Below are 72,089 nucleotides of genomic sequence, written 5' to 3' on the forward strand. Positions count from 1 at the left end.
TTGTGTATGGTGTTAGGGAGTGTTCTAATTTCATTCTTTTACATGTAGTGGTCCAGTTTTCCCAGCATCACTTATTGAAGAGACTGTCTTTTCTCCATTGTATATCCTTGCCTCCTTTGTCATAGATTAGTTGACCATAGGTGCGTGGGTTTATCTCTGGGCTTTCTGTCTTGTTCCGTTGATCTATGTTTCTGTTTTGTGCCAGTACCATATTGTCTTGATTACTGTAGCTTTGTAGTATAGTCTGAAGTCAGGGAGTCTGATTCCTCCAGCTCTGTTTTTTTCCCTCAAGACTGCTTTGGCTATTCGGGGTCTTCTGTGTCTCCATACAAATTTTAAGATTTTTTGTTCTAGTTCTGTAAAAAATGCCATTGGTAATCTGATAGGGATTGCATTGAATCTGTAGATTGCTTTGGGTAGTATAGTCATTTTCACAATATTGATTCTTCCAATCCAAGAACATGGATATCTCTTCATCTGTTGGTATCATCTTTAATTTCTTTCATCAGTGTCTTACAGTTTTCTGCATACAGGTCTTTTGTCTCCCGAGGTAGGTTTATTCCTAGGTATTTTTTTCTTTTTGTTGCAGTGGTAAATGGGAGTGTTTCCTTAATTTCTCTTTCAGATTTTTCATCATTAGTGTATAAGAATGCAAGAGATTTGTGTGCATTAATTTTGTAGCCTGTAACTTTACCAAATTCATTGATTAGCTCTAGTAGTTTTCTGGTGGCATCTTTAGGATTCTCTCTGTATAGTATCATGTCATCTGCAAGCAGTGACAGTTTTATTTCTTCTTTTCCAATTTGGATTCCTTTTATTTCTTTTTCTTCTCTGATTGCCATGGCTTGGACTTCCAAAACTATGTTGCATAATAGTGGTGAGAGTGGACATCCTTGTCTTGTTCCTGATCTTAGAGGAAATGCTTTCAGTTTTTCACCATTGAGAATGATGTTTGCTGTGGGTTTGTTGTATATGGCCTTTATTATGTTGAAGTAGGTTCCCTCTATGCCCACTTTCTGGAGAGTTTTTATCATAAATGGGTGTTGAATTTTGTCAAAAGCTTTTTCTGCATCTATTGAGATGATCATATGGTTTTTCTCCTTCAATTTGTTAATATGGTGTATCACATTGATTGCTTTGCGTATACTGAAGAATCCTTGCATCCTTGGGATAAATCCCACTTGATCATGGTGTATGATCCTTTTAATGTGTTGTTGGATTCTGTTTGCTAGTATTTTGTTGAGGATTTTTGCATCTATATTCATCAGTGATATTGGTCTGTAATTCTCTTTTTTTGTAGTATCTTTGTCTGGTTTTAGTATCAGGGTGATGGTGGCCTCATAGAATGAATTTTGGAGTTTTCCTTCCTCTGCAATTTTTTGGAAGAGTTTGAGAAGGAAGGGTGTTAGCTCTTCTCTAAATGTTTGATAGAATTCACCTGTGAAGCCATCTGGTCCTGGACTTTTGTTTGTTGGAAGATTTTTAATCACAGGTTCAATTTCATTACTTGTGATTGGTCTGTTTATATTTTCTATTTCTTCCTGGTTCAGTCTTGGAAGGTTATAACTTTCTAAGAGTTTGTCCATTTCTTCCAGGTTGTCCATTTTATTGGCATAGAGTTGCTTGTAGTAGTCTGTTAGGATGCTTTGCATTTCTGTGGTGTCTGTTGTAACTTCTCCTTTTTCAGTTCTAATTTTATTGATTTGAGTTGTCTCCCTCTTTGTCTTGATGGGTCTGGCTAATGGTTTATCAATTTTGTTTATCTTCTCAAAGAACCAGCTTTTAGTTTTATTGATCTCTGTTATTTTCTTTGTTTCTATTTCATTTATTTCTGCTCTGATCTTTATGATTTCTTTCCTTCTGCTAACTTAGGGTTTTGTTTGTTCTTCTTTCTCTAGTTCCTTTAGGTGTAATGTTAGATTGTTTATTTGAGATTTTTCTTGTCTCTTGAGGTAGGCTTGTACAGCTATAATCTTCCCTTTTAGAACTGCTTTTGGCGCATCTCATAGGTTTTAGATCATCGTGTTTTCATTGTCATTTGTCTCTAGGTATTTTTTGATTTCCTCCTTGATTTCTTCAGTGATCTCTTGGTTATTTAGTAACGTATTGTTTAGCCTCCATGTGTTTGTGTTTTTTACGTTTCTTTCCCTGTAATCGATTTCTAATCTCATAGCATTGTCAGAAAAGATGCTTGATATGATTTCAATTTTCTTAACTTTACTGAGGCTTGATTTGTGACCCAAGATGTGATCTATCCTGGAGAATGTTCTGTGTGCACTTGAGAAGAAAGTGTAATCTGCTGTTTTTGGATGGAATGTCCTATAAATATCAATTAAATCTATCTGGTCTATTGTGTCATTTAAAGCTTCTGTTTCCTTATTTATTTTCATTTTGGATGATCTGTCCATTGGTGTAAGTGAGGTGTTAAAGTCAGCCACTATTATTGTGTTACTGTCGATTTCCTCTTTTATAGCTGTTAGCAGTTGCCTTATGTATTGAGGTGCTCCTATGTTGGGTGCATATATATTTATAATTGTTATATCTTCTTCTTGGATTGATCCCTGGATCATTATGTAGTGTCCTTCCTTGTCTCTTGTAACATTCTTTATTTTAAAGTCTATTTTATCTGATATGAGTATTGCTCCTCCAGCTTTCTTTTGATTTCCATTTGCATGGAATATCTTTTTCCATCCCCTCACTTTCAGTCTGTATGTGTCCCTAGGTCTGAAGTCGGTCTCTTGTAGACAGCATATATATGGGTCTTGTTTTTGTATCCATTCAGCAAGCCTGTGTCTTTTGGTTGGAGCATTTAATCCATCCATGTTTAAGGTAATTTTCGATATGTATGTTCCTATTACCATTTTCCTAATTGTTTTGGGTTTGTTTTTGTAGGTCGTTTTCTTCTCTTGTGTTTCCCACTTAGAGAAGTTCCTTTAGCATTTGTTGTAGAGCTGGTTTGGTGATGCTGAATTCTCTTAGCTTTTGCTTGTCTGTAAAGCTTTTAATTTCTCCATCGAATCTGAAGGAGATCCTTGCTGGATAGAGTAATCTTGGTTGTAGGTTCTTCCCTTTCATCACTTTAAGTATATCATGCCACTCCCTTCTGGCTTGCAGAGTTTCTGCTGAGAAATCAGCTGTTAACCTTATGGGAGTTCCCTTGTATGTTATTTGTCGTTTTTCCCTTGCTGCTTTCAATAATTTTTCTTTGTCTTTAATTTTTGCCAATTTGATTACTATGTGTCTCGGCATGTTTCTCCTTGGGTTTATCCTGTATGGGACTCTCTGCACTTCCTGGACTTGGGTGGCTATTTCCTTTCCCATGTTAGGGAAGTTTTCGATTATAATCTCTTCAAATATTTTCTCAGGTCCTTTCTCTCTCTCTTCTCCTTCTGGGACCCCTATAATGTGAATGTTGTTGCGTTTAATGTTGTCCCAGAGGTCTCTTAGGCTGTCTTCATCTTCATTTCTTTTCATTCTTTTTTCTTTATTCTGTTTCACAGCAGTGAATTCCACCATTCTGTCTGCCAGGTCACTTATCCGTTCTTCTGCCTCAGTTATTCTGCTACTGATTCCTTCTAGTGTATTTTTCATTTCAGTTACTGTATGGTTCATCTCTGTTTGTTCTTTAATTTTTCTAGATCTTTGTTAAACATTTCTTGCATTTTCTTGATCTTTGCCTCCATTGTTTTTCCGAGGTCCTGGATCATCTTCACTATCATTATTCTGAATTCTTTTTATGGAAGATTGCCTATCTCCATTTCATTTAGTTATTTTTCTGGGGTTTTATCTTGTTCCTTCATCTGGTACATAGCCCTCTGCCTTTTCATCTTGTCTGTTTTTCTGCGAATGTGGTTTTTGTTCCACAGGCTGCAGGATTGTACTTCTTCTTGCTTCTGCTGTCTGCCCTCTGGTGGATGAGGCTATCTGACAGGCTTGTGCAAGTTTCCTGATGGGAGGGACTGGTGGTGGGTAGAGCTGGCTGTTGCTCTGGTAGGCAGAGCTCAGTAAAACTTTAATCCACTTGTCTGCTTTGGGTGTGGCTGAGTTCCCTCCCTGTTGGTTGTTTGGCCTGAGGCAACCCAACACTGGAGCCTACCTGGGCTCTTTGGTGGGGCTAATGACAGACTCTGGGAGGGCTGACGCCAAGGAGTACTTCCCAGAACTTCTGCTGCCTGTGTCCTTGTTCTCAGGATGAGGCACAGCCACCTCCCGCCTCTGCAGGAGACCCTCCAACACTGGCAGGTAGGTAGCCTCCTATGGGGTCACTGTCCCTTCCCCTGGGTCCCAATGCGCACACTACTTTGTGTGTGCCCTCCAAGAGTGGAGTCTCTGTTTCCCCCAGTCCTGTCAAAGTCCTGCAATCATATCCCGCTAGCCTTCCAAGATTCTCTAGGAATTGCTCCTCGTATTGCCAGACCTCCAGGTTCAGAAGCCTGACGTGGGGCTCAGAACCTTCATTCCAGTGCGTGGACTTCTGTGGTATAAGTGTTCTCCAGTTTGTGAGTCACCCACCCAACAGTTATGGGATTTGATTTTATTGTGATTGCCCCCCTCCTACCATCTCATTGTGGCTTCTCCTTTGTCTTTGCATGTTGGGTATCTTTTTTGGTGAGTTCCAGTGTCTTGCTGTCGATGATTGTTCAGCAGTTAGTTGTGGTCTGGTGTTCTCGAAAGAGGGAGTGAGAGCATGTCCTTCTACTCTGCCACCTTGAACCAATCTCTCTCTTTCTTTTTCATTTGCTAAAATAGTCACAGTTGTCTTTGGCTTTCCAGATGTAAAAGGATTATCCTGATAAGCTTAATTATAATGAGAAGAAAAAGAAGATTATCACAAAATTCCGACATCTTGTTGTGATTATTAGAATGAGGAATTATAAGGCTACTAAAAATAAGGAGTAAATATTATTTCTCTAAAATTATGATATTAATGGCTCATGCACCTAGAGACACAACTCTCAATATTATTCTACACTCACTGATCCCTAATTAATCTACCTCCCCTGCCTCTCTTTATTTTCTTAAATTACTGAAGGATAAATTACTATATTTTTATTTTTGATTGATATTCTTTCTGTTCTGTATATCTCATGTGGATGCTCAGAAATTAAAAGTTAAAGACAGTTTTAGTCTGAGGAGGTTACAAGAGCTCAGATGAAAAGTGGGAAAGAGAATGTAATCTTCAGTCAATGTATTTTTATGGCCTCGTAGATGTTATAGTCCTTCCAAAATTGTTGCCAGGTTGTTCCTGAGTCGTCACCTGCCTTTACTGCCTGATGAAAAGTGTGACCTAGATAATATTTCTTGAAAGTCGCTATAACTCCCTGGTCCATAGGTTGGATGAACAATGTAGTATTTGGTGGCAGATGCACTACTTTGCTGTTGTTGAAAGTCGTCCATGAATGGGGGGTGGCCCGGAGCATTGTCTCGCAGCAAAAAAATGTTAAATGGGACGTCCTTCTCCAAGCAGTATTTCTCTACCTCCGGGATAAAGTGGTGGCAAAAAGAGTCCTGGAAAATGGCCTGTGTAACCCAGGCTTTGGGGTTACTCTTCTACACAGCAGGAAGAGAGCCCTTGGCTATGTTTTTGTTTGTTTGTTTGTTTTTTTAAAAATTTTATTTACTTATTTGTGGCTGTGTTGGGTCTTTGTTTCTGTGCGTGGGCTTTCTCTAGTTGCGGCGAGCGGGGGCCACTCTTCATCACGGTGTGCGGGCCTCTCACTGTCGCGGCCTCTCTTGTTGCGGAGCACAAGCTCCACATGCGCAGGCTCAGTAGTTGTGGCTCACGGGCCCAGTTGCTCCGCGGCATGTGGGATCCTCCCAGACCAGGGCTTGAACCCGTGTCCCCTGCATTGGCAGGCAGATTCTCAACCACTGTGCCACCAGCGAAGCCCCACCCTTGGCTATGTTTTTAAGGGCTCTTGGGTTCTATGAATGATAAACTAAGAGAGCTTCAGCTTTGTATTGCTATAAGCATTGCCACCAAACAACAGAGTTAGCCTGTCCTTTGCTGCTTTATAGCCTGGCATCAACTTTTCCTCCTTACTGATGTAACTTCAGTCTGGCATCCTCTTCCAGTACAGTCCTGTCTCATCCATATTAAAAACCTGCTTGGGTAAATATGCACCTTCATCAATAATTTCTCAAAGCGTTTCAGGAAATTCCTGGGTAGCTACTGTATCTGCACTTGCTGCCTTGCCACTTACTTTTATGTTGTGAAGGTTGGCTCTAGCCTTGAACTGATGAAACCAGCCATGGCTGGCATTAAAAGATGTGCCCTCTGATTCTTCCCTGTGTTTCTTCTTCAAGTCGTCTTAAAGGCTTTTAGATTTCTCTTGAATCAGCATTAAGCTGAGTGGAGCTTGACGCTGATGCTGATCCTGCATCCACACATTGAGAAGTTTCTCCATCTCCTCCATCACTTTTCCACTCTTCTTCGATATTATTGTTGACATCATTGGCACAGCAGACTTCACATGTTCTATGATCTTGTCCTTGTTCTTTAGAATCTTGCTGATGGTTGAATGATTCATGTTATAAGAACGAGTGACGTCTGTTAGGTGAGCTGACGCGGGTTGTGAAAGAACTCACCCTTAACCCTTAAGTTGCCTTCCTTCCTTGCCAATGACCTTAAATAAGTAAGGTGGTATAGTAGAAAGAGCATGAACTTTCGTTTAAGGCAAATCTGGATTTATATATCAACTTTGTACGTCTGTTATTTCAAAATAGCAGGCATGGTAACTATCTCACAGGAATGTTATAGGGATTAAAGAAGATGCTATAAGTAAACTACCTAACATGGTTATTGGCATAAAATAGATATTTGATGAATGTTTGTTAATTAAATAAATTAATGAAAATTTATATAAAAATTAAGGCAGCCATCTTAAGCAGGGTGAAGAGTTAAAGAGCAATGTAAAAAATACCTGCATCGTGGTCTCTGTAGTGAAATGAACTGTTTTTCATAGTCCCCTAAAATGATCCCATATGCCCGGGAGACCTGTCATACCATGATTCCTTCCAGGCCTTTTCCATTTCTCTAATACATGTTTATTGATTATCTATTCCATGATCAAGACACTGAGAACAACAGTGGGAAACAAAACTGCCCGATTTCCCATCCTTATGGGAGGAGATAGGCATTAAATAATTATAATCACATAGATGAACTATAACAGGCTTGTATATGAAAAAGGAAGAGCAGAGGAATGAGCAAATAAGATTGAGAAGAAGTAGAGAAGTAGGAGAAAAAATAGGAAGTTATGGTGTTATGGAAGTCAAGAGGAGAATATTTAGTACATGTAACTGTGTTGAATATTGCTGAGAGGTCAAGCAGGTGAATAATGGAAAGAGTCCTTGACCTGGCAGCATAGGAGTCATTAGTGACCTTACTAAATGTTGTTGGTGGACAGAGGGAATAAAGACCTGTTTGATGTGACTAGGGACTTAATACTAGATGAGGAAATGAAGACAAATGTCAGACTGTTTCTGAGATTTGGCTGTGAAAGAGTAAGAAGGAATGGTGTATTAAGAGGGTTGAAAAAGGACTTTGCAAGATAGCAGATACGTGAGTATATTGGTGGCTTATGGCATGAGATCAATCAGGAGTAAGAGACTAAAGAGATAGCGTGAAGAGAGGGGATACCTGCTTTTCCCCAATCAGAATCTCTCCTCTTGCTTTCCATCCCAAATCAAATTTCTAATATCCATATCTCAGTTGAGAATCTGACAGTCTCAAACTACTGACACAGAGACATGTCTCTTCATCTGAATAGTGTGTGAAGCTTGATAAACTTCATTTCACTGAAAAGGAGAGCAGATACTTGAATAGGGCAGAAACTTCCCTCAGCTAAAATAAAGTTGGACATATATTTTAAAATACACAAGCTTAAATAATTTTGGGGTAGGTAGTATCTAAAACTCATTCCACTCAATTGAGTTTTAAAAAATTTTTACAGATACAGGAAATATTGAGAGAACCCCTGAGAAGCTTGGAATTTTGAAGACTATAGAACCTTACCTGTTTTAGGATTTCAAATGATAGAAGCCCGTACTGATAATAATATGGATTTTGCCTTTAGACTTGATAAGCCTTGTGCTTCTGAATTCATTATTGATTCATGAAGACTTGAATGGTCTCTGAGGTGTTTAACACTTGCAGTGTGGTGACTACCAAGTAGGGAAAACATATTTGTTTTGTCCCCTTAGTTATTAAACAGTTTTCAATTCCATGAGAATTCTGAAGATACTATAAGAAGAAAATGAATTCAAGAATATGAATTATTATTATTGAACCAAAATAGCTGGAGGTGTTACTTTTTTTGGCCTTATTTTCTCATCCTGTTTCAGAACATTGTTTTTGTTAAAACATGAATATAGACATTATGAATTGTAATCTATCAATAGAGAAAACTAATCAACAGCAAGGTCACGAACTCTAAAGATTCTATAGTTCTGCGTTCATTTCCTCCCGTAGTAGACTTTAGGCACTTCAGAGACTTGGTCTCAGTTTTGCAGATTTGTTTTATGAATCAGGAGGTTTTATATTGATACTAGCATAGAACCATAGAATTTTAAACTAGTAAGAGACTAGTAATCATTTATGGCCCTCAGTCTAACTGGGGGGTTGAAATGCTATGTAAAATTGTGTTCACATGTGCATATATTTCAGATTCTCATAGACTTTATCCAATTCTTAAAGTAACTGACAGGAAAAAAAAGCATCTAAAACTACATTTTATAGAGGAGAAAGCCAGTGCCTTGGGAACCAAGGCCTTTTCCCAAATCACACAAAATTTTAGTGGGAGCAATTTGTATTATTATGGCGTTCATTTCATTCTGAAGTCCATAAAATCAAACTAGAGATATTAAGACTTTTTTTTTTTACTGTTAAGGTCATTTATCAGGCTCATTGTGTCTGCTGCATGGCTTTACTTTACTATTTGGGTGCTTTGGCAGAGCTTTAAATTTTTTTTAATGAGAAAAATTCAGAAAGTAAGGGGAGATAGATATCTTTGCCTTACTGGGAAAAATAAACAAACAGCTATTAAAATGAAGTTTATCAAATTAGATATTGAGAGGAAAGGTACGTTAGCATTTTGCATTGCACTAACCCCAAGCTAACATGATCAGTTCAAACCTGAGAAGTGGAATGTGTCCACTCTTTTTCTGTTTTTCTGTTTCAGAAGTGAATAGACATCTCGATAGAGCCCAGCTGCTATTTCCATTGACTTAATGAGTTTCTTAGTGCACCCCATTGTGCCTCAGTATTAGAGAAACATATGGCACATTTAACCCTTAACTATGGATTTATCTGACTTTTTATTGTGTATTTTCCACCTGTGACTCTATAGATTCTTTAAGAAATCACATATATATGTATATATATATATATGATAATATGATTCTATAATACATGCCAGTTGTGCTATTCAAATGGATATATGAATGAAATAGCTTTTTCTTCTTAAATGTTGCCAATAACTGTATGTTCTAGAAGAAAAAAACTAAAAACAACATAAAACCCCTCATTTTAAAGCAATTGTGAATGTTTAAGACTTTTTTTTTTTAACATCTTTATTGGAGTGTAATTGCTTTACAATGGTGTGTTAGTTTCTGCTTTATAACAAAGTGAATCAGCTATACATATACATATATCCCCGTATCTCCTCCCTCTTGCATCTCCCTCCCACCCTCCCTATCCCACCCCTCTAGGTGGTCACAAAGCACCAAGCTGATCTCCCTGTGCTATGTGGCTGCTTCCTAGTAGCTATCTATTTTACATTTGGTAGTATATATAAGTCCATGCCACTCTCTCACTTCGTCCCAGCTTACGCTTCCCCCTGTGTCCTCAAGTCCATTCTCTACATCTGCATCTTTATTCCTGTCTAGACGTTTTTTTAAAGTAATAAAAATATAGAAAAAGGTACAACAAAAAGGTTTAAAATCAGTAACTTGATCAACTAGGCAGGATATCATGAAATAATTGCATAAATGGCCTAAAAAACATGGGCATTCTTACAAAGGTATTGGGTCAATAAAAGATGTCTTAAGAACAGAAATGCAGTCAGTCTGGGATTCAGGAAAAATGGGAGGAGAACATGAATAAATAGATAGGTTTCTTTATTTTTATTCTGATAATGATTTTCCTGAACCTCATTTGACGTTGAATCTCAAGTTACAAGTCTTCGTGTAAATCTTAATACACCATTATAGATGACTAATTAAAGTAAAGCTCAACATGAGAATTAAGTCATTCCCTGGGGCCACCTGAAAGAGCCCAATGTTAACTGCATATGGCACTGGGTTTTGATGTGCAGCTATTATTTTCCAAGCTTTGACTTTGAAGACATTGATCAAAAACTGCCACCTCCTACCATGCACAATAACTCTGTCAGAGGCCTGACAACACCTCATAACAACCACCTTATGCTCACAAAGACATGAATTTCAAAACCAAAAGATGTGAATGGCTAGGAGCCAGGGAGGAACTGATTTACTGAATTTACCTCTTATTTAGAATCCTTGTTGTGAATGGAAGCCATTTTCTTACTCACACTGCTTTTTAATTGGAACACTTCTAATGAAAGCTCCAGAAGGACAGACTCTGGCACAGGAAAAGATAGAAGAGCAAAAAGCAGACATGTATAACATCTTTCAAAGTTAATTTCATCATATTTTATAACAATAATGAACAAAAAACTATTTTCTAGATCCTGCGGCAATTCCTCATGAATAAATAAGGATTTGAGGATATTTGAGGAATTGACTTACGTATCTTGTTTGTGTTCAGTCATTGGAATACAGTAGGAACTAACTCATTAAAATGTATCTTTTTTTGTTAACTATTTTGCTTTCCAGAAAGGGCACATATGAACTTCTCTTTTGTCAATTTTTATTTTATGAAACCTTTAACTATTTTTTTTCTAATGCTGAATGGCAAGGTCTCACAATAGTTACCTTGAGAGGAAAAGATCACCTTTGAATAGAATGTCAGGTTTTGACAGGAGTAAACGTTAGTATCTAATCTGACTTTAGTGGTGCTTGAAAATAAAAGGAAAACATGTTTCAAATTTCTAATGGTATAAATAAATAATATCAAAAATTTTTGCCTTGATTTCTGTCTTATTGTTATTTACATGGTAGGATGTGAGAAAGAAAGGGGAAAACAATAAAAATTCCATCATTAAACTTTACTAAAAGAAGATATGTAAACTGGAATTTTGAATTTCTCTTTTTAATGTCATACCTTTTTTTAAAAATGGAACTGTTGTTAACTGAAAGAATAGTTGCATTTTCAAGATTGCTTATGACTTAGCCAGTAAACGCCTCTTCTGAGTAACTGTATTACGAACAACTCTACCTAACAGGTTGCTTTGTGAGTCTCTATTACAGTGGAAGCTAGCCTAACTTCTGGGGAGAAGTATGAGTGTAAAGGAGTCTGAATATTAGAGTATTTTGAGGACTTATTCTTTTTAAAACTATAATTTTCTCGTTTGTAAAACCAGGATAATATAATTGGCCTCAATAAGCTGATCATGAGAATTAAATGACATAATATATATAGGGCCTGAGCATAGTGCATAACACACAATAACCAGCTCTTAAAGGGTAGCTATAATAATGAGAAAGAGAGATGGTCTTCATATACCAAGATCCTTTAAGGTGGTAGAATTTTATGAAGACTTATTGATTAATGACTTGTTTTAATTAACTTAACAAGGATGCAATTTTTAATTCAACTTCTTACTAAAATGCTTTACCATTTAATATGTGCTATTCATTCTTTTATGATCTTTAACAGCCACGTAAAGGGCTTTCACGTACTTTCTGAGTGAAACTGTATTGCTGTCTGTTTAAAGACTGAATTCTGAGGAAATGTTTCCACATACATTAATTTATGAAGGTGGATTCTATTCAGTGTAAGACAAGTCACAAAGCTTATCTCAGTGCCTGAGCATGAATTTCCTTTAAATATCCTGTGAGTTAAAAAACAAGAGTTTCATAAGTTCTGAGCCCTATTTACACAGCAGGCTTAGATCTATTAGAGTAAACTAAATAAAGAGCATAGCTTTTGAACATGTGCTTATTCAATTAACCACAATGGCACCAACGTTTCTTGTTACAGTCTTTAAGTCAATAGCACTCCTTTATAAAGAATTGTTTAAATCAGCAAGTTCACAAAAGGCCATGTAATTTACTCAAAGAACCATCAGGGTATGTTACAATGATTGGAAGTTTTGCAATGTTTTGCTTCAGTTCCCCCCAGTCATACTCAACCAGAGATTTGCAAAATGGTAATTATCTTTCTATGAACTGAAACCTTGTAGAATTATTTTCCTAATGGAACTCTGGGTTATCACTGTTATTTCAGGAGAAAGCGGCATCAATTTCCTAGTTAAAAAAACCACTACCATTAAAAGAAAAAAATACATGGGATAATGATGAAATGAACTGCATATTAGAATTCAAATTCATATGACCTCTTCAGGAAAAAAGTTAGTAGCGTAAGTCAAAAGTTTAAAAAATATCCATAACCTTTAATTATGTACTTTTATTTATAGAAATTTATTCTAAAGAGATAATTTGTAATTTAGAAAACATTTTGAAGCTCACATATTCATCCCCTTCTTACTTAAAATGGAAAAAATGACACATTATAAATATCCTTTATTAGAAGAATTAAGTAATTATTGTATGACTAAATAATGGAAAATTATATGGCTATTAGAGATGATGTTTGCAAAAGCTATTTAAAATGGAAAATGTTTGTATCACAATATTAAATTAAAAGTGTTATGTATACAATATTATCATAACCTTTTTGTATGAAGAAAAAAGATTACAAGCAAATGCACTGACACGTTAAATTCATCACATTCATAAGCAATTATGTGTTCTTAGATCTAAACATTTTGAAAAACATTGGACTACAGTTACAGTGGCATGAAAGTATAACTGTAGAGTTTCATAAGACTTTTTCTTTAAGAAAAATGTCAGAATACCTTATTTAATATTAAGCAAAAGTACAGAAAACAAAGGAAACAATAAACCATACTTAAAAAGAAATTACACTCCAGCTTGTGTAAACACCATGGAGCTAAAACTGGAAAAGATTACGTCTTAGTGCACTGGAAATAGTTTTCAAAAATTTCAGAGTACAAAGGAAAAGTAATGTGATATTAGTGCCTTTTCAGCCAACTGACAAATAAGTCTTGTGGCATCCATTCTTTATTTATTTTCAAAGATATATTGAGTGTTTACAATGCTGGGCATATAGAAATGGATATAGAAAAAAAAAAAGGTACTTCTCTGTTCCCTGTCTTTGTTCGTTTCTTGAGTTCTTCATTACAGGTAAGCATCCTCAACTGGTATAAAAAGGGTCATAAAGCAATAAAAGAAAACAGTTCTACTCACTTTTATAGTCCTTGTCCCCTTGATAGTGGGGGGACAATGTGTATGATCTCCAACTGGCTTCTTGCTATCTTAGACCAAGGGATTAGAGATGATGTCCTCCAAGGAAGTCCTGTTTCCTAAGATGTACAGTGCTGTGGGGAGTTATAGCTCTGGGGCAATGAATTATGTCTCTCCCCAGCTGTGGGGTATTCTCAGAAGGGAGCCTTTACTGGTAGATATTGGTTTTGGGGGGAGTGACATTTCTTGGCCAATTACTTATATCACCAAATATGTTCATCGTTCCTCCAACAATACTCCAGGAAAGACTGTGTCCCAGAGGAGGCCTATTTTTTCCCAGATCTGGGATGCCTAGCCATTTGATGGGCCATAGTCCAAGGGCTGAAATTTGTCACTCTGCAGGCTGTGGCCTCTCAAATCATGATAACACTCAATTGCCTTTTGAAGAGCCCTGGAGAAAGAGAAGTTCAGTTCAAACTTCCCCTCAAAACCGACAAAAAATATTAGCATACCAGCATGGTTCTGGGAAGCCTTGGAGCAGACGGGCTATATAAGGTGTGCTCACATATATTCTGAAGCCGTGAAGTGAACTGCATATGTTTATGTACAAAAGAATAAGCAATTTAGAGCCTTTCCTTCCGAATCCCCAGTCTTCTTGCCAGGACAAGCTAAGCATGTCCTCTTTAACTTTCCTTTACCACACGTTAGCACAAGATATTCTACCAGGAGGAGAGATGCTTAGACTGAGGCCTTAGTGGGGGTAGTAATGATGTTCTTTAGAGATCAAGAACATTAATGAAAAATAACTTCAGACTAGACTTGGCAAATGAAATGACTCACAGACTTGGAAATATCCTTGTATATGACTTAATGTTTTCAGTTGCCAGTGGGAAAAGTGAAGCTGAGAGAATAAGTGTCTTGCCTAAGATCTTTATAGCTTAGTATAAAGCTAAGAGCCAGGCCTATTTTTCAGTTGCTGATTCACACTTTCACATCTCTGTGCTGAGTGGTTGGCGTGGTGAACCAACGAAAAATGGCAGTTGACTATAAGAGTTTAAAATGAACAAGGAATTGGAATAAAAATGAATAATAATTTAAAAAGGAGATGCATACATGTTTTTGAGCTTGGGAGAAATTCTGTTAGCTTCCCTTCCTTCCTTCTGATATGCTCTGCGTTTCCCATTTATCAGACTAGTCTTTTTTTCTTTTACTTTCTTTAGAATAAATTTGTAAATGACGTATTTGTGATACTTGTATACAGTTTAATTAAAAATGATGTTTCTTCTTATCACTTTTTCACTTGATGAAACTGTTGCCATTGCTAAATTACAGCTGTTAACATCTTCTTAGTGATTTATAAGAATAGTCACAGTACTAAGTTGCTGTTAGATGGGGTAAAAAGGGGGAAAAAAAGTATACATAATTTAAGAAAAAGAGCACAAAGTACTATTATGAGAGGAGAAGAGGTCAGGCTTTCCAGTGTGTTCGAGAAGAAATACAAGTTTTTAAAATCATTGCTTTAGCTTTGGGTGATAAGATTAGGATTATCTTTGCTCAGAATGCTATTCTATGCCATTCTTCTTCCAGAGGTAACAAGGAGCTTTATTTTTTAATAACAGCTTTATCAGAGTATAATTGAGGTACAATAAACTGCACATATTTAATATACACAATTGGTAAATTTTGATGTATGTATACACAAGTAAAGCCACTACCATGATGAAAATAATTAACATTTATCATCTCCACAAGTTTTCTTTTGGTCCTTTGTAAAGCCTCTTGCCCATCTTTCACTGCCCCTCCACAGCCTGTTCACAGGAGCTGCTGATGTGTTGACTGTCACTCTAGATCTCTAGGATTTTATATAAATTACATAGTATATACTCATTTTGTCTTTTTTTCTCTCAGAATAATTATTTTTAGATTCATTCATGTCATAGCATATATCAATGTACTTTTGTTTGTTCCGTTACATGGTTATACCAACTGTTGATGGACATTTGGGCTTTTCCAGTTTCCTGCTATATGAATAAAGCTAATATGAAATTTTGTGGTTTTTTATGGACATTTGCTTAATTTCTCTTGGGTTGATACCTAGGAGTGGAATGGAATGACTGGATCATATGATATGAACATGTTTTAACTTTTTAAGAAATTGTCAGCTGGTTTGCAAAGTGATTGTACTATTTTACATTCCCACCAGCAGTGTTTGAAAGTCCTAGCTCCTCCACATTCTCGTCAATACCTGATATGGTCCATCTTTCAAGTTTTAGCCATTCTAATAGATGTGTAGTGGTACTTCATGGCTAAGTTTAATTTGTATTTTCTTAGTGACTAGTGGTGTTCAGAATCTTTTGTTGTGCTTATTTGCCATCCATATATCTTCCCTGGTGACATGTTTGTTCAAATCATTAAAAATATTTGTTTTTTTCTTATGGAGTTTTGAAATTTCTTTATATATTGTATATACATGTCCTTTATCAGATATATGTATTACACCTATTGTCTCTCAGTCTAATAGTGTCTTTTGAAGAAGAAAAGTATTTAGTTTTGATAAAGTACAATTAATCAATTTGTTCTTTTCATGAATCAAATTTTTGGTGGTGTATCTAAGAAATCTTTGCATTTATAAGTCACATGAGGTATGGATCAAAGTTAAATTTCTTTTTGCATACAGATGTTCAGTTGTTCTAGCAAAATTTGCTGAGAAAAAACTGTCCTTTCTCCACTGAATTGTCTTTGCTTCTTTGTCTAAAATTAGTTGTCTATTTATGGGTGAGTCTATTTCTAAACTATCTATTCTGTCACATTGGTTGATTTTTCTATCTTTTCACCAGTAATGCACTGTTTTGATTATCATAATTTCATAATAATTCTTGAAATAAGATATTGTTAGCCTTGCAACTTTATCCTTTTTTTTCCCCAAGATGTTTTGGCTATGCCACATCTTTCCTTTGCATTTCCAAATGAGTTTTAGAGAGGGTTTGACAATTTCTGCTAAAAAAGTCTGCTGGAATTTTGATTGAGGTTGAATTGATCTATAGATCAGTTTAGGTAGAACTGTCTTATTAAGAACGTTGAGTCTTCTGACCCATGGAAATGTTCTCTCTCTCAATTTATTTCGATTTCCTTTATTTTTATCAGAAAAGTTTGTTTTCAGTCTTTCACACATTTTGTCATTTTCCCTGTCAGTAGACATCCGTTTTATTTAAATATATTTACTTTAAGAATTATTTTCACTTTTTTGAATAAAAACCAATATCACTTGCCATAATTGGAAGATAACTTTGAAAATCAAATAAAAATAGAAAAATAGTGTTAAATTCCAGCTAAACAGTGTTACTTGCTGAGGTTCTTTTAATTTTTTTTTGTTAAAAAGCATAATTGATAAGGCTTAACAAATTATAATGTCATATTTACACCAAGCTGAGCATTTTCCTTTAGGTAATCAGGTCTTTAAAAATAATAGAAAAAAGGAATTGTTTTCTCACTAGGTAATTCACTGTACTTTAATGATCCATATAGCACTGAAAACTCATTACTCATACATTGGATGTGAGTTCCACGGTAAGGGAATAACTGGATTTTAGGTAAGTGTGGCTTGAACAAAGATATAGAGGTGTGAGAAACTTTGGGTGTTACAGAATCTGCAGAGGTTAGGAATTCCTAGAGTGGCAGTTCTAAACCTTGGTTGTATATAATCTTCACTTTGAGAGTTTAAAAGACTCACAGCCAAAAGAATCAGTTTACTTGGTTTGAAGTATTTGTATCTTTTAAAAGTTCCCTAGGTAGTTCCAATGCTTAGGAAGGGTGGGAAACTTCTATGATAGAATGTCAGGATGCCCATATGGGAGGATGGTGATGGTGATGTTGGTGTGAAGTGGGCAGGTAGGAGAAAGCCCAGATTGATTAGCAGTGTCTGCCCTGGACGTCAAATAGGTGGAAGGGTAAAAATGTCATTATTACTTGCCATCTTAGTGCTAAAATATCAATTGCCTGTCAAGGCAGTTGACTATTATCTTGAAAAACTGATAGAGCCCTGACTCTTCTTTTCTTTAAGGAACAGACACTCATGAATTTTCTGCCTCAAATGGTCTTTTGGTTTAAAAGCAATATGATCTTTTCTTACAATTAAAGGCATTAAATGCATATTTCAAGAGTGCATTTAATGATAGCATGTTTAAAGAATGGTCTACATGACATTCCCCAATACTGTACAACAGAAACGTGAAGTATTTTTGAAATAGTTTTAACACAGTTGCTTATGTATAAATAGTTCTAGATAAGAAATTCATAAAGACTTCTTTGGGTAATAACATTTCAAAATATAACGATATATAGAATCCAAATTTGCATCTCTAAATAAACATAATGCATGAGAAGATTCTGAATGTGAATCAGGTCCCTTAAATACTTATCCACTGTTTCGACGCAGCCCTAAGACCCGTCTAAAATAAGGCACCTTTCAGGTGTGGGTGATATTTGCAGCTTGTTAAGCTGTGCTTTCTCATTAATATTGGCCATGCTACCATCCTAAAGACTTCATCTGGGAAAAGGAAAGAAAAGGAGAACTCCATGTCCAGATCTTCAAACTTTCGTAAGAAGAGCGAGGAACTGGGGAAAGAACTTCAAATCTTGCCTAATTTAAGAAGGGTAGTAAGAGGCATGGGGGGAGGGAGTGAAGGTTATCTTACAAAAAATATACATTGAGGAATAAATGGGGAAGCAGGTGGGAGAAAGGGGCTTGTGTATGTGTGTGGGGACAGTTTCTTTTGTCTCCCACCGCCTCTCCTCCCAGACGGTCAGGTCCCCACTCTCCGCCCCTGGCCCTCCCTCCCCGGGTTTCAGCCCTTGGCCAGTAGACCCGGAGGGCGGGGTAGCCTCTGCAGTCTTGCTTTCTCCTGCTCCGAAGGCGAAGGCGCGCGGAGCACCGGGCATTACTTTAGCGCCCCAGGACTCTAAGAGGCTCAGTGGCATCTGCGCCTCTTAGAGCTTCCAGCTGTGGGGATCGGTTGTCCCCCAGTTCTTCACGGGAATTGTGCCAGACTCTGTCGGTGTGTGGGTGGGAAGCAGCGGGACCAAGGCTGGTCCTCTCGGCCATCGCATCCCAGCAGGGTTAGCTGTGGACAGCGCACTCTTCTGTGGCGAGCCCTCACCAGACACTTCTCGGAAATGGAGCAGTCACAGTGTGGCAGTAGAGACCGAACCGGCAGCGGCCCACCCCACCTGGCCCCGGGGCTGGTGGCAGCGGCCCCTCCGCCCCCGTCTCCAGTGTTACCGGTATCCCCGGGGATACCTGTTCCTCCAACTTTCCTGCGCCCGTCCAGCCTCTTTCTGCGGGCAGCCGCAGCCACCACCGCGGGAAGCGGAGGCTGCCCGCCGCCTGCCGGAGTGGAAAGGGGGGTGGGCGCGGTGGCCGGCTACCCACGGACACCCAAGTGCGCGCGTTGTCGCAACCACGGAGTCGTGTCAGCCCTCAAGGGCCACAAGCGCTTCTGCCGCTGGCGGGACTGCGCGTGTGCCAAGTGCACCCTGATCGCTGAGCGCCAGCGCGTCATGGCCGCACAGGTGGCGCTGCGCAGGCAGCAGGCCCAGGAGGAGAGCGAAGCCCAGGCGCTGCAGAGGCTTCTGTACCCTGGACCCTCAGGGTCCGGGGGTCGATCATCCGGAGGAGGCAGCAGCAGAACGGAGAATCCCCAGACCACAGCAAGCGGCCCTGCGACGGTGAGTGCACTGGGACTGAGTGCCTCGAGACAGGCTAATGGTCTGGCGACTCCTGCTTTCGAGATTCTCCAGCCAGATTATACAGAGGAAAAACAAGGTGAGTAGATCTTACATTTGCTCTTTGCAAAAGAAAAACGGTTGTTTTGAAGAAAAAAATCTTTGAAATAAGCAGTTGTGGCATGGAGGAGGGCAAGAAAAGTTGTTTAAAAGAAGCATTTAAGTTCTCGGAAACTGCTCTGCGATATGAATGTTATAGTAAGGGTGTTAGAGACCTGACACATTCACTTCAGAAGGGCTTTCTGTTCCCTTAGGACCTAAAGCTTAGGTGATAGGATAAAGAAATGAAAAAGTCAAGTGCAAGTGATCAGTTGAGGAACTCATTCTAGGAATGGAGTTTGTGCCCAAGTTGCTGTGATTTTCTCTGTGAGAGTAGAGAGCGGGCATTGAGTGAAAAGCTTAATGAGAGGAGTTACGTTTTGAGCTTGCTCTGTACTATTTTCAGTTGTATAACCAGAGTTCATCTGATCTTGCATGGAAAACTCACTTATGGTTGGGAGTACAGTTCTTTACCTTTGGGACAAACCAACTAGAAGTGGGGAAGAGACTGAAATCTACCAAAGCATTTTTACTCCCTTCCCTTAAAATTTTTAAGCATTCTATCCCTTTTCTTCAACTGCTTTTCAGCCTCCAAAAGTGTAGAAAACTCTAACATTTGCAGTTGCACCTCTTCTCATAGGAAAGAAATAGGTTTTCTAAAATCAGGTTTGTAAAAACATTGGTATGAATTTCAAACTCCAAGAATTTCTTATCCTTGGGGATCTTATCCTTAGCGATTTCTTATCCAAGAAGTTTTTTTTCCCTCTTATTTATTGACTGCAAATTGTCTTCACCCCCTGTGTTAGGTAAAAAAGATTTTCTTTTTGACTAGGGTTATCCCAACTTAACTTTTCATGCTAATGTAAATCTCACTGTATTTTAGTGAATTTCTTAGTCCTAGAAGTAGGTCACTTTGGTATTTTTGTATAAATCTGAGACTGGTTGTATCATATGAAATTATAAGATAATGATATAGTAAGTTATTAATTAGAACACTTCCTTGAATTGTGAAAATTGCAGCTCTTAACAGATCACAGCATGTACTTTTGTGCTTTTGAAAAGAGTCTCTCTCTACTTAAGTAAGGCATATATGATTTTGTTTTCACCTGGGTCATCTTTTTGTCCATGTTCTAGTTTATGTCAGTGGACAAAATGGGCTTTAAACATTTCTCATGAAAAATGAAAGAGGGCTGAAGAACGAAGCTGTTAAGCAAAACTGCTATAAAAAGAAGTAAAAATTAAAATTCTGCAAACTAAATTGACAGTGAGATTTGACTGACAGCTCTCTGCTAGGCATTGATTTATTTATGTGATTTTTTTGGGGGTGGGTGCTATTTTATGGGGTCAATTATTTTATTTTATTGTTTGCCTCAGTTGACCTTCTTTTTTGAAAAGCTGCTTCTAAACTAACTGCCTCCTCTTATACAATATCCATGAAATGTAGTAGTCTATTTATTCACTAGACCAAGACTAACAGTGATGCAGAGGCGAATAAGATTTTCCTACACAAAAGAACATTATATTCGAAAGAAGGAAAACTATGTGTGTCCCAAAACTACCGTACAAGACATAGCATACAATGATAAAAGTAAAGTAAGACCAGCTGTAGGAGTTGAGGGAACAGAGGTGATGTAAATGATATCACAGTATTTTAAAGATAGCTTATTTTCTAGATAGTCTTATGCAATCAGTATTCCATTACATTATATTGTATTCCGTAAATACAATGTAATAACAAAAATTATTTTATGCATAAATTACTGTAGAGGTGAAATTTTGATACCTTACATGTTCAGGGGGTCATATGTGGTGAATCATATATAAATAAAATGGAATGGCAGACCAAGGCTAATCTATCTTTACTTCGTTAGATAGGTTTTATTGTTTTATTTAAGGTGAAAATACTAGAGTCTTTGTGATTTTGCAGGAGCAGCACCTTTTGTCATATGTTTGATGTAATGACAGCATTTTAACCCTCAAAGTGTTAAATTGTACACACTTTAATTTTAAAATAAGCTGTAGATATTTGTTTAGAATGTAGGACCGCTCCTTGAGAAAACATAGTATTGCAAATCATGTTTGCAAATCACTGCTTTAGGCAATGTATGTTTTGTTACATTCATAAACATTGTACAAAAAGAAAGTTTGACAGTAAACCTCTGAGTACCCCATTGACATTTTACTCTTTCTAATGGAAATAGAGATAAAATATATCTATAGGAAATGTAAACCAAAATAAAAGTTATTTGTTATTATTTTCCTGGCATTAGCCTTGCAAAAGGTTTTTAAAGATAATATTGTTTTATTAATATTCATATACTCAACATGTTGAGGTAGAAAATCAGGTTTTAGTGTAAAAACATTTTTGGAAAATTGCCCTTAATATTGGAAAGGAGTTGCGATTTAAAGCATACGACCAAAATGTTTTTTTACAAGACACTTTGAAAATATACACAGATTGCAGTAGTGAAAATAGTGTAGTTAATAATTTTATTTTAGAAACAATTTGATTGTAAACTCTTTTATTGATATTTCCTAGAGATTTAAAAAGAAAGTCCATATTTCACAGAGGATTATGAAAAAATACCAACTTTGTATTGTCTCTCACATAAAATGAAACATGCAAGCTCTGGTATGATTTGAGATTGGTACAGCAGTTGTCATTATTGGTTTAGATTTGAAATGAAATCAACAATTTTGTTATTTTCTCACATTATTCAGGTAACTTAATTGCAACCTGAAATGTGAGCATTAAAAAAATAGTTGTTGAAATTTATCATTAGTGACTAAATAGAATATTCATTTTCATACTAAGATTGTTCCTTCTTCTGATTTCTTATCTAAACAATTGTTCTATTTAGTTCTTTTTGCATAGTGTCATTGTGGGAAAAAAACCCTCCCGCGGATAACAACAAAACTTGGGTAACATTTAGGAAAATTTTCAGTCACCAAATGGGCAAATAGTGTGAAATATTGGTGTTAAGTTAACAGTTTGGGGGTAACAATAGACTTTCATCTTCTGATTCCTAAATAACTACAGCATTTGTATATTATATAATTTTGTGATCCTGAAATGACATAATAAATAGCATTTTCCCACTGTTCCAACACCTGCCTTTCCAAATGACCTTTTATAATTCTTGTTCATTAAAATCTCTTACAGTGATTAATAAGTATTATTGATATACTATGAGTAAACAAGTTATTTTATCCAGCATTAATTTTGAGTGGGCAGTACTGTGTTCTCGGAAGTTTTCCCTTTATTTCATTCCTTTTTTTCCTCTTCCCCAGGACAAAAAGAGAGTAAATGTGACTCATGCCAGAGTGGACAAGAAGAACTGGTGTCTAAATCCCATCAATTTACCCCGAGATCATCTCCTAAGTCTAATGATGTCACTGGAAAACAAAACGTCAGGTCATCTATTTCAGAAAACCCAAACAAGGATGATAGCATTCAGTCTCCTCATCCTGGGGAGCAGTCAGGAGGTGAAGAGAGTCCCAGGTCCCTGTCATCCTCTGATTTGGAATCAGGAAATGAAAGTGAGTGGGCCAAAGACTTCACTGATACCACAGTCAGCCTTCCCACTGTGTCCTCTAGACCAAGAGACCCTCTTGATATCCTTACCAAGATTTTCCCAAGTTACAGACGCAGCCGTCTAGAAGGCATTCTGCAGTTCTGCAAAGGGGATGTGGTCCAAGCCATTGAACAGGTCCTAAATGGGAAAGAACACAAAGCAGACACCAGGGACCTAGCAAGCTCAGGAGCATTGGAAAATACAGCTTTTCAGAGAGCTTCGAATTTAAGTTTAGCTGGAATTGGTTTTGGAACTCTAGGAAATAAATCAGCTTTCTCTCCCCTTCACAGTACTTCTGCTTCTTATGGAGGTGATTCAAGTCTCTACAGCTTAAATCCTAGACTAGGTATCAGTCCATTACGGCTGGCATATTCCTCTCCAGGAAGAGGGCTGTCTGGTTTCATGTCTCCCTACCTAACTCCTGGGTTGGCACCAGCATTGCCTTTTCGGCCAGCTTTGGATTATGCCTTTTCAGGGATGATTAGGGATTCTTCTTACCTTCCCATCAAAGATTCAGCAACTGGTGGCAGACTGTATTCAAGGCCAAATCAGAACAACATGTAATGCATCTGCCTACCTCCCGTTTTGGAATATTTCTAGAAGCATGCAATATAACCCTCACACCCACACATACCCACATCTGTTAATGTGTTCACTATGTATGGGAGTGGATTACCGGGCTTTAAAAATGCTATATATATATATATATTTTTTACGAGCAGTATAATAGATTTGAGATCTAAAGACTCTTCTTTATCATTTATTAAGTGAAAGAAACATTTAAACATTCTTTGTGCCTTGAATAAAGCCATTTCAGGGAATATGTTTACTGTAATGAATTTTTTCCCTAAGATATCAGTTATAAAATTCTTATTTTAAAACTATACTTGTTTTTATTTCATTGAAAAAAATGGAGTTTATAATTATACATTATGAAGCAGTCCAGCGTTATATAACATGAAGCAGAAGGAATAATTGAAAAACTGAGGTAATTCTAAATAATTATTATTTTAAACTTTTTTTTTTCTCCTTCTGTTTCTTGTACACAGGAGAGAGAAAGCTTATTCAAAGTATTTTAAAGTATTTTATTCACATATAAGTGATTAGTTGTAAGTTAAACTTTTGAGAAATTTAATTCCTTATTTTTTTCTGAATGTCTTATTTTTCATTCATCTCTGCCATTTGTGCTAAGTGCCGTTAATAAAACATTTCTCTTTAAAGTAAACATTGTGAGATACACAAAGGCCTATGAAGTAAATCTTAGGAAATGAGAATGCTCCATCTCCTGGCCACTATCACTAATTGCAACTAAGTTCTGGTAGAGTATAGGAATTAGAAACAAATGGTTTCCTAATAGTATAAGGTAACCATTTTTTGAAATGGTCATCTTGGATCACGCTATTTTGAATTTTCATATTATGAAGAGAACATCTACTGTGGATGAGGATTTATATCTTTAAGTATGCTTATGCTTGTATCTGGGGGAATATCCCTTTCCAAATGTTTGTGGCAGGAATATGGCAGCCATTCTCAAAGGTAAAAATAATTTTATTCTGAAAACTTAAATAGCTGCTCATATAAATATTGATTGACTCTAGATAGATAATGCTTGCTGCATTGAGGAGAGAGAAAATATTTCCAAAGGGGGAAAATTGTCATTAAATTTTAGAGGTTTTCTTGAGATTTTAAAATTACTTTTGTTCTCCATCTAGAGAATTTGAAAGCTATTTATTTCAGTCAGTGGAAAGTCCCTGAGAACAAAACAGTTTTATGAAGTTTTCTTTATATGTCATCATTTATTTTTTAAAGGACAGTAGCTCTATTCTATTGTCAGGAATAAATGGAAACCCAGCTGTGGTGTAAAATATTGATGAATTAGAGATGGTTTAAACAATTTGAACAGCATGATTTACTACGGATTTCTTAAATTATGTGTATGTGTGTGTGTTTATATACCTGTCTGTCTATCTATTATACACATAAGCCCTATTGGTTCTATCATCATGAAGGCTTTTCCATGGAGCCAGATAAAAAATACATCAATATTTCTAAAGTACATTTTACCAGCAAATATCATATTAGATAACTGCATAGTATCTGATGCTGATTTAAGATGTAAATATTTTTAATAGAATATGCATTATTTTTAATGGTGTGAGTGTGAGAAAGCAGATCTTGTAAAGATTTGATACAATCAATATTCATTATTTATAAAAAAAACTTTTAGATTCTAAGCCTAAAACATGGTACAATGCTTGGCAAGTAGTTGATATTCAATTAATATATACTGAGTGAAGGATTCAGTTTGGATGGTAGATCTCTTTGAGACTCTGATAAAACCAAAGAACTCTGCAAAATGGCCTACAGACACAGTTTTGAATACAATTTCATGGGATTCTTGAATCTCCGAAATGCCATTGGCCAATCAGGTTGGAATCCTTGGTGATTCTTAAGATGTTTCCATTGCATTAATTCATTTATAGAATCCTATTTTTTAAAAAGTACTAGATGCTATTAGAGGATACAGAATGTAAAATGTGCCCTCAAAGAAGTTACATTATACAGTAGAGATCTGATATAACAATACAACAGTGCTAGAGTTGCTGGATTCTTTATGTGGTTTATATAATGATGTGCATGTATCCATTTGCTTTTTGAATTGGGGAGAACATCCATTTGGGGCAGTATTCAAATTTTTAAAAATGTTTTATAATTTTAAAACTTAATTTACATAATGCTTTATACATTTCATACCCTTTACAATAAGTTTAGAACTTAAATAATCTTACAGATTATTTTGTCCAACCACTAAATCGAATGTGAGAAAATTGAGGTTTGGTAGTAGTGTTGTCCGACATCCCTAAGGTTAAAATAATGGTGTCAATCGTCAGGAGTGGAAGTTACTTCACCAGTTTCAATTAGACTATAAGGCCTGAGGAAGGATTCATGCCTGTTTGTCCACTCACAGCTTTGTCTAGTATCTGGTACATAAATAGGTGCTCAAGTAATCGTTTTCCACTGACTGAATTAATGAAATATAAAAATATTAGCTTAGAAATTCATTTATTCAGCTATTTATTAAGTACCTACTTTGTGCCAGGCATTGCGCTAGACCAGAAGATAAAGAGGTGAATAAGATACAAGACCTGCCCTCAAGCTGCTCACAGTCTGTTACCCATGTGTACAAAAATAACCAACCAACCAGTGATGGTACTATTTGACAATGTTGGTACTTCAGTGAGTTCTTTGTAATCTTGCAGTTTTTGCTCATCCATGCTGCTTGAGGTCTGAACTCCTAAGCCACTAATTAGGGGTGAGAAGGAAGAGGGAGAACATCTGTTTCCATGTTGTATGTTTAGGCAAGTCCATTCTGTTTGTCTGAGAGGTAAGCAACTTCCAGGTCTATGGTGAAAGAAGTGGGCAAAGAGGAAGTTTTGTTTGCTTGAATGGAGTCTTGTGTGGAAACCACCCTGGTTTCTCATGGCCTCTAGATCAGAGTTACTGTCCAGTCTTCCCACGGTTGCTCTTTTGGAATTCCTCTGATTCAGTGCATAGATCTCATGGTGTAAAGTCTCACCTAGCTATTCTGTGAAAATGGGTTAGGGTTGGGGGGACAATTGAGGAACATGTGAGTCAAATCTGCTATTTTTTCTCTTCAACTTCTGAAACAAAAAGATTCTGGGGATTTTAAGACCTTCCCCTCTAGACATTCCTAGCTGTGAACTTGGAACTAAGAAAACTACTTATGAAGTGGCCTATGCATTCAACTCTTTTTTAAAATTATTTATTTATTTATTTATTTAATTTATTTATGGCTGTGTTGGGTCTTCGTTTCTGCGCGAGGGCCTTCTCCGGTTGCGGCAAGTGGGGGCCACTCTTCATCACAGCGCGCGGGCCCCTCACTATGGCAGCCTCTCTTGTTGCGGAGCACAGGCTCCAGACGCGCAGGCTCAGCAATTGTGGCTCACGGGCCCAGTTGCTCCGCGGCATGTGGGATCTTCCCGGACCGGGGCTCGAACCCGTGTGCCCTGCATTGGCAGGCAGACTCTCAACCACTGCGCCACCAGGGAAGCCCTCAACTCTTTTTTAAAATGCATTTTCCTTAGACATTTGTTTGTCTTTGAAAGTGAAAAGCCTTCAGAATACAAGAGAAGCTTGGAATAAAGCACCTTGTTGTATACCACTGTAAAGAGAATCATTCTCCCAAGCACAGGATGAGATGAAGTGCATCATCAGCTTAATAAAGGCAAAGCTTTCCTCAGGGCAGCCTGATTCTTAAGCATAGATGCTCATCCTTTAGGTCAAGGCTAGTGGGAAAAGTTCTTGCTCACATCCATTCCTCCCACCCCCACATATCTCCACTTAATCTTGTTATTAATGCCTGCGTTGCAAAGCTAGACCCTTAATTATTTGGCATCATCTCCTCTAAAATTGAAGTTATTTTGATGTAGTACTTCAGAGCAGCTGTGCCAAACATTAAAATACCTTTTTTTGGTTTTTGCTTTGTTTTTTTGTTTTTTGGTTTTGCTTCTCTCATTTTCAAATGAGAGAAATTCATTGGCATTTCCCCTTTCTGAACTCCATGCTAATGATGGGGGTTCAGGGAAAAACAAGATGACAAATATGAGAACTATGAAGATGTCTGTTTCTCAGTTTTGTCTAACTGGTAATTTTAAAAAATGACATTTTAATTTTTTTAAGACTGTGTCACAGTATCCTCAAGTCAAAAATGACCACATTATGTAGTCCTATGAGGATGTACATAATTTTAAAATAGGTACACAAATGTGGCCTTATCAAAACATCTATGTCAAAAAGGTTCTTTAAAATATCAAATGTTTATTAAAATCCATCCTAGAGACAAGTTCAGTAAAAAAAGTGGACTAGATGTTGATACAGTTAGGAGGAAATGTATAGAAAGTTGAGCAAGTGTGCCAAAGAATGTTGACTAGAAAATCCAAGTCAAGCAGCAGGTGTTTTAGATTCCTGTCCTTGACCTTTTACAAAACTTCTGTCCATCAGTTAGATGAAGGAATAAAGATATACAATTCATTGTTATCTTATTCATGGACAGCACACATCTGTGGATCGCAGCTAATCTTTTGGTTGACAGAATCAAGTTTTAAATGATTGATTCTTACCCTCTAACTTCCATTCCAGTGAGCTGATATAACATTCAAGATCTTAGGGTTAAAAAAAATCAACTGCACACATAGATAAGAAGGGAGAGAGACCTGGATTTATAACAACTTTTTGAGAAAAAAGTAGTAGTATTTATTGGTAAATCCACTATGAGATTACCATGTAACATGGCTGTTCTAAAAGTCAATTGAAATTTAGGTTACATTACTAGGAAAAAATATGTAAAAGGAGGGAGGTGATAGTACCATGTACTCTGAAATATCAGTTCATCAGATATTAGCTAAAGTAGTGTGATCAGTTCTGTGTGCCATATACTAGGAGTGATTCTAAAACTTGGGATATAAGCAAAGAGGCATCAGATGCTAAGTGATTGTGGTGGTGGTGGTAGGGTTCTAGGAGAAAGATTTTTAAAAGTAGGAGAAATGAAAACGTTTAAAGAGCTAGCATATGACAGAAATGACTGTAAGGGGCATAGGAGGCAAAAGTTACATAGATAATTTAGAGGAACATAAAGACGGGTACTGTAATTGCATTTAATACACGGACTTGGAACCCCCAAAGGCAGACATCACCAGAGAAATGTACAATCTTAGATCCAGTTTGTTTGTTGCTGTTTGGTTTTTCATTTCATAGGTGAGCCATTCTTTCATAATTTATTGCACGTTTTTTTTTTTGGATTCTTTTGAGGGGTATGTGGAGTAAATGAGCAGCTTTGTGTTCATGCTACATTTATCAGTCAAGATTCAGCCAGGAAAACAGAGTCCCTTTAAGTATATATGGAAATGAGGGACTTATTTTAGGAATTCGACTGAACACAAACAGAAGGAGCTGGGAAGACAAAGTTTGGAAGAGGGAAATAGGCAGATCAAAGAGTCACTAACTAATCTGCCTAAAGCATTGGTATGTGTAGACAAGTGGGGAAAAGTAGAAACTTGCAGGAAATCTGTGAGGTCCAGCATGTCAAGTCACTCAAATGGTCCCAAGGGAAGGTGTTGTGAAGGAGTATAAAGGAAGTTAGTGCCTCTGCATAGCTTCTAATGCTGTGGGTCTGCAAGCAGGTACCAGGTGGTGGGCCTGCTGCCACAGTTGATCAGCAAGGTCAGCAGTCCAGTGCACCCCTTGTCAACATGGCATTCATACTCACCCATAGCAGCCATATTTACCTCCAAATAAAGGCAAAAACAAATTCATTATTTCACCTAAAATTGATTCTTTGTACAATAAGAACATGCTAGTCCTCTCCCTAAAAGAGGATACAAAGTGACTTACCCATGTTTGAGGGATGCTCATTCCTCTTCTGGCTTAGTCAGATCCCCCTTTGAATATCCTATAATTTTAATCCCAGGGTACTATTATAACCACTATTAGTAAATCTTACATTAGAGTAAGGAAATGGGAGAGAGGGAAAATTGGTACACACTCACACACACACACACCCCCCTAGAAGCAAGGAAGAAATAAATTCTCCTGTCAGTGCCCTCATGTTTGCAACTGGTCATGGAATCTAAGATGGTATTTATAACTTTTCCCACTCTCCATTTCATATTTTCTGTACTCTTTGCAAGTGTATAAGTCAATTGTGGTTCCTTACTTGGTGGATGACCCAAATCTTCTTTCTTGCAGAGTCTGTGTTATTACAGTCCTGCCTTTATTGGGTTGTTCTAGCTTTCCATTAACTTTTACCACAAAATATGGGAAGACTAAGTGACACTCTGGAGGATCTCCTGCATGCTGGAAATATTTTCCTCACCCTTTCTTCTTGTTTCAGAGGTATGAGGTGCTCAAAGTAGCCAATGGTAGTCTCAGGTTCCAATACAATGTTGTATTCTTTGGTGGAATCATTTCTCCTTTGCGAAGTAAGACTTCTAAACCCAAAAAAGCTGTAAGGAAAGGAAACAAAACTGTTGCTATTGCATCATTATCGTTAAAATGAGAGGAGCTGTTTCCATATCTGTCCTGTGATTCCTAAACTCCTGAATTCTGGGTATAGGAAAAACATCACTACATATTTATAGCTTACTCAAAACATATCTTACATCCAGGATGACATTATTTCAGCCCCATAAAGTGCTGTCACCAGCTGGTGCCGCAACAGTCTTTCAAAGGCCATTCCATAATTTTATTAGGCCAGCTGTTTCAGGATGAGAGGAACATAATGATACCAGAGAAGTCCATGAGCATGAGACCAATGTTGCACTTCATTTGCTATAAAATGTTTTTTTTTTCTGTCAGAAGCAGTGTCGTATGGAATACTGTGAGGGTGAATATGGCATTCTGTAAGCCCACAGATGGTGGTTTTAGCAGAAACATTGAGGGTAGGAAAGGCAAAACCATATCCAGCATATATATGTCTTTTCCAGTGAGAACAAAAAGCTGGTCCTTCAATGGTGGAAGTGATTCAGTATAATCAACTGCTACCAGGTGGCTGGCTAGTTCCCTCAGGGAATGGTGCCACTTTAGGGGCTCAGTGTTGATATTTGCTCTTGGCAGGTTGGGTACTCAGCAATGGCTCTAGCCAAATTGGCCTTGATGAGTGGAAATCCATGTTGCTAAGCCCATACATAAGATCCATATCTCCGTACATGGTCATTGTCTTCATGAGCCAATTGGGAATAAAATAATGGGAAAAGAATGGGTTACCTTATGCATATATTTATTAAGATCTCCTCCTCTAAGGTTGCCATTTGGTGAACATTTGTATGGGACAAAAATATTCTCATATTTGTACCCATTTGGAGAAGTCTTTCCACATATATCTTCTCTAGATCATACTTCTTCATGTTTCTTCCAATCCTGTTTCTTCCAAGTTGCTGGCCATGCAGCCAAACTGTTAGCCACTGCTCATGACTCATTCTAGATATGTACTTCTATCCATCTCTACTTCCAGGCAAAATGAAAGCTTGAAGTTCTTCCCATTGAAAAGATTTTTTTCACCACGATCTTTCAGGGCCACACCTGTAGTGCTGCAGCTGTCCACTTCAGCTAGCGCCAGAATAGTGTGGGGAATTGTCGGTGAACAAAGACCAAATTGTTCTTTCTCATTCTGCTGTCATAGACAACTTCACATTAGAGAAAAAGAGAGGTGGCAGTGCGACAGGAGTACTCAAGCCATGGAAGTTTGAGCCACTTTTCGTGCAACTTATTTGTGACTTCAAAACCTGTGGAGAAAAACCTATCTATTACTTCCACTTGACTGAACACTGAGGGCTTTTGGGGCAGACAACACCCTGTTCATAGGCGTATTTCAGGAAACGTCATTATTTAATGACCAGTAGTAAGTGTTAGCACTCAGGTAGGACCCAGTAAGGAGGCAGAAGCTGTTTCTCAGTTGAGAATAATTATCTGCAGAGAAAGTATAACTTTTCTCCAAAATCCGAAAGAGGTATACTGTGATTTATCTGTAAGGTTCTGCCTAAGGTTCCTTTAGGATCCCCAACTGCTATAGACACTTCAAGCACTATTGAATATGCTGGGTCCTGTGAACCAAGTGGCAAGACTGGTTGAATGGAAGCCTGGTTCTGTTGCAGAACCTTCTTTTGATCTGGACTCCAAACTGACAGCTTATTGGGTAATTTGGTAAGTAGGTTGAAGTCAGATGCCCAAATCATTTATCTTTTGCAACCAAAATTTAGAGGTCCACCTCTAAGAGGTAGCAGGTATCAGATGCAGAAACACATTCACCATTTGATAAGAGAAATTTTGACATGCACCACTGATGATGAGAACCTTAGGCAGAACCTTAGACCATTGATGCCTAGAAATTTCACATATATGACATATCTCTGATTTTCTATGGTGTTTATTCTCCCATTCTCTGGCATGCATATATCTTAACAAGATATTTAGTGTATATACTACTTTTTGCTTACCAGGTCCAATCAGCAGGATATCATTTATGTTGTGGGCTTGCTTGATGTCCTGTAGAGTAGAGAAACAAGTTCCCAGTGGACTAAACTACAGAAGATAGCTGGAGAGTTGGTAGGGCCCTAAGGAGGGATACTAAAGTTCATCACTGTTTTTGATGGCTTTACTAACAAGTACAGAGTAAAAGTATGTTTGAGATCAATAGCTCAAACTGGAGAAAAGGAGCAGTGTCTATTTTCTCCAACAAAGCAAACACATCTGGAAATACAGCTGTAGTTGTAGTTACTACCTAATTTTATAATAGTAGACTCTCAGTCCTGAAGATCTATATGCCTTATCCACAGGCTAAATAGGTGAATTGAATGGGGATGTGCTAGGAATCTTTAGGCTTCTAATGGGGACAGAAGCCTTGGCAGTCTCTCCATGATGTGCTATTACATTTGTTTCACTACTTCAGTAGGGAGTGTAAGTTCTAAAGATCTCCATTTGACATTTTCTATTTAATCATTCTCAATACATAGGAAACCTAATTGTCACAGGTCAGGGATCCAATTTGGGGATTCTCCCAGTTTCTGAGTATGTCTTGACCAACTGGGCTTTCCAGAGTTGAGGAAATAAACATTGGGTAATTTGGGGTACATATTGGACTCACTATGAGACTGACTTGAGCCAAAATGTCATTACTGATTAGACCTCATTCCTCCTTTTAAACCTTATCCAGCCTGCTGGATCATAGTGGCAGTTTGGATTCCAAGGGAATAGCCATTATCCAATAAACACTGAAAAATATTTCTCTTTTCCCAATGTACAGTCACCTGGTAAATTGGCTCAGATCCTTTTGGAGAAAGCTGGGAGAAAGATTTATAGTTTAAGTTATCAGAAGTACAGCAGGGTCACTACTCAAGGGGATCCATCCTCAGTTTCTATAACAGGTTCAAGACTAGAAATTTGTTGAGGAGCCATGACTCTCTATTATTGATTCAAGAAAGACTTAGTTTCATCAGACTTAGGACTTTCCCACTTATACAAATAAAGTGTGACTTTATCAGACTTCCCACCTATTTCAGTCCTAGAAACACAATGATTGAGTAGTCAATGCCAAGATCTCTGCAGGTCAAATAATTCTAGCTATTGCTTCAGCTCAGTGTTTTTGTTTTTTAAATAATATTCATGCCAATCCATGGATGCCTGAAAAAATGTGTATTCTTTGTTGTTTAGTGGAGTGTTCTATATATGTCAATTAGATATTGTTGGTTGGTTGTGTTGTCTAGTTCTTTATCCCTTCCTGATTTTTTTGTCTGGTAGTTATATGAATTACTGGGAGTGGGGTATTAAAATTGCCAACTAATTGTGTTTTTTTCTCACTGTTTTAGCAAGACATGCACACACACACCACACATGTAACTTGACCTCCATGTAGAAAAGATTACTATTAGTACATTAAATAATCAGGAATAGTGTAATTTGGTGACTGATGAAATTCTGAGTTTTTGTCATTTACTTTCAGGTTTTCAAAACTAAAGCAGATACTTTGCTTCATATTTCATATTCCAAAATTTATAAATTATTGATTCTTTGATTTGAAAATTTTCATTTTCTAACATACTTTTTTTTTTAAGACAATCAGATGTTTTATTTATTTATTTATTTATTTATAGCTGTGTTGGGTCTTCATTTCTGTGCGAGGGCTTTCTCTAGTTGTGGCAAACGGGGGCCACTCTTCATCGCGGTGCACGGGCCTCTCACTATCGTGGCCTCTCTTGTTGCGGAGCACAGGCTCCAGATGCGCCAGCTCAGTAATTGTGGCTCACGGGCCCAGTTGCTCCGCGGCATGTGGGATCCTCCCAGACCAGGGCCCGAACCCGTGTCCCCTGCATTGGCAGGCAGATTCTCAACCACTGCGCCACCAGGGAAGCCCCTAACATACTCTTAATACTTTCTAAAAATATAAAGATAAATTAAGTCTTATAATTTTTAGTCCTTTTAGTCTTCATAGACAAATGTGGAAAGCTGTGATTATTTCCATGGGTGGAACACACTGGGGGTCTTATTGCATTAAGATTACTTTGATTTAAAACTGGTGTGTCTTAAGATCTTATCAAAAAGCAGCTATGAATTCACAGCTTAAACCATTTTACCCTTCTTGTTGAATACACATAACAGTGACACATTTAAAATACATTTATTTAAAAATTAAAAAGGCATAGCCTTGCCCCAAAACAAGATAAATATCTCCATAGATCAGAAATAGAATAGGATCTGACAGTAGTAAACAGAGGGCTAAAGGTACATGTATCTTGGTCTTTAGGAACCCGAATTGTCAAAGGCAATGGGAATTCGAATGCTTTGGACTAATATCAACCAGCATTGCCTTCTGTTCATGGGTAGTGGGAGAAAAAAATTGATGAATGAAACTTGGGAAATGTGACATAGGAATTGCCAAGGAAAGCAGGCTGAAAAAGGCTGCCACGATTGCCTAGAGTTGTACCTTGGTTGGGATGATAGAAAAGTGAAAACAGTCATGTAACAAAGATCTGGATCATGCTCTGTTATGGTTTGATATCACTCCAATATGAATGTGAAACAGGATCCTTGAGGTGCCAGGGTAATGCATGGTTCTGGTCTGGAGATCTTGAGCGTGCAATGTAGGCAAGTACAAGACTGCTAGACAGGGAAGAATTAACACTGAGAATAAGAAAGGAAGAAAAATGAACTACCCCTAAAGACAGGCATGCAAATTAAAATTCTAATGCACATGAGGAAATCTACTTCCAAGACAGCCATTTCAAGGAACAATTGAGATACAAGTACATGTCTTTGAAATTCAAATAATAGAATGATTTGTAGATGACTTTAAAATAGATATATTTAAGAGCCTCAAAGATATAAAAATAGGAAAATTCGTTAAAAGGAAATTAAAGTATGAAACAAATTCAGACTGATATGTATTTCTACAAAACAGATATGGTAAAAACCAATTAAAAATCTTGGGAGTAAAAAGTACAGAGAAGAGAGTTAGTTGGAAAATTATACTAAAAATTCATCTGGAACCTAGCACCAAGAGATGAAGAGATGAAAAAGATAAATGGTATTTAAAATGCTGATGGGAAGTAGACTGAGAGGCTCCCACGTATGTCCTATGGGAGTTCTAGGAGTAGAGATTTAAGGAAATTGTATAGAAGCAATAATAGCTAAAATATTTTCAGCTGTGCAGTAGTCAGAAGAAAGAGAAAATAATTTAAAAAGTTAAAATATGTCAGTAAATATTATTGGTTACTATATGTCTACTTTTTTAAAAATTAAAAAAAATTGTGGGAGTATAGGTCTAGGCAACAACAAAGTGGAAATTATTAGTGGAGGAATAGGTATTTGTAGGTAGGTAAAACCTACTGTTAAGATTCTTGTCTTTTTGAGAGAAAAACAGATGTTGAATGATTTTAGGGCTTATTAGAAAAAAATGTTTTCTTATGCATGCATACTGAAAAACCTAAAAATTATCACCAAAGAATAATAATAAAATTGTTAACTTCCAAACCATGAGGAGAGATACACACTTTGAGTCATTTTTCTTCAGATGTTCCACTCCTTGCATAGAGTCATGACCTTACTCTCCTCCTTCTGTCTGATCTCCTTCTGGGACTCCTCACCGAGTAAACCCAGTTGGAAGCCAGAGGCAAAGGAGGCTAGTTGTTGTGTTCATACACGTCAGCCTCACACACATCAACAGCTTGGTTCACAGAATAGAATGGAGAAACAGATCTGATCTGGAAGTATAAAGGAACATATCTAGTACAGCCCCATTGCAAAAATAAATTCCAGATAGAATAAAGGCCCATATGTGAAGAACAAAACTTTGGAATTATTAGAGGATAATATGAAACTATCTTTATATCTAAGGGGTATGGAAATATTTCTTTACCAACATCCCCAAAACATACATCCCAAAAGACAGATAAATGGAACTGTTGTAAAATTAAAATTTTTGAATAATAATGCACAAAATAACCAAAGATAAATTATATTTATTTATCACACAAAGGATGAGTATCCAGGCTATATAAATATTATGAATCAATAAAATTGGCCAAATAATAATAGAAGACCTGAACTATTACACAGTAGTTAAAGTGAACTAGTTGAATCTTTATGTATCAATGCAGATAAATCTCAGGACAAAGTACTGAGTTAAAGAACTCATGAAATAATTATGTGTACCATTTATGATAATTCCATTTATGAAAATTAAATTAATTCTATTTATGAAAATTAAATAAAAATACAGAACATGATACAAATTGTTTATGGGTAGATATGTAATAAAAGTACAAGCATATGGATTGGCTATAGTAAAGAAATCATGTTCCTCCATTCCTTCTAAGTAGGAATGGAGGGAAATGGGAGTGGGGAGTGTAACATAGGTGCTTGAACATAATCTCTAATGTTTTGTGTCTTAAAAACATCTTTAATCCAATTCAAGGAGTGTAAATGCATTTCATTATCCTATTTTATTTTCTGGGCTTTAAAACATTTTTAAAATAACAAAGAAGGAAACACATCATTCATCCAATACAAAAATATTCTTTCGGATATATGAGAGTGATTAAGATCATCATTAGATTATGCTAATTTAATTTCTGTAGACCAAGTTAATGGCTGAAGTTAAGGAATTACTCTGGTGTTTATTCCAGTTCCACTCTTTCTCTGGTAATGGATCTGAACAAGCAAGAAATGTTTCTCTCCAGTCTTTCTCTCCCATAGCAAACAAAAGCCTTCAGTATTAAAACTATTCCCAGGAGTTTTGGAACTGAGCAGCCAGAAAGGGGTTCTTAATTTATGCAGAGGTGTTAATTGAATTTTTGATTCAGTAAGCAACATGCGCAAAACAGTATTCTGGGCTATATGGATAAATACAGAAATGACCTTAAAGGAAAAAAAATTAGGTGGCAGGAAATTAATATTTACTAAACAGCTCTTGTGTGCCAGACCATAAACAGGAATCTGGGGGCACAGTCAGGCTATTAACATGGAGTTCCTTAAATCTGATGTTTAAAAAATGTATACTTAATATTTATTTAATTTGGCAGTTAGAAACTTGTTTCCTATTAATGAAAATAGAATATTTATGTTCGAAATAAGGAACTTATTTCATTAAACCAATTACCACAGCATTTAACTTGTTTGGAATTGTATTTTGTTGCATTCATTTTGTCATTTAAACTCTAAGGAAAGAGGCACCTCGTGTGGACAAAGGCACGGGAGCTTCAAATTTTGTTTAGATTATATTTGAACTTTCTTTTATCTGTCTTTTCTGTTAGCAGAATGTTTCCTATTCTTCGGGGACTTTTGTTCTTTCTTTAGTTTCCTTTTCTGATTTTCTGAACCGCAAAATTTATTGGGTGACATCAAAGCTAAGAGCAAGGTCCTGATGTTAACTCTCGATTTTACTCCTTCCTGTTTGACCTATCTTGGGCAACATAGCTGACTTTAAAATGTCCCAATCTCCTCATCTGGCAATTGGGATGATAATAATGATACCTAGCTCAGAGGATTGTTGGGTGGGGAGGGAGGTAGATTAAAAAATAGGAGAGAACACGACTACATCGCTTCAACAATGAGTAGCATTAAGCTTCTACAAATGAAGCTTATGAATTTTTTAAAGATTTACAATTTAGATGATAAAACAACTCATTTGTTCTTGGAAAATAGCACTATACCATACAACCCTGTGCTTCAAACTTGCAGATATGACCCTACTTCTGTGGGAATTGAAATACCACAAATGTCCAGTTACACAAGGAACCTTTTTCCAGAACTTGATTTAAATTGTACCATGTTTCCAATGTATTCCAGTGATGTGGCAGCTCTCCTTATTGATTGGTACCCCAGGCAGATGCCATCTTGACCTATGCTGAGCACTTTATATTAGACGTTTCACTACATTGCATTAATCTTCTCAAATATCTTGAGAAGAATACTTAACACCAATTTTATAAATGAGCAAACAACCTGAAAAAGCTTAAGTAATACTCCCAAGTTGTCTTAACTGGTGTGTGGTATAAAACTCAAACTTCAGCCTAGATTAGTGTAACTACAAAAGTAGTTTACATTCATCCATGTTGTCTGTCTTTCTAAAGTATATGTGTTACATTTTATATATATATGTGTGTATATATGTGTGTATCAATAAGTATATGTATATATGTACAGAATATAAATATAATTTTACAATTAATGGGCAAATATATGTTATATTTGGATTATATTTTAAAAATTACATTTAGATTATATTTTAAAACAGGTCCAAATTAAATATCTTGATGAAGAAAATACACAGATACAACTGTTTGCCTGCAGAGGAAGTTCTGTTTTCTTGCTGAATAATGCAATAAATGTGCTAAAGCAGAGCCAGCATGCCCAACTGTTTTATCAGGTTGGCAAGCCAGAATAAAACACCAAATTACTGTCTAGAAACAAAACACATTTTTAACTAGAGCTGTTTTAACTAAATGGAAAGCACCCTGGCCCATTTAATATGTGAGGTTTTTTCCCCATTTCTTATAAGATTGAATTAGGTAAAGACTATATTATTATTTGTATTTATAAGGAATCAATCCCCTGAGCAGACTAAGCTACTAATTTACATAAAGTTACTCTTTCAAAATATAAGTAAAAGCAAAGGGGGTAGTATGCATTATTATTTCATTTCTATGCAAATATATAAAAATTCCTCCAGGTAACCCAATTGATGTTTGCCATCTCTCCTTTTTTTAAATGCTATCCAGATTGAATGCTCTTTCTTCAAAATTTTCAAACTTGAGCAATCTCATTAACAGAATGGTGACTGAAAAAAAAAAAAGGATGGAAATAATGATCACTTAAGCTTTGTACAAGTGAGCACTATCTTCATAATCGATAGGAAGCATTTATTGCATGCCTCTTGTGTCTGGGGTATTGTGCTGAACAGGAGTAAATCATGTTTCCCACCCTTTTTGAAAGTAGGGCTTCACGGGGAAAGGACAGAAGGTCTTCCTAGTCTGAGAGGGAGGGATGTGGGAATGACGGAGGTGGACAGCACAGAAAGACTAGGCCCTGATCTAGATGGCCACATTTCTCAAAACTTTGCCTACACAGTGCTTTGTTACATAAAATATAGCTAATATGCTCCAGGCATTTCAAGGAGAGAAAATGGTCCTGGATAGCCATGGAAACACATTTCTTCCCATCTTTTGGTAGTTCATCAAGAAGCTGGTTCAGCAGGTCTGAGTTGTTCTAGAGAACAACAGAATGATACTAGAAGCTGAACCCCTTCCCCATTCCAATCATTTCTAACAGGGCCACGTCCCTCACCAGGAAGCCATGTTGGTTTTTGGGAGCCTGTGCATTCCTTGTAGTACTGTTTTATTTCCTTTTTCTCTATATAGAGGGTTGTGGAGTCAGATTCCTTCTCTGGAGCTTTTCCATGTTGTGTACAATATAACTGTACCTGGCCTAAGCACAGCTACCTCTGTGATACAAACAAGAGTTTGAGAGTTTGTGTGTGCTCTGCTACTCCTCTGGTTTAAGTTAAAAAAAAAAATAAAACAAAAAACATCTTACTGAACTGTGCTAATGCTATGTGAGATTGTGCTCCCTTCATGTGACACATTTATTTGTAAAATGCCATGTGTGAGCAAGTAGGGCAAAGAGCACCAAATCAGTGACAATTAGAGTCGTAGCAAAAATAATCTTTTCTTCAAAGTCTGGCATGTCACCTGTGCTCAGAACCAAAGGACCAACTAATTCACAACCTGTGGATGTCTTGCTTTCTATGAAGGGACACATTTAAGAACCCAGATCATGAAACAAACTTTGATTCAGGCACATCAAAGTGGAAGTTTTTTGGGAATACATCAGCAGAAGTGTTAATGTTAGATAACAATATGTTATAAATTTTAACACTGACCTTTAACATTCCAAGAGCAGGAATTGCCTGAGGCTTGCTACTGTCTTTGCCTCAAGTTCTAGCTGAACAAGCTTTCATTTGGCTCTCCAGGCGCACTACTGATGAAGTCACTTTGAGAAATGTCAGATATGGATAAAACATTTTCACACACATTACGCCTGACAGGAAAACCTGGTGGGCTGATGTCAAAAACATGAAACCACATCCTGGACTTTTTTGAAATGCTTTGCCTGTCCCTTCTACAAATATAGAGCCATTTAAGATTACCTTCCTGGCTGAGACCTGGATGTACTTCAAAGGACATGTAGGGTTGATAGCATTGATCACTGCTGGGGCTCTGAGATAGAAATGTTGCTTTTCAAAATCTGGAGACCAAAAGGAAAAATTATGACGTTTACTTCCCGCAGAGTTGTATAGTTCTATGAAAATTGCAAGCAGAGGGTAAAACAAAAAATAATTATGCAAAAAAAAAATTGCTTGGAGTGTAAAGGCTCTTTGGCAATGACAACCATTTTAGCTCAATGAAGTATATAACTAGCCAGTTGAGTGCTTTCCCCATATTAAAATGTACTTGTTTTAAAAAGTCAAACAATATAAAAATACATACAATAAAACAAAACAGAACTGCTTCCTTTTCTTAGTCCCCTTTATTAGTTTCTTTGGCATACTTACACAGTTTCTATATGCAAATATAAGGAGATAGGCATGAAATTTTATTCTTATCCCCACACTTCTTTTATATGATTCAAAAGATAGCTCCTTGCTTCTTTCATTTAACAATGTATACTGGAGTATTTTTTGTGTGTATGGTGTTAGGGAGTGTTCTAATTTCATTCTTTTACATGTAGCTGTCCAGTTTTCCCAGCACCACTTATTGAGGAGGCTGTCTTTTCTCCATTGTATATTCTTGCCACCTTTATCAAAGATAAGGTGACCATATGTACGTGGGTTTATCTCTGGGCTTTCTATCCTGTTCCATTGATCTATATTTCTGTTTTTGTGCCAGTACCATACTGTCTTGATTACTGTAGCTTTGTAGTATAGTCTGAAGTCAGGGAGCCTGATTCCTCCAGCTCCGTTTTTCTTTCTCAAGATTGCCTTGGCTATTCGGGGTCTTTTGTGTTTCCATACAAATTGTGAAATTTTTTGTTCTAGTTCTGTGAAAAATGCCAGTGGTAGTTTGATAACGATTGCATTGAATCTGTAGATTGCTTTGGGCAGTATAGTCATTTTCACAATGTTGATTCTTCCAATCCAAGAACATGGTATATCTTTCCATCTGTTTGTATCATCTTTGATTTCTTTCATCAGTGTCTTATAGTTTTCTGCATACAGGTCTTTTGTCTCCTTAGGTAGGTTTATTGCTAGGTATTTTATTCTTTTTGTTGCAGTGGTAAATGGGAGTGTTTTCTTAATTTCACTTTCAGATTTTTCATCATTAGTGTATAGGAATGCAAGAGATTTCTGGGCATTAATTTTGTATCCTGCTACTTTACCAAATTCATTGATTAGCTCTAGGAGTTTTCTGGTAGCATCTTTCGGATTCTCTATGTATAGTATCATGTCATCTGCAAACAGTGACAGCTTTACTTCTTCTTTTCCGATTTGGATTCCTTTTATTTCTTTTTCTTCTCTGATTGCTGTGTCTGAAACTTCCAAAACAATGTTGAATAATAGTGGTAAGAGTGGGCAACCTTGTCTTGTTCCTGATCTCAGTGGAAATGGTTTCAGTTTTTCACCATTGAGGACAATGTTGGCTATGGGTTTGTCATATATGGCCTTTATTATGTTGAGGTAAGTTCCCTCTATGCCTACTTTCTGGAGGGTTTTTCTCATAAATGGGTGTTGAATTTTGTTGAAAGCTTCTTCTGCATCTATTAAGATGATCATATGGTTTTTATTCTTCAATTTGTTAATATGGTGTATCACATTGATTGATTTGCGTATATTGAAGAATCCTTGCATTTCTGGGGTAAACCCCACTTGATCGTGGTGTATGATCCTTTTAATGTGCTGTTGGATTCTGTTTGCTAGTATTTTGTTGAGGATTTTTGCATCTATGTTCATCAGTGATATTGGCCTGTAGTTTTCTTTCTTTGTGACATCTTTGTCTGGTTTTGGTATCAGGGTGATGGTGGCCTCGTAGAATGAGTTTGGGAGTGTTCCTCCCTCTGCTGTATTTTGGAAGAGTTTGAGAAGGATAGGTGTTAGCTCTTCTCTAAATGTTTGATAGAATACACCTGTGAAGCCATCTGGTCCTGGGCTTTTGTTTGTTGGAAGATTTTTAATCACAGCAAAGGAAACCATAAACAAGATGAAAAGACAACCCTCAGAATGGGAGAAAATAGTTGCAAATGAAGCAACTGACAAAGGATTAATTTCCAAAATTTACAAGCAACTCATGCAGCTCAATATCAAAAACACAAACAACCCAATCCAAAAATGGGCAGAAGACCTAAACAGACATTTCTCCAAAGAAGATATACAGATTGCCAACAAACACATGAAAGAATGCTCAACATCATTAATCATTAGAGAAATGCAAATCAAAACTACAATGAGATATCATCTCACACCAGTCAGAATGGCCATCATCACAAAATCTACAAACAATAAATGCTGGAGAGGGTGTGGAGAAAAGGGAACCCTCTTGCACTGTTGGTGAGAATGTAAATTGATCCAGCCACTGTGGATAACAGTATGGAGGTTCCTTAAAAAACTAAAAATAGAGCTACTATACGACCCAGCAATCCCACTACTGGGCACATACCCTGAGAAAACCATAATTCAAAAAGACTCAAGTACCACAATGTTCATTGCAGCTCTATTTACAATAGCCAGGACGTGGCAGCAACCTAAGTGTCCATCGACAGATGAATGGATAAAGAAGATGTGGCACATATATACAATGGAATATTACTCAGCCATAAAAAGAAACAGAATTGGGTTATTTGTAGTGAGGTGGATGGACCTAGAGTCTGTCATACAGAGTGAAGTAACTCAGAAAGAGAAAAAGAAATACTGTATGCTAACACATATATATGGAATCTAAAAAAAAAAAAAAAAGTCATGAAGAACCTAGAGGCAATACGGGAATAAAGATGCAGACCTACTAGAGAATGGACTTGAGGACATGGTGGGGCAGGAAGGGTAAGCTGGGACAAAGTGAGAGAGTGGCATGGACGTATATACACTACCAAATGTAAAGTAGATAACTAGTGGGGAGCAGCCACGTAGCACAAGGAGATAAGCTTGGTGCTTTGAGATCACCTAGAGGGGTGGGATAGGGAGAGTGGGAGGGAGGGAGACGCAAGAGGGAAGAGATATGGGGATATATGTATATGTATAGCTGATTCACTTTGTTATAAAGCAGAAACTAACACACCATTGTAAAGCAAGTATACTCCAATAAAGATGTTAAGAAAAAAATGTATACGGGAGATATTTTCATATCAAACTCAAAGAGGTTGCTTTTTTCCCGTGCAACTTTAAAAATTAACTGCATAGTATTCCAGTCTATGGATGGGTAACAAGTTAAGTGGACTCCTATTGAAGGCCATCTGTGTGATTGATAATTTTATGTGATTGCAAACAGTGTTGCATTGGATGACTGAGTATTTGTTGTTTTGCTTGTGTACAATGGTATCTATAGGATAAATTACATAAAATTGAATCTAGATTAATATATAATTTTGAAAGGTTTTGCCAAATTGCTCTCAATAGGTTAAGCTATTTTGTGGTCTTAGCAGCAGTTTATGAATATCATTAATACAATGTGTCAAAAATATTTTGGACTTTAATAGATTAAAAACGTTTGGGTTTTTTGGATAAAAATCATATCGATATAGTTTTAATCTGAATTTTTTTATGATAAGGTTAAACATCTCTTCAGATGCTTAGGGGACATTCATATTTTCTTATTTCTTTTTCTGTGAACTATGAACTGTCTGTACTTTTGGTGTATTCATTTTTCTATTGGATTGCTATTCTTTTTCTTATAAACTTTCTTAGGAACTCTTTCTATTTTAGGGAGGTTAGAATTTTGTTTTGGGGATTTATGTTTTTCTTCTTACTTTTGACTTAGGGTGATTTTTTTGTACTGCAGAGTGTTTATTTTTCATTATAATCTTTACATGATAAAATATATTAATCTTTTCTTCTATGGCTTCTGAACTTTGAGTACAAGTTAGAGGGGCCTTGCCTACAATGACTGCTTTTTAAACAATAGAATAATTGTCCCAAGTTTTATTTAAGTGGTTTGTTATATATTTTAATTATAATTATTAATAAGTAAAATTATTAATGGTATTAAAATAAATATATAAACAATGTAAAATAAAATGATAAAACATTAATAATACAAATGAATTTAAAATTAATATGCAATCATTAATATGCAACTATTAATAAACATCAAATATATATATTTACACCTTTGATACAAGATTTTCAAATTTTATTTTTTAAATTTCCAAGTGAACAGGTCTTTTTGTTTCTGGTTTTAAAGTTATTTTCTATTTTTTGATCAGAGAATATTGTCTGTATTCTCTCTACTTTTTAATATTTATTGTGTTTTTTGTGTGTGGCCTAATAATGTCCTACTACTAATATATTTCAATTTTTGCTTATATTTCCTGTATTATTTTATCCTTTAAAAAGTTGTCATGTGAGATGTGTATATATTAACGATTCATTGTGATTTGTATCCTTTAGACTGATAAAGTGCCCTTTTTGGCTTTTTTTTGACTTTTCTAATACATTGGCTTGAATTCTACCTCATTTGGTTCATCTGATAGTAATATCACAATACCTGTTTTTTTTTTTTTTTGTATTATATCTGTGTATGCCTTTCGCTATTCTATTATTTTAAAACTTTCTGAATCACTTTGTTTTAGCAGTATCTGTGCATACAACACAGAATTAGGTTTGTATTTGTAGTTCCATTTGAAAATTGTTTTCTGTTTTTCAGTGACTTGTAGTCTTTTATGTTTGTTAAATGGGAGATATATTTGGTTTCATTGTAGCTAATGTTAGTCGGATCTCTTTTTTTTTTTTTTTTTTTTTAATTAATTAATTTATTTATTTATTTTTGGCTGTGTTGGGTCTTCGTTTCTGTGTGAGGGCTTTCTCTAGTTGCGGCAAGTGGGGGCCACTCTTCATCGCGGTGCGCGGGCCTCTCGCTGTGGTGGCCTCTCCCGTTGCGGAGCACAGGCTCCAGACGCGCAGGCTCAGTAGTTGTGGCTCACGGGCTTAGTTGCTCCGCGGCATGTGGGATCTTCCCAGACCAGGGCTCGAACCCGAGTCCCCTGCATTGGCAGGCAGATTCTTAACCACTGCGCCACCAGGGAAGCCCCAGTCGGATCTCTTTTGATTTAGCAATGGCTATTTAAATGAATTAGCTGTAGTCTGACTTATGGTGAATCATGTGCTGGCTTGTAAACCCTTCTGCTTGGATGTAGTAGGCATCATTTTGACTCACATTTCATTGGCATAAACAAATTATTACTATGTTTAACTTAAAAGCAGGGGATGGGGAATACAATCCTATTTTTGACCTGGAAACATGAGACCAGGCATATTTGTGCATAGTTTGATTACTACATGAAGCTGTTTGACATTTTGATTTGTGATTTTAGGAGGTTATTTAGGAGGTCTTGATTTGAGGACTAAATTACGCTAGAGAAATATGGTCCAAATACTTTTTGACATTTTTACTTGGATTATATTTTTGCCTCTCTGAACAAAATATGTTTTCGATATGAAGAAATTTTGAATATCTAAAATACTTGGCTAATGGGGATAATGATAATTATAACAATGATTATGATTATGATAATAACAATGGGGAAAATAATGATAGGAAAAATATTGCCTGAGAAGTATAATTAAAGTATGACAAATGGCAGAACTTCATTTAAAGGCCAATGACATTTATTGTATGGCAGATATCTTTTTGGAATAACAGCTTGGGGCATCACTGACCAGAATTTCACTTCTGGTTTATGGAACAATCTGTTTCTGTGGGCTCACTTTCTTACAATATATAATTTGTCTTTTTTAATTCACATTTTAAAAGTTATTTTAAGTACTTTTTTGAAGTTTATTGGTTGATATTATTTTAAATACAAGATCAATTAAAACTGTACATGTACAGCCTTGAAATTGTAGCAACCTATATTAACACTTTGCATGGTACCTTAACCATAGTAAGTGTTCAAATTATATTTGTTGAATGAGTCACTGTAAAAAGAATTTTTATAACTGAAGAGAAGTCATACTCTATGCCTTCCTATCACCTTCGACATAACAAATAAGCAAGAAAGAACTGAAATTTCAGAGAAAACAGATGTTTGTTCCTTGTGTTTATTAAATGAAGTTAGTCATAATATTACTCTGGTTTAGATCAGACTTACATATATATAAGGATACAGAGAAATATTTTTCTCTGGTGAACTTTAAAGGAACTTAGGGAAAATATCAATTGCTAATATTTATTGAACATTTAATATGTGCCAGTAATCTTATCCTATCAATAGCTTAATGAAGTAGAAATTATTATTATAGTCATATTTTATGATGAGACAACTTTCCTGACTGTTTAGCTAGCAGAATAATGGAAGTATGATTTGCACCCAGGAAGTATAACTCCAGACCCATTATGCTAGAGTTGACTTTGCCACCATGGTTGAAAAAGTTTCCATCATTGCATTCAAAGTGCATTTTATTCTAAGATAAAAACCACAAAGAAATAAAGAAGAAATTCTATGGGGAATAAGGACCTTACTGTTAACTTTGTAGGTTTGAATTTATAAAGCTAGTTCTCTATTTTTTTCCTATGTATTTAACATGCAATACTATCTCAGTGCTACTTTAATTATGTACCAAATGCTAAGTTCCTGATAGCTAAGAATCTGATTAGTTTAAGAGAATATCATACATTTCCACTCACTGAAATCTAATCTAGTAAATCAATAATCTCTTTTATGGTTTATAAACTATTACATTTGAAAAAATCATACGCATTTTATTGCAGATACAAACACTTAGGAAACGTTCTCAACTATAATACACTGTTATCAATCATGAGTCAACTTAACCTTAATACCCTTTTCATGACAGACAAGAGTTAATTTTTGTACATTGTATGAGATAGAAATCCAACTCATCATATAATTTGCCCTCCAAGGACTTCTAAAACTACTTTCCAACTCAGTTTTCATCTGTTCATGCACAATGGCGTAGGGATCTTGGTTTTTAAACCATATAGAGTATGTCTGTTTTCCAAAGAGGATCTTGAGTCAAGGTCATTAACTCATTTGGGCCCTATGGAAAAAAAAAAACAATGTGCGGATTATTTCCTGCTGAATGAGGAACCACAAGCCACCCACATGGGGTTGGCAGGTAGCTCTCTCAGCACCTGAGCTCCCACTTTGGGGAAGTGAAAACCCCAGGGCCATTTTGATTGAAGGCACAGTTTCAATACACTCACACAAAAGAAGTAAAGTCACAAATGTATTACTTACAGATCCCAGAAAGTGGGAGAGGGGCACACAATAAGCTGGGGGAAGTATAGTTCTCTGTCCCAGCTAGCAAGCACCTGTTACTTTTAAGGTAGTTAGGGTGGAGGTCACTAACTTTTTGCAGACTCAACTCTAAGTGTTGATTTTAAAAGCTGACAGGAAAAGCAAAGTGGGAACTTGTGGTGCGAATCCCAAGCTTGGGTCCTTATCTAAATGTCCAGACTGTAAAATGCCTAGGCAGCAACTTGAAATAGCTGTTTTCTCATCATAACTTTTAATTCTATTGGATTGATCTATATATCTATCCTTATGCCAGTACCACACTATCTGGGAAGTATGAATCCTCCTTTATCCTTTTTTTAAATTTTTTTTTTTATAGGATTGTTTTGGTTACTCTGGACTCCTTGGAATTCCATATGAATTTTAGAATCAGTTTGTTAATTTCTAAAAAAAAAAATAACAGTTGGGATTTTCATAGGGATTGTACTGACTCTGTAGATCAATTTGGGATATATTGCCTTCTTAACAATGTTAAGTCTTCTGATCCATGTTCATGGAATGCTTTCGCATTTATTTAGATCTTCATTTCTTTCAACAATGTTTTATGCTTTTCAGAGAATAAGTTTTGCACTTCTTTTGTTAATTTTATTACTATTTTATTTCTTTTGATCTTATTACAGATGGAATTTTATTATTTTTATTTTCAGATTGTTTATTGCAAACATAGAAATACAGTTGATTTTTGCATATTGATGTTGTATCCTGCAAACTTGCTGAACTCATTCTGATAATTTTTTAGTGGATTTTTAAGGATTTTCTCTATGTAAGATCATGACATCTTTGAATAGATATTGTTTTACTTCTTCCTTTGCTTCCTTCCTTTACTTCTTCCTTTGCCTTTTATTTCTTTTTCTTGCCAAATTGATCTGGTGAGAACTTCCAGTATGAGGTTAGATATAAGTGATGAGAGTGGCTACCTTGTCTTGTGCCTGATATTGGGGGTAAGCATTCAGTCTTTCACCATTAAGTATGATGTTAACTATGGATTTTTTTCTAGATGTCTTTTATCAGGTTGAGGAAGTTCCCTTCTATTCCTAGTTTGTCAAATGTTTTTTATCAGTGTAGGGTGTTGGATTTTGTCAAATGCTTATCTGTGTTTATTGAGATGATTGTGTGATTTTTACAATTCTATTAGTATTATGCATTACATTAATTGATTTTCAGATGTTGACACCAATTTAGTATGATGGGGTAAATCGCACTTGACTATAGTGTGTAATTCTTTTCATATGTCATTGGATTCGGTTTGCTAGTATTTTGTTGAGGATTTTTGCATCAGTATTCATAAGAAATATTGGACTGTAGTTTTATTTTCTTGTGTAGGTTTCTTTTCTTTTTTTTCAGTTTTCATTGCTGGATTTAGAATCTGGGTAATATTGACCTCATTAAATGAGTTGGGAAGTGCGCTCTCCCATTTTTTTGAAAGAGTTTGTGAAGAATTGGTATTAATTCCTCTTTGAATATTTGGTGGAGGTCAGCAGTGAAGCCATATTGGCCTGGGCTTCTTTGTGACTAGCTTTTTAAATTATAGATTGAATCTCTTCACTTTTTAAAAGTTTATTCAGATTGTCTATTTCTTCTTGAGTCAATTTTAGTAGTTTGTGACTTTCTAAGAATTTTTCTATTCTGTCATCTAATTTGTTGATGTGAAACTGTTCACAGTATTTCTTTTATTTATTTATTTATTTATTTATTTATTTATTTATTTATTTATTTATTTATTTATGGCTGTGTTGGGTCTTCGTTTCTGTGCGAGGGCTTTCTCTAGTTGCGGCAAGTGGGGGCCACTCTTCATCGCGGTGCGTGGGCCTCTCACTACCGCGGCTTCTCTTGTTGCGGAGCACAGGCTCCAGACGCGCAGGCTCAGCAATTGTGGCTCGCGGGCCTAGTCGCTCCGTGGAATGTGGGATCTTTCCAGACCAGGGCTCGAACCCATGTCCCCTGCATTGGCAGGCAGATTCTCAACCACTGCACCACCAGGGAAGCCCCACAGTATTTCTTCATAATCTTTTTATTTATGGAAGTTTGGTAGTAATGTTTACTCTTTCATTTCTGATTTTTGTAATTTGATTCTTTTCTCTTTTCCTCTTGGTAAAACCAGGTAAAGATTAGGTAATTTTGTTGATCTTTTTGAAGAACCTAATTTTCTATTCTCTATTTCACTAATTTTCACTCCAGTATTTAACTTCGTTTTTGCTTGCTTTGCTCTTCTTTTTCCAAAATTTTAAGGTAGAAGTTAAGATTATTGATTTGAGATATTTGATATTTATTTTTTAAAATATTGACATTTGAAATTATAAATTTTCCTCTAAACATTGTTTTTACTGAATCCAATATGTCTTCATATGTTATGACTTTATTTTCAATCATCTATTTTCTGATTTTTTTAATTTCTTCTTCTTTGACCCATTGGTTCTTTAAGAACGTGTAGTTTGATTTCCACATATTTATGAGTTTTCTTAAATTTCCCTTGTCATTGATTTCTAATTTCATTACGTTCAGAGAACATACTTAGTCATTTTAAATTTATTGTTTCATGGCATAGCATATGGTTTATTCTGGATAATGTCTCATTTGCACTTGAGAAAAATATATATTCTGTTGTTGGGTAGAGTGTTCTATAGATGTTTGTTAGACGTAGTTGGTTTATAGTGTTGTTCATAGCTTCTGTTTTCTCTCTTAATTGTTTTTATCTATTATTGAAAGTGGGATATTGAAATCTTCAACTATTATTGTTGAACCATCTGTTTCTCCCTTCATTCTGTCAGTTTTTGCCTTTTATATTTTGGTGCTCTGTTAATAGGTGCATATACGTTGATAATTTTTTATATATTGCTGATGGATTGACCCTTTTATCATTATAAAATGTCTCTCCTTATCTCTAGTAACATTTTTTTAAAGTCTGTCAGAAAGATTAGAGATAACTTACCATGTGTTCTGTATTTTATTTTATGTTTTACATTTATTTTTAAGCTTAATTAATTTTATCTGTTATATTTTTTAAAAAATTAAAAACAATTTAAATATATTTAATACAATTTCAAGATTATAACATTTGCATAGTCTATACAGGGGACTATACAGTCCATATGGCCTTGGACTAGATCCAATCCACCACCTATTTTTGGTAAGTAAAATTTTATCGGAACACAGCTACCTATATCTTTTCTTTTAGTATTTTCTGTGACTGTTTTTGCATTACATGGAAGTGTTCAGTGGTTGTGACAAAGGCAGTATGGCCTGCAAGCTGAAAATATTTACTATATGACCCTTTTTAGTAAATGTTTACAATTCCTGTTCTATGACAACAGAAGATACCTTGATCTTATCTTTCTGATTAGGTTCTTTTTTTCTATTGAAGTATAATGGACTTACAATATTCCATTAGTTTCAGGTGTACAACATAGTGATTTAATATTTTTATACATTTCAAAATGATCACCATAAGACTAGTTACCATCTGTCACCATACAAAGTTATTACAGTATTATTGACTGTATTCCCTATGCTGTACATTAGATTTCTGTTCAGAACTAGAAGTTTGTACCTCTTAATTTCCACTTATTTCACTCATCTCCCCATCTTCCTTGCCTCTGGCAGTAACCAGTTTGTTCTCTGTATCCATGAGTCTGTTTTTGTTTTGTTATGTTTGTTTGTTTTGGTTTTTAGATTCCACATGTAAGTCAAATCATACAGTATTTGTCTTTCTTTGTCTGACTTATTTCACTTAGCACAATACCCTCTAGGTCCAGCCATGTTGTCACAAATGACAAGATTTCATTTTTTTTTAATCGATGAGTAATATTCCATTACACACACACACACACACACACACACACAAACACACACATATGCATACACAATATCTTTATCTATTCATCTGTTGATGGATGCTTAGGTTGCTTCAATATCTTGGCTATTGTAAATAATACTGCAGTGAACATGGAGTGTATATACCTCTTCAAATTTGTGTTTATGTTTTCTTCAGGAAAATACCCAGAAGTGGAATTGCTGGATCACTTGGTAGTTTTATTTTTATTTTTTTGAGGAACCTCCATACTATTTTCCATAGTGGCTGTACCAATTTATATCCCACCAAGAGTGTATTTGGGTCCCCTTTTCTCCATATCCTTGCCGAGACTTGTCATTTATTGTCTTTTTGATAAAAACCATTCTGACAGTTTTGAGGTGATATCTCATTGTGGTTTTGTTTTGCATTTCACTGATGATTAGTGATGTTGAGCATCTTTTCATGTGTCTGTTGGCCATCTGTATGTATTCTTTGAAAAACGTTTCTTCAGGCCCTCTGCCCAGTTTTTATTTGGGTTGTTTGTATTTTTTTTGATTTTGAGTTGTATGAGTTCTTTGTATATTTTAGATATTAACCCCTTATCTGACATATCATTTGCAAATATCTTCTCTCATTCAGTAGGTTGCCTTTTAGCTTTGTTGATAGTTTCCTTCACTGTACAAAAGCTTTTTAGTTTGATATAGTCCTATTTATTTTTGCTTCTTTTCCCTTGCCTAAGGAGACATATCCAAAAAAAAATATTGCTAAGATTAATGTCAAATAGTGTACTGCTTGTGTTTTCTTCTAAGATTTTAGAATTTTAGGTTTTACATTTAGTTCTGTAATCCATTTTGAGTTTATTTTTGTATATGGTGTGACAAAGTACTTCAGCTTGAATCCTTTACATGTAGCTGTCTAGTGTTACCAACACTATTTATTGAAGAGGCTGTCTTTTCCCTATTGTATGTTTTTGCCTCCTTTGTTGTAGATTAATTGGGCATATAACCGTGAGTTTATTTCTTGGCTCACTATTCTGTTTGATAACTGTAGCTTTGTAGTATAGTTTGAAATCAGGGCTCATGATATATCCAGCTTTCTTGTTCTTTCTGAAGTTTGTTTTGGCTATTCAGTTTCTTTTGTGTTTTCATACAAATTTTAGGATTATTTTTTCTAGTTCTGTGAAAAATGGCCTTGGTATTTTGATAGGGATTGCTTTCTATCTGTCAGTTACTTGGGGAATATGGTAATTTTAACAATACAAATTCTTCCATTCGATGTGCACAGTATATCTTTTCATTTGTTTGTGTCTTCTTCAATTTCTGTCATCAATGTCTTATATTTTTCAAGTACAGGCCTCTTACCTCGTTGATTAGATTTATTCTTCAGTATTTTATCTTTTTCATGCAATGGTAAATGGGATTATTTTCTTAATCCCTCTTTCTGATAGTTCATTGTTAGTGTATAGAAATGCAACAAATTTCTGTATATTATTTTTGTATCCTTCAACTTAACCGAATTCATTGATGAGTTCTAGTAGTTTTCTGCTGGTGTCTTTAGGATTTTCTATCTATAGTATTTTGTCATCTGCCAACAGTGACAATTTTAGTTATTTTCTTCCAACCTGGATGCCTTTTATTTATTTTTCTTGTCTGATTGCTTTGGCTAAGGCTTCCAAAACTATGTTGAATAAACATGGTGACAGTGGGCATCCATGTCTTGTTCCTGATCTTAGAGGAAGAGCTTTTAGCTTTTCACCATTGAGTATGATATTACCTGTGGGTTTGTCATAAATGGTCTTTATTATGTTGTGGTATAGTCCCTCTATATCCACTTTGTTGAGTTTTTATCGTAAATGGATGTTGAATTTTGTCAAAAGCTTTTTCTGCATCTGGGGAGATGATAATATGATTTTTATTCTTTAATTTGTTAATATGGTGTATTATGTTGATTGATTTGTGGATATTGAACCATTCTTGCATGCCTGGGATAAATCTCTTTTGATCATGGTGTATGATCCTTTTAATGTACTGTTGAATTTGTTTTGCTAATATTTTGTTGAAGCTTTTCCCATCTGTGTTCATCAGTGATATTGGCCTGTAATTTTCTTTTTTTGTGGTGTCTTTGGTTTTGGTATCAGGGTGATGCTGGTCTCTTAGAATGAGTTTAAATGTGTTCCTTTCTCTTCAATTTTTGAAATAGTTTGAGAAAGATAGGTGTGAAGTGTTCTTTAGATGTTTGATAGGATTTATCTGTGATGCCACTTGGTCCTGGACATTTGTTTGTTGGGAGTTTTTAAAATACTAATTCAATTTCATTACTGGTAATTGGTCTGCTCATATTTTCTACTTCTTGATTCAGTCTTGGGTGATTTTATGTTTCTCAGAATTTATCTATTTATTCTATGTTGTCCACTTTATTGGCGTATAATTGTTCATAGTAATCTCTTATGATCCCTTGCATTTCTGTTCTGTTGGCTGTAACTTCTCTTTCATTTTTAAATTTTACTTATTTGCACCCTCTCTTTTTCTTGGTGAGTCTGTCTAAAGGTTTATCAATTTTGCTTATCTTTTCAAAGAACTAGCTGTTAGTTTCATTGATCATTTCTATTGTTTTTTAGTCTTTATTTCACTTGTTTCTCCTCTGATCTTTATTTTTTTCTTTCTTTTACTAACTTGGACTTTGGTCATCTTTTTCTAGTTCCTTTGATGTAGGGTTAGATTGTTTGAGATTTTTCTTGTTTCCTGGGTAGTCTTGTATCTTTGTAAACTTCCCTCTTAGAACTGCTTTTTCTGTGCCCCATAGATTTTGGATCATTGTTTTTCCATTTTCATTTGTCTTTAGCTATTTTTTGATTTCCTCTTAGATTTCTTCAGTGACCAATTGGTTGTTTGGTAGCATGATGTTTAGCCTCTGGGTGTTTGTGTTTTTTGAAGAATTTTTTTCTGTAGTTGATTTCTAGCCTCATGCTCTTGTGGTCAGAGAAGAAGCTTGATAAGATTTCAAGCTTAAATTTATTGAGACTGGTTTTGTGACCTAGTATGTGATCTACTATGGAGAATGTTCCATGTGCACTTGAAAAGAATGTGTATTCTGCTGCTTTTGGATGAAGTGTTCCTTATGTATCCATTAACTTCATCGGATCTTATATGTAGTTTAAGGCCAGTGTTTCCTTATTGATTTTCTGTCTGGATGCTCTGTCCATTGATGTTAGGGGTGTTAAAGTCCCTAACTTTATTATTGTGTTACTGTCAGTTTCTCCCTTTTTATTTGTTAATATTTGCTTTTTATATTTAAGTACTTCTTTATTGAATGTTTATATATTTATAATTTTTATATCTTCTTGTTGCATTGATTCATTTATCATTATTTAATGTCATTCTTTGTCTCTTATTACAGTCTTTATTTTGAAGTCTATTTTGTCTAATATGAATATTGCTATGCCAGCTTTCTTTTTGTTTCCATTTGCATGGAATATTATTTCATCTCTTCACTTTCAGTCTGTTTATTTCTTTAGCTCTGAAGTGAGTCTCTTGTAGGCAGTATATATTGATATATGGGTCCTTTTTTTTAAAATCCATTCAGCCACTCTAGGTCTTTTGATTAAAGCATTTAGTTCTTTTACATTTAAGGTAATTATTGATAATTATGCACTTTTTTCCATTTTGTTAATTGTTTTAGGGTTGGTTTTGTAGTTCTTTTTTGTTGCCTTTATTTTGCTCTTTTCCCTTGTGATTTGATGAGTATCTTTTGTGTTCTATTTGGATTCCTTTTTCTTTTTTCGGGAGGGGATATCTATTATGGGTTTTTGGTTTGTGGTTACCATGAGGTTCATTTAAAATAACATGTATATGCATGATTATTTAAGTTGATGATCTCTTTCCTTCTAATGCATTCTAACAACCCTACCTTGTTAACCAACACCCACTTTTAATGTTTTTAACATCTTATTTTACATCTTTTTCTTTTATGTATTCCTTAACTACTTATTGTGGATATAGATGATTTTACTACTTTTGTTATTTAGCCTTCCTACTAGATTTTTAAGTAGTTGGGTTTTTTTCTTTTCCACTTAAACAAGCCCTGTTAATATTTCTTGTAAAGCTGGTTTACTAGTGCTGAACCTTTTTAGCTTTTTGCTTGTCTGTAGAACTCTTTATCTCTCTTCAAATCTGAACGATAGCTTGCTGGGTATTGTGTTCTTGGTTTTAAGTTTTTTCCTTTTATCATTTTGAATATATTGTGCCACTCCATCTGGCCTGCAAAATTTTGCTGAAAATTTAGCTTATTTTCTTATGGGAGTTTTCTTGTACATAACCAGTTGCTTTCCTCTTGTTGCTCTTAAGATTCTCTCTTTATCTTTAAATAATTTTGCCATTTTAATTATAATATGTCTTGGTGTGGACATCTTTAGGTTCATCTTGTTTGGAACTCTCTATGCTTCCTGGACCTGAATGTCTATTTCCTTTCTCAGGTTTGGAAGTTTTCAGCTATTATTTATTCAAATAAGTTCTTTCTCCTTTCTCTCTCTTTTCTCCTTCTTGGACTCCTGTAGTGTGAATGTTAGTATACTTGATGTTGTCTCAGAGGTTTCTTAAACTATATTCTCATTAAAAAACATTCTTTTCACCTTTTTTCTGCTCAGTTTGGGTGATTTTCAGTTATTTTTCTTCCTAGTCGCTGATGCTTTCCTCTGAGTCATCTAAACTACAGTCCTTCTAGTGCATTTTAAAAATTTGTTATTTTATTCTTCAGCTCCCTTTGATTCTTCTTTATATATTCTGTTTGTTAAACTTCTCATTGTGTTCATTTATTTTTCTCCCAACTTCATTGAGCATTTTTATAATTTATCTTGATGTTTCTATTAGGTAGATTGCTTATCTCCACTTGGCTTATTTCTTCTGGGTTTTGTTTTGTTTCTTCCTTTCGAACATATTTCTCTGTCTCCTCATTTTGCCAAATTCTCTGTGTTTATTTCTATGTATTAGGTTGGTTACATGTCCCGATCTGGAAAAGTGACCTTATGTGGGAGACATCCTATGGGGCCCAGCAGTACACTCCCCTCTGGTCACCAGAGCTATATGCTCTAGAGGTGCCCCCTATATGGGCTGTAAGGACCCTTCTGTTTTGGTGGGGCTGTCAACTGTGGGCACATTAGTAGCTGGGGCTGGCCCTGGACCAATTAGCTGCCAGACCCTGCCTCTGGCTGTGGCTACTGGCCCACTAGTTGGTAGGGCTGGGTCCCAGGGTGGCTAGCTGGGGGGTCCTGCATGCCTGGGGGTCGTGGGGCTGGTGTCCGTCTGCTGGTGGACAGGGCCTGGCTGGTGTGGCTTGCTGCAGGGCCCAGGAGGACCTGGGCTGGTTCTGGCTTGATGGTGGGCAGGGCTGGTTTCCCCTGCAGCTGGCTACTCAGCCTGGGGGTTCCCAGGACTGGTGCTGGTCTGCTGGTGGGTGGTAAACTCCTGTTGCTAATAGGCTAGAGAGATGAATCCAAAATAATATTTGCCAGCACCAGTGTCCTTTTGGATGAATGATCTCCCATAAATGGCTGCCACCAGCATCTGTGTCCCCAGGGGGTGTCCTAGTTGCCTCCTTCCTCTCTGGGAGGCCCTTCAAGTTCAGCAAATGGGCTGACCCAGGATCCTTTCAAATTAGTGCCTCTGTGCTGGATTTGGAGCATGTGAGATTTTGTTCATCCCTTTAACAAACCTCTGGCTTTCCTGTATGAAGCCCTGCTGGCCTTCAAAGCCAGACATTCTGTGGCCTTGTCTTCTTAGTGCAGGACCCCTCGGCTAGGGAGCCTAATGTGGGGCTTGGACCCCTTGCTCCTTGGGAGGATCCTCTGCAATTGTGATTATCCTCCTATTTGTGGGTCACCTTCTCAGGGTGTGGGTCTTGATTATATCACATCTTTCTCCTCCCACCCATCTCATTATACTTTGTTCTGTGTATCTTTAGTTGTGGTAAATCTTTTTTGCTAGTCTTCAGGTCACTCTCATAGATAGTTGCTCTGTGAATAGTTGTAATTTTGATATGCCTTTCAAAGGAGGTGAGCCTGGGGTCTTCCTACTCTGCCATCTTGGCCACACCTTCTTGAATATGTTTTCTTCTCATGTCTTTTTCTGCTCTCTTGGTATTCTCACTATATGTACCTTGATGCTCAATGTTGTCTCACATTTCTCTGAGTCTCCATTTATCTTTATTCTTTTTTTCTCTCTATTTAGGCTTGCATAATGTCTATCAATCTATTTTAAAGTTTTTAATTCTTTCTTTTATCATTACAAATCTATTGTTGAGCCCCTCTAGTGAATTTTTACAATTTTAGTTATTGTACTTTCTAACTCTGTTATTTCCATTGGGTTCTTTCATTTTTTATAATTTCAGTATCTGTATTGATATTCTTTATTTGATGCAACATTGTCATCTTACCTTCTTCTATTTCTTTAATCATGTTTTCTTTTGATTCTGAGTGTAATTCTGTGAGCATATTTATAATGGCTATTTTGGAATCTTTTTCTGTTAAATCTAACATCTGGTTACTCTCACAGGTAGTTTCTGTTGCCTGACTCCCCCCTGCCCCCCACAGTGTACGGGTCATATTTTCTTGTTTCTTTGCATGCCTCCTAATTTGTTTTTGGAAACTTGATATTTTATAATATATTGTACTGAATAACAAGTAGTAATATATTTTATATATTACTGTATTTTATATAAGTATGTATATAATTTATATTATATAAATATAAATATATAATAGTAATATATTTTATAATACATTGTAGCAAGTATGGGTTTTCTCCTCCCCACTTTGTAGGCTTGTTATTGTTATTCATTTGTTTGTTTAGTAATTGGTGGGATTATTTTAGTGATATCTTTTCCCCCCAGCCTCCCAGTTTTAACCCTCCAGGGTTGCTATTCAGGGAGGTACAGGTTTGGATATGACCACAGTCACCCTGGGATAATGATGGTATGGGTAGAACTCTTTTCATTCTTTTCCTGACCACACCTAGCTATTAAACCTGACTGATTTCCAGTTCATTGCTTCGTTTTCAACAATAACCTGGGCATATATTCTTTTATAGACTAATCAAATCCAACTATGTCTCCTTCAGTGGATGGAATAGTTTCTGAAGTCAGTGTTTGATATTTGTTCTGACCCCAGGAGGATTCTTCCTAGCTGTCTTATTGCTCAGTTATCTCCTGTGATCAAGCCAGTCTATAGTCTAGGCTGTATCTTCATTAGATCCATGAATCTCCTCACCTTTGAATCTCCTTTCACCACAACCTCCACCATTCTTTTTTTCAGTTAAATTTATTGGAGTAACATTGGATTATAGCACTATGTAAATTTCATATATACAATATTATATGTTGACTTCTGTAAATACTACAGTGTGCTCATCACCAAAAGTTTAGTGTCCATCCATCAGTACACAGTTGATCCCCTTTACCCATTTTGCCCTCCTCCTACCCTTCTTCCCATCTGGTAACCACTGCTTTGATCTCTGTATCTTGTGTTTGTTTTTGTTTGTTTTGTCTTGTTTAAGTTATTTATTTATATTCCACATATGAGTCATATCATACAGTATTTGTCTTTCTCTATCTGACTTATTTCACTTAGATACACTCAAAGTTAATCAATATTGTTGCAAGTGGCAAGACTTCATCTATTTTTACGGCTGAGTAGTATTCCATTATATATATTTATACATCACATCTTCTTTATCTGTTCATCTGTTGTTGATACATGGGTTTTTTCCATATCTTGGCCATTGTAAATAATGCTGCAACGAACATAAGGGTGCATATATCTTTTCAAATTAATTTTTTAATAATCTTTGGATAAATTCCCAGAAGTGGTATAGCTGGATCATATGGTAATTCTGTTTTTACTTTTTGAGGGGTCTTTATACTGTTTTCCATAGTGGCTGTTTCATTTTACACTACCACCAACAGTGTATGAAGTTTCCCTTTTTCCCACATCCTCTCCAACATTTGTTACTTCTTGCCTTTCTGATAATAGCCATTCTAAAATATGTGGGGTGATATTTCATGGTGGTTTTCATTTGCATTTCCCTAATAATTTGCTATGTTGAGCATCTTTTCATGTGCCTGATTGCCAACTCTTTGTCTTCTTTGGAAAAATGTCTATTCAGATCCTCTGCTCATTTTTTAATCAGGTTGTTTGCTTTTTTGTTGAATTGTATGAGTTCTTTATATATTTTGGATATTAACCTTTTATTGGATATATGATTTGCAAATATATTCTCCCATTCCAATCTCCGCTATTCTTGAGAGCACCCTCAGGTTAAAACTTCTCCATGTTCAGTTGCAAATGTAGCCAGTTCCTTTAGGAGAGATTAGGAGCCATCTGTTTTACAGTCTGTTCCTCCCACAGGCAAAATCTCTGAGTCAGAACTCTGGAGCTGTCAGTGGGGACAGTGACCAGCATTCCTCTGAGTGACACCACTGCTCTTGGAGTTGAGAGCTTGGTAGAGGGGGTGAAGACAGCATAGAGATGAAAACAGAGAATATAGAAAGCAAGGGGTGAACCCTGTGATACTGGATTAGAATTATAAATATCAGGGTAAACATCGTAAGTATACACATAAACACAAATCCCTACACAAACTGGTTGATTTTTTGGTTTTTCTAGTTTTCTTTTGTTTTAGGAACTTTGGTGAGGCAGAATATCTCCCATGTAATCATAATAGTTGGGCTAATAATATGTGACTGACTGACTTGATGTATTTTGCATTAAACCGGAGATGAATGCTCATTCCCTCAGTAAGTAAACTGGCGTTTCTTTGCCATGAGGCTGTTTTTGTAAACGTATTCTCTTATTTGTACAGAAGACCAGATAAAAACATGAAATTAATGCTTTTTAGAGAGAATAAAGAGTATATTTTTCAAAGATCAAATGAGTATAGTTTCAAAGTTAAATATAAATTTAATCTTGGAGAAGTTGTAAGATTTTCATGGATATGAAATTTGCTTTTTGTGTAGGATTGATGATTTGCATGAATCTCAGTTTGACATATGTTTTCCACAGCACATTAATGAACCAGTCACATTATATGTGGCAGGAAGCAGTAAAAAATAGAAAGTAAATGACATTAAAATGAATTTTTTATCTATGGTGGGTATAGATTTGCATTATTGTACTTGTGTGGGAAATGAAAGTTACCACTTCCTCCTTTTTGAGAAATTTTCAAATACCTGAGAAGGAAAGAGTAAGAAAGAGAGATACACAGAGAAAAAGAGAGAATTGAACCAAGCAAAAATTTTTTCATATACATTTTTGAGGTTATATAAAGGGAACTTAAAAAAATTGAATTAGCTTGATTTTTTTTTATTTTTGGTAATACAGTTTATGTAAAACAGGTATTTCAAAAATTATGTATGATGCATAATGAATATTATTCATATTCCTCAATTTCTTTTTTAAAGATTTATTTATTGATTGATTGATTGATTGATTGCTATGTTGGGTCTTCATTTCTGTGCCAGGGCCCTCTCTAGTTGTGGCAAGTGGGGACCACTCTTCACCACGGTGCGCGGGCCTCTCACTATCGTGGCCTCTGTTGTTGCAAAGCACAGGCTCCAGACGCGCAGGCTCAGTAGTTGTGGCTCACGGGCCTAGTTGCTCCGCGGCATGTGGGATCCTCCCAGACCAGGGCTCAAACCCGTGTCCCCTGCATTAGCAGGCAGATTCTCAACCACTGCGCCACCGGTGCGCAGATTCTCAACCACTGCGCCACCATATTCCTCAATTTTAAATAACAATCCACATAACATGAAAAATATAAGTGTATTAAATTTGTCCTTGAGGAGTTTATTAGTGCTCAAATATCTTTACATCACAAGAAAAATAATGAGTAACAATAACTGGTTTTAATATTTACCATGTTCCCTGGTTGGAGGCATTAACATACTTTTAAATCATATTCCATAAATATTTTGGGCTTAGATTTGGAGTAGCAAATTTCTGTCCAAAGGAAGACTCTGGAGGCCTATGAAGTACGAGAGAAGAAAAACAAGGTTGTTCAGTAGAAGTATTTCCATCATTAAACCTTTAAAAATGTCAGTCAAAATCTAGTTATTATTTCTGAAGCTGGAAAGATACAGTGTGGCAAATTCCCCGTATTACGTATTCTAAACTTTGTCATTCAGGTGGAACTGTTTGAACACCCACATTTTGTACTTCACTTCCTTCCTTTTCCTGAGTTCATACCCTTTTATTTGGTAGCTCTTAGACTGATCTTCCCTGCTTTGAATAATTCACCATCTAAATAAAATAACAACCTCAAAGCATCCCAGACTTAATACACTCCATTCCAGCGTGGGCTCCCATGGGTTGATGTGAAGGAGACTTAAGAATTAATCACACAGGATATAACGCTCAAGTCACTTTCAGAAAAAAAATTCTCTTTCTCTTTTGTTTTTGTGTTTAGTTTTCTAAACACTGTCATTCTGTTTCCACTTCAGCTCCAGATCCCCGGGATGTCTTGGCACCAAACACATGTAAAACAAATAAACACCTTCTTGCACACTCTAACAAGTGCAGCAATTAGTCTCAGAGCACAGCTTGCTCTCCACCATGGCAACTCATTTGGTGCTGGTTGTTATTGTAGGAGAACAACTTTGAATCAGCAACATTTGTTTGATTCCTCAGTTTTCACCCCTGTCGGCATGGCGGCTTCTGTACATCCTTTTCATATAGTGAGTTCTGCGCCTCTAGGAAATCAGCTGCCACCCTGCATACAACACTTAACTCCAGTATGTCACCTTGTCACATTCTCATGGAACTTTCAGCAGTGGGTGATCTTCACTCCATATGGGCTGTAATAACTACTTGCTGTGGTGTGAATTACAGGTGATTTCAGTATGGACATTTTTTCTTTCCTTTTGTTATACAGTAGTATAAAATTAAAATAATATTAATAATCCTTGGTATATATTTATAAGCAGCTTGCATTGCAAGATGAAAATGTTATTTGTAAGTACCCAAGATGGTATTTAATAGGTTAGTCAGACGACACTTTTAAAAATTTACGTATTTATTTATTTTCATTTATTTTAGAGGGTATTTTCTCTGAGTTGATGCAGCAATTGGAAAGTTGTATAAAGACCCTATCTGTGGCTTTATTTGATATACTCTTCTACTTTTCCAAGTGATTTATTTCAGAAATGCTGGATTTGTGTGTGTGTGTGTGAGGAAGGGACTAAATCATGTTAAAATATGTCTTTTATCCTGAAACACAGTATAGTAAGTTATGAGGCAAAATGCATGTTTTCATCAGCAATGTACCATATTTTCTTATGTAAATTACTATTATTTGGAAGCTGAATCAAATGTTTCCAGCGACAAGAAAAATTGCTGTTGAACTTTGTTTCAGAGTACTAACTTCTGCCTTTTTTGGACATTATTAGTCAATTTCCCTAGACCCTTTCTTCAGTAATGCAAGGTACATGTAAATGAATAAAGGTGATAAACTCTCACTCAGTTCTAGTCCCAGCTCTGTGGCTAAGGGTGTGACTGGGTAAGCTGAGTAACCTCTTTGGGATTTAGTGCTTCATCAGTTACACAAAGTGGTTAAATTAAGTGGTCTTCTAAAGCTCTAAATGGTTCTAAAATCCACGATTTTTATTCATACTGAATAATTCTTGCGCTTGGAGGATTTGATTCTAAATATATCATAAAGAACTCTACTTGATTCTTCTGTGTAAATTAGGAAGAAATTTTAACTATTCACACATTTAACAAACATTTATTACAACTCCACTATGTCCTGGGCATTGCGCTAGAAACTAAACACAATGAGTGCAGTGAACAAGACCTTGTCCCACCCTCAGAGAGATTATGATCTAATGTATAAGATAGACAAGCAAATGACCAGAAAAAGGATTATACATTGTGGTAAGTGGCAAGAAGGAAGTAAAGCATTGAGACTGAGAACAGTGGGGATGGGAGGGAGGTACTTTAGATAAAGTAAGCAGGGGTAGCTTTGCAAATTTTGGTTTCTTTGGGAGTTTTGGTCACTAGAAAAACCACACTGACTGCTCTTGTTTGTGTAGTACCATTCTTTTGAGAGGAAAGGGTAGTGGTGTGGAAGGAATATGAGTTATGATTTCAGAAAATGTGAGTGGAAACATGCCTTTGCCTTGTGCTCGTCATGTGTCTTGGACAAATCTTTTAGCCTCTCTGGACTTGCTTCCTTATCTGTTATGGTGCTTATAGGGACACCTGCTCACTAAACTGCTGGAAGATACAGTAGTTGTAAAAGCAGAAAAACTCCTTCTGCCAACTCTTGATGAGTGATCAGCTTTTTTTCTTTTTTTCAACATATCAGTGAGAGAAAGATTTAAAAATCAGCGGACAACACTTTTTCCTCCTTTTTAAATTTTAGCAAGAAGCAAGAAAAGCCGTACGCTAGCAATGCACAGTAAAAGGCCAAGGAAAATGCAGAAAAGCAGGCTGGTGAAAGAAGACAGGTTTGCTGTGGCCAAGAGATAGCCACAGTTTTCTTCCTCCTTTAGTCCCATTTCTACCACCATATCTGCATAGTGCTCCTTGTCTGAGGGAGGGAGGGAAGTTTTACTACTTTATTCTGTGAGTTGTGAATTAAGCTTTCCTTAGTTTCCTTTTTGGGAATAATCTAGAGTTTAAGTAGAATACACTGCTGGCGAGTCTTTCTGTATTAGCATTGCAGGGCCTGTAAATATCACTTGTGAAATAGTCACAGGAATGAACAGCCCTTCATCTGGAATTACAGCACAAATTCAGAAACAGCTATTTAGTGTGTTTATTTCCCAGTGTGAGAATTTATCATGGATGCCATCTCTTATGTTTCTTAGGTCACAAACTTCCTGTAGTTTTCTCAGTTGCTAACCCAATAAGAGAAGCTTCTTCTTTATTATTCATTACTATATAAAGGAAAATCCCATCTTGTCTACTTCCTTTAAGATGTTACTATCAAAATGCCAAGCCAAGTGTTTAGTGCTGATAAGGACTGCATTTGATAACAGCATTAGTAGATCCTTATTGGTTCTGCATGTAGCAAAAGCTAAAGAGTCCCTGGACAAAACTTTTCCAGTTTAGCTTATGGTAACTTTAGGATCTCTGCATCTTTAAATATGTAAGCTAGGTTTAGGCTTTCAAAAATGCTGATTAAGAATTCTAACTGTATTTACTTTGGGAAGAACAGAGTGAATTTTGTTGCCATGTGATATAAAGTCAAATTTACAAACTTGTGGGAATGTACAATAGAGTAAGTTGTTTCCATAGTTCTGGTTTCCATACCGGTGGGTTAAGCATTTATTTTCTAAATACACACTAGTGTTTCAGAATTCTGTGTTGTCAGGCAATGTTCTCTGGCTTGAGGGAGTTAGGTGGATACCTGTCAAATGCTATGCAGAGAAGATTGCATAGTATATATCTGATTTTAAAGATAATAGGAAATTTGAAAGCCTGCATCCAACAGTTTGGAGGTAGAAGAGCACATTTTGTAGGTTGTGGGTGTTTATCTGATTGTCTTAGGCAGATGTTCATTATGGCAATCATTGTTTATACATTTGTACTCAGTTGTGCTCTTAGTGATATCTTTTCCCATTCATCCATCCTCTTTGTTCCCAGTACAATGATTCTATGATAATGCTCTTTTGGCATTAAGAGGTTAAAGAGTGATTCTACCAAATGCTTTGAGATGTGCAAAAATATGATTTACATTTCCTAAGACATCCTTGGGAGATTTTAACATTTGTTGATTTCTTAAAAAATTATCTGTTAACACACAGATACAAAATTCTAGCTCCATGTATTACTGTAGAATATCTTTAAAAGACTCATGAGAAGAGAAGGAAAATAATGAGTCAACTACATATCAGGCATTATGCTAAATTTTTTGCATTACTTCTTAATTTTAAACATTTTTGTATCCAAGAATTTATTATTTTTCCAAGATTTGATTATCCCCCCTTTTTCTTTGGTGACAAAATACTTCCCTTTCTAGAGAAAATCTAGAATTTTATCATTTCTTTGGGTGTGGATGGGAGAGGAAGGGGTTAAAGAGACATTTGAAATAGAACAAGAATCAGAGCTCTTCTAAATTTTAAGAAATTTTGATAAAATCAAATATATACACACTTATATGCTTATAATTTCTAGCCCTATGTTAAGAACTAGGAGAGAATGTTATCTTGAGGTTTTTTTTCTTAAACTGATTCTCTCTGGGGCTTTGAAAGTACAGATACGCACCTGAACTCAACTCTTTAACGCTGAGAAAATCTGTATCTGCAAACCTTAGTAGTAATTAGATTCAACCTTAGTAATAATTAGAATTTTATGTGATTTCTCTTTTAGCTGGTCTTAAAATAAAAGAGTCCCAGAAATCAAAATACGTATATTCTATCTCTTCTGTTTGGGAGAGGGAACATGTATAGATAAATCAAGTGAATTTTTCTATAAAACCTGTTCTATTTAACATCCTGGTACTAGCACATTGTATGAAGAAAACATAACAAAAAACCAAAAATTAAACCAGTCTTCTAAAAGGATTCATTTCTAGAATCATTTATTATACAATACTTTAATCTGTATATATATAAAAACAAACCCCTTTCTTTTACTTCTCGCAAAGATTTTCTGAGCACGTGGTGCATGTAGGGGGTTAGGCTAAGAAGTTCTACCATACATGTCCAAATGTTAATGCTTCTAATTGGCCTTAATTGGCCTCAAGCCATATCTGTTAACTTGAACGTAAGTGTCAAAGGGAATATACACAAATTTTTGAAGTTTATTCTTTGGGAATTTAAAAAAACCAGAAGAAATGAAAAACATCATTTATATAGAGGGTATTGATTTTGTTGTTAAATGGGCTTCTGAAAGTTGATGATTCTAATTGGTCATTATAAGGCTGCTAGCTAAGTTAAGTAAATTATGGTCACACACAAAAGCGTCCTTTTTTTCATAATTAAAAGTAGTCAGATCATCATTGGTGTAAAGAGGAGCACAGTTTTAGAATTCAGTACATACTCTAAGGAGAAAAGCTCAAGTATTCTGTTTGACCAGAAACCCAAGTACATTGCATGAACAATAAAGATACTCAGATGAAAATAGTTCTGATGTACTCTGATCTTTGGAGGACTTGGATAAGTATACTTCTCAAAACCCTTTTGTGATACAGAAAATTATTATTTGCCTAGTTGAAGCAGATATGTGATAGAGAAGAGTTTGGGGGAAATTTGTACCTCACAGGGACATTCTCTTTATCCTCACAATATCTTTTTGTAAATTCAGCATTTTTACGGAAAATAAAGTTTATGGGAATGTATCGTTCTGTGAAACTTGTTACACACGCATGCACACACACACATATATATATGTTGTTATTATGTACGTTGTGAATTAACTATATGTTAAACATAAGGTCAGGGCTAAAATTGCTGTCTATACTAAGCAATACCAAAGCAGAGGGCAAGAGTGCTGCTTAGGTTGGGTGAGAAGCTCTCACGGACAAAATAATTGAACCTCCACCTTGGCTACAGTGTCGTCTCAGGAGTGTTAAAGATTAATCCTAAAGAATGAGGAGGACATTTGAGGGCATAAACATTGAAAGGGCATTAAAACCAATTTCTGCATATGGACGATAAAGGATAAATATGAGATAATATTGTAGCACTTCATGTATTCAGTGACATATAAATATCCTTAACGTTGCAATGGGGATTGTTTTTGGTATATAAAATATCTGCTGAGACTTCACCAGCCCAAATTTAGACGTAGAAAATTGAAAATTTTTTAGGCTGAAACAGATACGTATATCTCATTTGTACCTGTTTCCAGAATAACTATCCCAATCAGCTCTCTTATTTCGTTTAAATAAAAGCAGAGATGAATATTACTACAACTTGTTGAACACCTACTATCTTCTGGGTAGCTTGCTGCGACTTTTATTGAGGACTGTATGATTTTCCTTGATCTCCAAATGAAGGAATAAAATTTGTTCATGTAGCAGAGACCTAGGTTTAATCAAGGTTGCAGAAGACAGTACAGAAACACTATCAATAAATTTTGAAACCTAAACCCTTGTTTTCAAACAGTATGAAGTTATTCTAAGTATCTGTTTTCAGATTCATAAATGGGGAGTACAGATATTACAAGAGAAATGTCTTGATAAAGCTCTATTTAAATCATCCTTGATACCCTAGTAGCATTTCTTTGGCTTGTGTAAAACTATACTTTTCTTGTCATCTTCCTCCTTTCTGCCTGCAATTTGCTTACCTTGGATTTTGACTGCTCTTATTTTTAATATCTCTACCAACCAACTATATTCTCTCAAGATTATTCAATCTTCTTGCAAAGTGACGAAAACTATATTATCTCTTTAATTATCATTACATGCATATTATTAAATTTTTTTCTAGGTCTTGGCTATCACTTATGCTGTTGTTCTTTGTTTTACAACCATCTTCAGAATGAGCCAAAAATTATTCCAGCAGCTTCTCAAATACAATAAGCTTCAAACTGAAAATATCATCCACAGCAGAAGTGTTTTTCAGTTTCTCTACTTTTGTCTCTGGTACATGAAATTTCTTCTCATGTTCCAAGTGAGAATATTCCAAGCCGTTTTTGTATCTTGTCTTCACCTTCTTTATCAAATCTTTTCCTAAGTTCTATTATATTTTTCCTATTAATTACATCTTTGTTTTTTTTTTTGGCTGCGTCGTGTGGCATGCAGGATCTTAGTTCCCAGACCAGGGATCGAACCCATGCCCCCTGCAGTGGAAGCGTGAAGTCTTAACCACTGGCCCGCCAGGGAAGTCCCAATTACATCTTTGATTTACTCATTTTGTTTCACTTCCAGCTCCATAATTTAGGGCTTCCAAATCCATTTCCAAATTATTTTTCAATAAGCACTCTGATGTCTTTCTTCATTCTGTTTCTTATATTCAAAATGTCCTCCTTTTTCTCTAAGAATATCTATCTATCTATCTGTCTGTCTGTCTATCTATCTATCTATCTATCTATCTATCTATCTATCTAATCTATATTCATCTTCTAAAACTCAGCTTAATTCTATGAATCCTTCTCTGATGATGCCAGTACACCTAAACCTCTGCTTTCCGTAATTGAATCCTGAATCTTAGATGTGAGATCATGCAGTTAAATTCTTGATTGAATTTTTTTCACATTGTCTTCTCAGATAAATTGTAACCTCCATGATGCCATGAATTGTTTTTCTTTTGTATCACTTTGATATGTAGAAAAGCATTAGAACATTGTGGAAGCTTAATAAACACTTATGGATTGACCAAAGGAGTTCCTCAAGACTATAGAGAAAGGATAAGAAGTGTAACCAGATCTCAAAACATTAGTTCCCACATTGATTCAGTATGCATGGCAGTTAAAGACATAGATTTTAGAAGAAGGTAGATACCAATATCTGTATCTTGGCTCTAGTACTAGACCAAGTTACTTAAATCCTTTTAAGTCTCAGTTTTCTTATTTGTGAAATGGGGATAATCATATCTAGCTTTTGCTGTTGTCATAAATATTTAATGAGATGATAATATAAAATTACTAACGTGTACACTGCTAATACTGTAACTAAATATTTTACATGGGTATTTCATTTAGTGCCTTATAAAAACACTCTGAAGAACACTGAAGTAAGTGCTATTATTATCTTCATTCTGTAAACAAAGAAACTAAGATTTAGAGATTATATAACTCAGAAGCAGTGGGATAAGAATTTGGACTCAACATCAACTTCAGAATTTATGCTCTTAATCAGTGAACTTTAAAGTATATAAGCATTTAACAAAATGCCCAGCTCATATTAAGTATTCAATAAGTGACAGAAGTTTTATTAGTAAGAATGTCGTTGCATGAGATTTAAAGGCCTGCTAATAAATGAGTGAGTGCATTCTAGTGGCTCTTTTTATTGTTATCACGTGCATTCATAAACTGTACTACTATTTTAGCAATAGTTTCCTACTTATGTAGGAAACAAAACAATTAGGAAATTTCTCATTCTCAGCTGTATGATCAAACATAACCGTCTCTAACAACTTCATACCATTAAGAATAAATATTCCAGGGGACTTCCCTGGCGGTCCAGTGGTTGGGACTCTGCGCTTCCACTGCAGGGGATGCGGGTTCGATCCCTGGTTGGGGAACTAAGATCCCACATGCAGCGCTGCACAGCCAAAAAAAAAAAAAAAAAAGAATAAGTGTTCCATATTCTCATCTGGTTTCTAAAAGAAGAAATACTTAGATTGTGGTATCTAAATCTTACCTTTGAAGTTAACTAATGTTGTGACAGCAAGCATGTGAGCATGTTTTTTTTTCCACCCCCCAGATTTTGTTCTTCCCATTCCAAAAAAAGGGCTTGGGTTATTTATTTTATACCGTCTCTCCAAAAGATTTTAGAATAATTCTAAATATGGAATTAGAGCTCTTAGTAAAAACATATAATTGCGAAAAAAGAAAGAACCACTGTAGGGACATTAGTTTTGTGTTGAAGTATTTTAATGATTACAGCTCTTTAGTATCTGTCTCCACCAACATTTCCTTCCTTTAATTATTCCAATTGAAATACTTTTCCTTTTATTTTTTTCTGAAAATAACCTGTAACCATCTCAGAGGGGGGCTCGCACTTAAAAAATTGTTTTAGTTGCCACCATACCCTTCTTCTTTCATGGGTAAATGAAAGAACAGATTAGGATCGAGAAAACGACATAGCAAAGTGCAAACATTTGGTAGAATTGCCATATTTACACTATTTGCTGTTTGCTGTGTAATTCTCCAACCTGTTTCAATAACAAAATTATTAATAATTTATTAGAACTTTCTCTTTACAAGTAATTAGTCAAGCAGCACTGAAAGAAGTTTCTAAGGGGATGATGTTCACAGATCAAGAAGTCAGGGTTATAAATTATGATTATGATTATTTTATTTTAGAGAGTGACAGCATGTACTACTTATTTCTGCCATTCAGAGGCCAACAATGGCATCACTGATGATTTACCTGAGCTGTGCTCATCTGTTTACACTTTTACATTCAATAAAAATGTGCAGTTACTATGGCAACTGGAAGTCTATAGGGTCTGTTTCAAAACCTGTGCTTGGCAGTTTATGTGCATAAATCCTCAACACATTGATATGAGGCTCTAGTCCTGTGTTTTATTAATTTTATTCTCCTTGTATCTCAGATGGTGTTTTATTTTATAAGCTATGAAGTCAAGCAGAAATTGGCTAAAGAAACAATTTCTCTTGGGAGTCTAACCTTGGAGCCTTAGAAAAGTCTGGATTATTAGTGTGAAAATGAAGCACAAAGCTTGGCATTCCAGATATCTTACATAAGCATTAACACTAATTTTTTCTACAAACTGGGGCAAAGCATGGGCTCTTTTGCAGTTCAGGTTCCTAAGCAGTTCAGTGACTCCTCTCTCTTGGAAGGTAGAAAGCCAAATTCCAAAGGATTTTGGAGGTAGAAAGCTAATTTCCAAAGGGAAATTAGCAACAGTGGGGTGTATTTTTCTCCTTAATATTGATATATAAAACTTTATACTAGTTCTATGAAATGGTAAACTATCTAGTACAGGTGAGGTGTATCATTGCTTTCCAGAAGGAAAGTCATTACAGAAAGAGCTCAAGTAACATTTTTGATCAATACAGCATTAATACATTGAACTTTCTTAATAGACTCCTTTATATTGCAAAGGGTTTTATAATTTTCAGTGCTTTCTCCAACAGATATTTAAACCATGTTGAGAAAGTGTGGTTGGTGTAGTCTATTTGAGCATGCACGTCCCTAGTGGAGACAGACTTGTGTTTGAAATCTGGTTCTTTTACTTGCTAAGTATATCAACTTTACCTTTTTTGAGCCCTGTACCTTGTCTGAAAAATCCAAATAGGACTGTATATTTGCTGGGTGATTCTTATATTTGCTGTATAGATTAAATATTTTCAACCATGGTAAAACATACATAACATAAAATTTACCGTTTTAACCATTTTAAACATGCAGTTCAATGGCATTAAGTACATTCACATTGTTGTGCAACCATCATCACCGTCTATCTTCAGAATTCTTTTCACACAAAACTGAAACTCTGACTCATCAAACAACTCCTCATTTCCTTTGCCCTTAGCCCCTGACAACTACCATTTTATTTATGTCTCTGTGAATTTAACTATTTTAGGTACCTCATATAAATGGAATCATAGTATTTGTCCTTTTGTGACTGGCTTATTTCATTTAGCGTAATGTCCTCAAGATTCATCCATGTTGTAGCATGTGCCAGATTTTCCTTCCTTTTAAAAGCTGAATACTATTCCATTGTATAATATGTAAATATATATCTATATATACACATCTTGTTTATTCATTCATCTATCAGTGGGCACTTGGGTTGCTTTCGCCTTTTGGGTTTTGTGACTAATGCTGCTATGAATATGGGTGTACATATCTCTTCAAGTCCCTGATTTCAATTCTTTTGGGTATATTATCAGAAGTGAAATTGCTGGATCATATGGTAAATCTATTTTTAATTTTTTGAGGAACTGTTATACTGTTTTCCACAGTGGTTGTACAATTTTACATTCCCACCAGGAGTGCATGAGGGTTCCAGTTCTCCACATTCTCATAAACACTTGTTATTTTCATTTTTGTTTTTGTTTTTTCTAATAACCATCCTAATGGGTGTGAAGTGGCATCTCATTGTGGTTTTGATTTGCATTTCCTTAATGATTAGTGATGCTGAGCATTATTTCATGTGCCTATTGGCAATTTGTATATTTTTGGAGAGATGTCTGTATAGTGTATTATGGGCTGAACTGTTTCCCCTACAAAATTCATATGTTGAAGCAATAACCACCAGTACCTCAGAGTGCGACCATATTTGGAGATAAGCTCTCTCAAGAAGTAATTCAGTTATTAAGTTAGGATAGGTCAATTCAATAT

The 72,089-nt window shown here is 35.9% G+C and overlaps 1 protein-coding gene across 1 annotated transcript; it reads left to right on the plus strand.

Annotated features, from left to right (window-relative positions):
• Positions 1-18,582: 18,582 nt before the first annotated feature.
• Positions 18,583-23,369, plus strand: DMRTA1 (DMRT like family A1). The gene is made up of 2 exons (XM_068553854.1): positions 18,583-19,231; positions 22,522-23,369. Exons 1-2 carry the CDS (start codon positions 18,583-18,585, stop codon positions 23,367-23,369), a joined length of 1,497 nt encoding a protein of 498 aa, XP_068409955.1.
• The last annotated feature ends 48,720 nt before the right edge of the window (positions 23,370-72,089 follow it).

Source organism: Eschrichtius robustus, chromosome 10, assembly GCF_028021215.1.
Source record: "Eschrichtius robustus isolate mEscRob2 chromosome 10, mEscRob2.pri, whole genome shotgun sequence".
Classification (NCBI taxonomy): domain Eukaryota; kingdom Metazoa; phylum Chordata; class Mammalia; order Artiodactyla; family Eschrichtiidae; genus Eschrichtius; species Eschrichtius robustus.

Coding starts and splice junctions, on each gene's coding strand:
- DMRTA1 (XM_068553854.1), top strand. CDS start 18,583: ATGGAGCAGTCACAGTGTGGCAGTAGAGACCGAACCGGCAGCGGCCCA. Junction 19,232..22,521: donor TTATACAGAGGAAAAACAAG/GTGAGTAGATCT, acceptor CCTCTTCCCCAG/GACAAAAAGAGAGTAAATGT.